This window comes from Peromyscus californicus, unplaced genomic scaffold, assembly GCF_007827085.1.
Source record: "Peromyscus californicus insignis strain IS unplaced genomic scaffold, ASM782708v3 Scaffold_12__1_contigs__length_115047231, whole genome shotgun sequence".
NCBI classification, from domain to species: Eukaryota; Metazoa; Chordata; class Mammalia; order Rodentia; family Cricetidae; genus Peromyscus; species Peromyscus californicus.
Window position 1 is genome coordinate 75,604,382 of NW_026294413.1, and position 60,948 is coordinate 75,665,329.

A 60,948-nucleotide genomic window follows, 5' to 3' on the forward strand; every position below is an offset into this window, starting at 1 on the left:
AATTAAAGACACACACACACACACACACACACACACACACACACACACACACATCTTTATTTATTGAGACTAGGTCTTACTATGTAGCCTGAATGACTAATATGGAATTCACTCTGTAGACCAGGCTGGCCTTGAATTCACAGAGATCAGCCTGCTATTACCTCCCAAGTACTGCAATTAAAGGTGTGTGTCATTTTACCTGGCCCATATTTTCTATTTTTAAAGATTTTATTTTTATTTATGTTTGTGTGTGATGTGTATACAGGTACCCATGGATGCTAGGGGAGGGTGTCAGTTCTCTGGAACATGGAGTTACAGGCAGTTGTAAGTAGCCCAACATGGGTACTGGGATCTGAACTCAGATCCTCTGGAAGAGCAGTAAGCACTCTTTCTGCCATTCCATCTCTCTGTTCCCTAAAAGGAAGCTAGAGAGACAGGTTTTGATGAGGTGGGTGCTGGGAAATGAACTTGTGACCTTTAGAAGATAAGTGTAAGCCTTATCTCTGAACTATCTCTCCAGACCTCACATTTTCCAGAGTTTACTTCTCTTAAAAAAACGTCTATAGCTAGGTGTGGTGGGACCTGCCTGCACCTCCAAGAGCCAGTCCTTGAAGCAGTGGGTCACTAAACAAAAATCCCAGTGCCGTCTGTGGGATAACTAAGTAGCCGTTGGTCATGGAGGCCGCAGAGGTCCTCAGAACGATACAGCCTCTTGCCGTTCCTCTTGCCCACCAGAATCAGTTGGTCAGACTGTTGCTGGGCTGGAGAGATAGCTCAATGGTTAAGAGCATGGACTGCTCTTCCAGAAGGCCCAGGTTCAATTCCCAGTACCCTCATGGTGACCCACAACCATCTGTAACTCCCGTTCCAGGGGATCTAACATTCTGTAGCCTCTATGGGCACCAGACACACACACTGTGCACTTATGTACACGGAGACAAAACAAATGTACATAAAATTTAAAAATTAACTAATTAATTTATCATTTTATTGTTTATTTATATTTTGAGACAGGGTCTCACTGTGTAGCTCTGTCTGTCCTGGAGCTCACTATGGAGACCAGGCTGATCTCGAACTCACAGAGATCCACCTGCCCCTACCCCCAATTGCTGGGATTAAAGGCATGTGCCACCATGCTTGGCTCAAAACATTTTTAAAATACCCTATTGATGAAGATTCCACTCACCTTGAACCCAAGATATGGAGAATCAGACTAGAACTGAGCTGTCAACTTGGTTCAGGCTGACTGGCTCTCACAGTGTTGGAAGGTGTCAATCAGGCTACTGGGAGGGAGGGAAGCAGGGAGAGAGAGAGAGAGAGAGAGAGAGAGAGAGAGAGAGAGAGAGAGGAATTGATGGTCTTATCCAGCTGTGAAACCTGCAAACTATTTATCAACTCGACAGGCAAGATGTGCATTGGTACATTAATGATGTGACCATCATGGGGTACCCAAGCACTCCTTGGTTGGATCTAAAGCCCACTCAACAAGAGGGAACCCAGAACACTGTGAATTCAGCACCCAATCCATGACTGCAGAGGTCTTGGTCCTTAGGGGAAGCCTACAACTTCTGCTTAGCTGAACTGACAGACCATCAAACCACCTTCTAAGTACCTATGACTATATCCACATACTTACGGCCTTAAATAGGGACGTCTCCTGGCAGTAAACACAGAGACCCATGGCTGTACAACATGCTGAAGGTGAAGGACAGTCAAGGGCTCCTCTCTAAAAGAGACATTTATATCACATCCTCATAACTGGAGGGACATTGTGGAAGAGGAGGTAGACAGACTTAAGAGGCAGGGGCTAGGGAGAGGGGTTGAACATGCCATCTTCTAAGCATGACATGGCAGGGAACTCATAGCAGAGGTGCCACTGGGTCCACATAAGTCCCGTCCTCCTAAAAGTCAGCTATGGAGGGAGGAGGGGCTCACTGGGCCCTACCACTTACTGCTGATGTATTAGCAACTAATAGATTCAAGGAGAAGGGGAAGGATAGTATCCACATGTGTACCCACCGGGGAGCCCACTGGGCCCTGATGTTCACTTCCAAACTCAGGGTGACACAGGCCCCCGTTAAACTCTCACAAAACTAGTCCATATGGGAAGGAGAAGGGTGGTGGAGAGGAGAGCTGGCAGGTGTGGGAGGGGGTGAGGGGTGGTAGAAACGGGAGAGGAACCAGGATGCACTGTAGCAGACATGAAATCCTCAAAGAGCAAAGTTTATTAATAAACTAACCAAAAATAAATAAGATAAGAAAGATGTTGAAAAAAAACCAGTGACTTTTAATTCTTGGATAAGGTTTCCCTATTGTTTATTATTTCCCTTATTGTTCATTATTTTTCTGTTTTTTTTTTTTTTTCATCTTCTTCCTGGCAAAGTCAAAATGGAGACCAGGAGAATATTATAAATTCTCAAACAAAAATAAGCCAGATTCAAACCAGATAAAAGGCATAGTACCAGGGATTGGGGATTTAGCTCAGTGGTAGAGTGCTTGCCTGGCAAGCGCAAGGCCCTGGGTTCAGTCCTTAGCTCTGGAAGAAAAAATAATAATATTTTTGCCAGGTGGTGGTGGTGCACGCCTTTAATCCCAGCACTCGGGAGGCAGAGCCAGGTGGATCTTTGTGAGTTCGAGGCCAGCCTGGACTACAGAGTGAGATCCAGGAAAGGCGCAAAGCTACACAGAGAAAACCTGTCTCAAAAAACCAAAAAAAAAAAAAAAAAAAGGCATAGTACCAATCTGAAATGGTGTACATTGAGCATTGATGATGGACCATGTGGAGAGTGTGGAGCTGGTATCTGATGCTTTGAGTAGGAGTTATAGCCTGGGACAGGCTCAGTATACTCAGTTACTGAATGGGGGCATACTCAGTTACTGAATGGGGGGTATACTCAGTTACTGAATGGGGGTATACTCAGTTACTGAGTGGGGAGTATACTCAGTTACTGAATGGGGGTGTGTGTACTCAGTTACTGAATGGGGGACATACTCAGTTACTGAATGGGGGCATACTCAGTTACTTATACTCAGTTACTGAATGGGGGGCATACTCAGTTACTGAATGAGGCGTATACTCAGTTACTGAATGGGGGGCATACTTAGTTACTGAATGGAGGTATACTCAGTTACTGACTGGGGGGTATACTCAGTAGCTGAATGGGAGGTATACTCAGTTACTGGATGGGGGGCATACTCAATTACTGAATGGGAGGTATACTCAGTTACTGAATGGGGGGCATACTCAGTTACTGAATGGGGGGCATACTCAGTTACTGAATGGGAGGGATACTCAGTTACTGAATGGGGGGTATACTCAGTTACTGAATGGGGGGCATACTCAGTTACTGAATGGGAGGGATACTCAGTTACTGAATGGGGGGTATACTCAGTTACTGAATGGGGGGCATACTCAGTTACTGAATGGGGGGTATACTCAGTTACTGAATGAGGGGTACACTCAGTTACTGAGTGGGGGGTGTACTCAGTTACTGAGTGGGGGGTATACTCAGTTACTGAATGGGGGGGGGTGTATACCCAGTTACTGAATGGGGATAACAAGAATGCTTACCAGCTTGGGCTGTAGCTCAGTGACAGAACGCTTGCCTGGCATGCATGAGGCCCTGGATTCCAGCCACTGCACTGCAGAGTTTGGGGAGAGGACTTACTCCCAGCTTTGTTGTGACGCTTTAATGAGCCCAGATATGTGACGCTCTTAGTCTAGTGTATGAGACCTACTAAGGATGCTCGCAACTAGCTCTTATTCCATGGAACTCTTTCATCCCTAGCAACAGACAACTTAAGGTTTTAGATAAACTGTTATTCACCAAAACAACTGAAAGGTACTGGCCCACTCAGCACACACACACACATACACACACACACACACACACACACACACACACACACACACACACACACACACACACATCAACAAAACACCCACAAAGATAGTAGCTAACCTTTTCTTTCTTTATTTTTTAAGATTTATTTATTTTTCTGTGCATTGGTGTTTTGCCTGCACGTGTGTCTATGTGAGGGTGTCGGAACCCTGAACTGCAGTTACAGACAGTTGTGAGCTGCCATGTGGGTGCTGGGAATTGAACCTGGGTCTTCTGGAAGAGCAGCCAGTGCTCTTACCCCTGAGCCAGCTCCCTAACCTTTTCTTTTGAAACTTTTCATTTGAAATGATTTCAAACTTACCAAAAGTTACAAAGATCAAAGTAGAAGGAACATTCACTTACTAAGTGTTTGCCCAAATTTGCTTAACATTAACATTGTATCCCTTTGCTTTGTCCCGGGAGCTGCGGAGCAGTGCGAAGTGGCCTCTGCTTATTACTGATAACGTGTTTTTGCTTGTTTCAGGGTTTTGAGACTGGGTATCATGTAGCCCAGGCTGGTCTTGAATTTGCTAGGTAGCTGAGGCTGTCCTTTAATTGATCCTCTTGCCTCTTGCCAAGTGCTGGGATTGCAGGCTGGGCCACAATGTCTAGATTATTCATAACTCATGATTTACTCATTTTCCATTGCCAAGCAACAAATTACCCTACATTTATTAATCTACAACACTGTCAGCTCTTAAGCTCTCATTTGTATAGAGCCCAGATTTGAGACAATGTAGCTAGGATACTTGCTAAAGGTAAAAATCAAAGACTGGCCTTTCTAATCACAGAAGGAAATGTTCAAGGACCTTAGCATCAGGGAAACACAAAGGTGTGGTGTCACATACCTTTAAAGTCAACAGAGGCAGGTGGATTGCTCTGAGTTCCACGTCAGCCTAGTACTATGGGATGTTCTGTATGTCAGATGTGTTGCTCTGATTGGTTAATAAATAAAACACTGATTGGCCAGTAGCCAGGCAGGAGGAAGTATAGGTGGGACAAGGAGGAGAAGAATTCTGGGAAGTGGAAGGCTGAGTCAGAGAGACACTGCCAGCTGCCACCATGACAAGCAACATGTGAAGATGCCGGTAAGCCACGAGCCACGTGGCAAGGTATAGATGAATAAAAATGGGTTAATTTAAGATATAAGAACAGTTAGCAAGAAGCCTGCCACGGCCATACAGTTTGTAAGCAATGTAAGTCTCTGTGTTTACTTGGTTGGGTCTGAGCGGCTGTGGGACTGGCGGGTGACAGAGATTTGTCCTGACTGTGGGCCAGGCAGGAAAACTCTAGCTACAGCCTAGTCTACATACCAAGTTCCAATTCAGCTAGAGCTACATAGTGGGACCCTGTCTCAAACAAACAGACAAACAAAACCCCAAATAGCTTGAGATTTCACCTCACCTTGTCAGAATGGCTATAATTAGAAAAACAAGCAACAGGAGCTGGAGAGGTGGCTCAGTGGTTAAGCGCATCAGCAGCTCTTCCAGAGGTCCTGAGTTCAATTCCCAGCAACCACATGGTGGCTCATAGCCATCTATAAAAGGATCTGATGCCCTCTTCTGGCATGCAAGTGTATATGCAGAAGATAGAGCACCATACACATAAAATAAATAAATATTTTAAAAAAGAAAAGAAAAGCAAGCAACAAATGCAGCTAAGGATTCTTGGATGTGGGTTATATATCATTGGCGAGAATGTAAATTAATTCAGTCGCTATGCCAATCAATATGGAGTCCTCAGAAAATTAACAATAGACTTCACACATGATCCAGCTATAGCATTCCTGTGCTGGACCCTGAAGAAACAGCAGCACCAGATGACAGAAATACCTGCATATTCATGCAGTATTCACAGCAGCCAGGATATAGCATCAGCCTGTGTGGTGGTTTGAAAGAAAATGGTCCCAATAAGGAGTGGTACTGTTAGGAGGTGTGGCCTGTTGGAGTGGATGTGGTCTTCTTGGAGGAAGTGTGTCACTGTGAGGGTGGGCTTGGAGGTCTCTCTTCAAGCTATGCTCCGTGTAGTACACCGTTGCTTCTGCTGCCTGTGGATCAAGATGTAGAAGACTCAGCTCACTCCTTCTTGAGCACCATGTCTGCCTGCATGCCACCACGCTTCCTGCCATGATGATAACAGACTAAACCTCTGAACTTTAAGGCAGCCCCAGTGAAATGTTTTCCTTTATAAGAGTTGCCATGGTTATGGTGTCTCTTTACAGTGATATAAACACTAACTTAAACAGCCTAGTTGCCTGCCAATGATGAATCAATAGAGAAACACACACACACACACACACACACACACACACACACACACACACACACACACACACAAAATGGGGCAGCATTTGGCTACAAAGAAGGGCAAAATCATTTGTATGTAGAACTGGAGATGATCATGTTAAGTGTAATAATCTAATTGTAAAATCTCTAAACAGGAAATGCACTGGGAGGCCTAAGAGCTGCATGAGACTGGCATAAGATCGGGCTCATTAGAATCTCTGCAAGGGGAAATGTTCAAATTAGTGAACCAATACATTTACTAGGGTTACTTATAGAAATGTGGGTGACTCAAAGGCAGTTACATCTCCAGGAGGTCTCCTGGGCAACTTCCGGGCAGCTACATCCCTGAAGAGTCCAACCTGCAGCATGGAGGACATGTGAAAAGCTGTCAAGTTGGCAATGGTCATACCAAGCCTGGAGAAGACAGCCACACAACAAAAGCAGACACAGAAACACAAGTCTGACCTGTTCCTTGTCATGCGCGGAGCCTTGGAAACATAGAAATGACAGGACCGCGGAAGGAGATGATACCAAGAGAGAGGAAAGCAGGTGGGGAGGGGTATGTGGGGTTACTTTGCAATCTAAGACTATCATATGTGTATATCAAAATGCCTTAATGAAGATGTCTTAGTCAGTGTCCTATTGCTGTGACAAGACACCATGACCACCGCAACTCTTGTAAAGGAAAGCATTTAACTGGGGCTGGCTTACAGGTTCAGTCCTTTATCATCGTGGTGGGGAGCATGGTGGCATGTAGGCAGACCTGGTGGTGCTGGAGAAGTTGCTAAGAGTTCTACATCTAGATCCACAGGCAGCAGGAAGAGAGAGCTACTAGACCTGGCTTGAGCTTCTGAGCCCTGGAAGCCCACTCCCAGTGACAGAATTCCTCCAACAAGGCCACACCTCCTAATCCTTCTGAATAGAGCTACTCCATAAGCATTCAAATCTATGAGCCTATGGGAGCCATTCTTATTCAAACCACTACAGAAACCCAGTATTTTGTTCAGTTAATGTGGGCTAGACAATAACACAGACAGATTAGAGATTGGTCTTTCTAGGAGCTCTAGAAAGAAGCCACTTCAAAGATCATTTCTTATTGATGGACAGATTTAATTCCTTGCAACCATAGAGCAGAGATGCCCCATTTCTTTATCAGCTATCAAATGTGGTCCATTCTCAGGCCCTAGAAGTTACCCAGATTTCCTGTACCAAGGTCCCATCTATCTTCAAAGTCAGCAGTGAAGAATCTTCCCATGTCAAGGTCACCTCACACTCTGAAATCTCTCCCAAAGAGCAACCAGTTCCACTGAAGCAGCTCAGCAGAAAGGCCAGGCTTAGCCAGAATACTCTCTTTCCTAACAATGGACTTGGAATTTTAATTACATCTGCCAAACCCAAGAGCACCTGGATTTGGGTTTTGATAACTGGGAGATGTATAAATGTTTGGTTCACTAGGAGAAGAATTTGGAGAGCCCCCTCAGCTTCCTGCCTCCCATATAAGATGTGACATAAGTATAAATCTATTTTAGAGACTGGAGAGATGGCTCAGCTGTCAAGAGTGCTTGCTGCTCTTTCAGAAGATAGGGTTCTGGTTCCCAGCACCCATATGGAGACTTAACAATCATCTGTAATTTCAGTTCCAAAGGATCTAATGCCCTCTTCTGGACTCCTCAGACACCCACAGGTGCAGGCACACATGCACGTGTACACACACAGACACGCGCGCACACACACACACACACACACACACACACACACACACACACACACACGGCGGGGGGGGGCAGTATATAAATAAAATAAAATAAATACAGTCTGTTTTAGTTAGTTTGGGATGCGGTAATAAAATACCACAAACTGGGCAGTTCGAACCACAGAAATTTCCTGCTTCACAGTTCTGGTTTGGTCTCTCCTGAGGTGGCTCTCTCTCCTATCCTTGTGGCTCCTCTCAGGGCTTTTTCTCTGTCCGTGCACAATTCTGGTGTCTCCATGCGTCCTAGCTTGCTATTCGTATGAAGATACCAGAAATATTGAATTGAAGCTCACAACTGTGACCTTTGGGGGATGAGCAGCCTAAGTGCAATTATGAACACAATGGTTCCTGATCGGCCAGACTGGTACTGAGCCTGCCGCTCAGCAGGCTGTCTCATTTAGCATACACTGTTAAATTAAATCACACACCATTACATAAAATCCCAGCTTTGTCAAAAGGCTCCCTTTATCCTGATTAGAAAATAAGATGCTTAAAGCTGTCTGATTCTAGGACATGTTTCCCAGACTCCATTCTTAGGATAGATTGTTTCATTAACCAAGATCTATTGAGCAAATGAACTTGGCACAAAGACACAAGGATGAATAATTAAAATTTCTTCTCTGAAGCGATAGAATCAAGTAGGAAAGATTTTATTTTAAATCTCCGAGTACATTTTGAAATATCTTACATAAACGTATCTGTATATAGAACCATTCAGCACAGTTAAGTTCTTAGGAAAGCCAAGGCATTGGAATCAATGATTTCAAGAAAGAGAAATCTTCTCTGGATATTTGCTTTTGAATTATCTTCTTGAGTCGTCTGGACCCTAACTGTGGAGCAACACAGTTCTGTATGCGGCTGTAGATAAATTCTCTGTTATTGGTGAAAATCTACCTGGGGTGTGAAGGTGTAAAATAGTGACAGAAATATCACATCTGGGTGGGTGAGATGGTTCAGTGGGTAGAGCTACTTGCCAGCAAGTCTGACATGCTGAGTTTGACCCCTGAGTTATTTCCACATGCTGGAAAGGGAGAAATTGTCCTTTGGCCATCACATGCGCTCTGTAGTGTGCGCACGTCCGTGGACACTCTCATGAACATAGTAAGTATAATAAGAAACACGTCACCTGAGAATCTGGGTATGGCGGTGAACCCTGTAATGCCAGCACCCAGGGGCTGGAGGATGCACAGTTGGAGGCCAGCCTGAGCTACATGAGAAGAGAAAAAAGGAAGGGGGAGGAAGGAAGGGAGAAAAGAAAAGGAAAAAGAGAAATGGAGAGAGAAAAAGCATTCTTTTTCTCACTGCTCATCACTGCCAGTCTCTGTCACCCTGTGCAGCCAGCTGCATCTCTCCTGGCTCATCAGCTCACCAGACTGACCCTGCCTGGCTGTGCTGCCCATACCTGATCACGGCCTTTGCAATCTGTGCAGGGCTGGGTCCATCGAAGCTCCTCCCACTTGCCCTGTGACATCCATAGTGCCGTGACACCAACGAACCCTGTTTCACTATGTTCTGGAATTGTGCCTCAACTACAGTAAGTGGGCTTGTTTTTAAAGTGAGGGATGCTTCTGGGTGAATAGCTTGTGTTTTAAACAGGACGGCTAATTTCAGATAATGGTATAGAGAGGAGGATTTCAAATCGCCTCATTCTTTTGAAGTTCTTAGTGGATTATAACTAATGACAGTCTGCTTACCTATAAAAGGAAGCATCGATTCTTGGTCCCCTTAGAGGAAGCTCAAGATTAACAAACACATCCTTGAAGGCTTGTGTTGTTTATACCAGAGTGCTGAAATTGTTAAAAATGGTACTAGGGCTGGGTAAACACAAAAAGATATAAAATTGAGTTTGATTTGCAAACTCCTTTGGATATTGGCTTCTGTTTCAAGACAGTGTTTTTATGTTTTAAAATTTAACTTTAGTTGTGAAATGTTAAAAAATGTTGTTTTAGCACAGTGAGGTTTATAGTTACTCGGGACCACCTTACTTTACATTTCACACTGAGAATTTTCCCCCTAGCAAGTTGCTAAGGCAAAGCCTATGAAACACATTAAGAAATTGATGTTGAAATTATTTATGGTGTTATAATTTTCTGAGTTGACTTGTTTGCTCAGGTAGTTTCCACTGCAAATCTGGCCTGTAGATTGGACCTGAGGAAAATAGCTCTGAACGCCAATAATGCAGAACATGACCCAAAGGTGAGATTCCTCAGTGTCCTTTCAACCATTACATCATCACATTTATTTCCCATCATATGGTTAGGACATTGGCCCATTTCCTTTTTTTTTTCTTTTTATTTATTCTTCTCTCACACAATACATTTCCTAATTCTCTAAAAAACAAATTTAGTTAAAAGTGTTGTTAACTCAGAAGGTTAACTACCTCACTTTTTATTTTGGAGTTATAAAAATATTCATTCTCTGGTGATGTGAGTAGTAGTCCAGTCATCCTTGTTCCACATCTAGTATCCTGCTATGAGTGAGTACATACCATGTTTGTCTTTCTGAGTCTGGGTTACCTCACTCAGGATGATTTTTTCTAGATCCATCCATTTGTCTGCAAACCTCATGATGTCATTGTTTAGGCCCTGGGTGGATCTCTGGGAGTCCAATTAGCGAGAATGAGGAGGGTTTATATGAGCAAGAATTGTTGAGACCAAGGTTGGATAAAGCACAGGGACAAATAGCCAAAGAATGGAAACACATGAACTATGAACCAATGGCTGAGGGGTCCCCACTGGATCAGGCCCTCCGAATGGGTGAGACAGTTGATTGGCTTGATCTGTTTGGGAGGCATCCAGGCAGTGGGACCGGGTCCTGTGCTCATAGCATGAGTTGGCTGTTTGAAACCTGGGGCCTATGCAGGATTGTTTGGCTCGGCCTGGGAGGAGGTGACTAGACCTACCTGGACTGAGTCTACCAGGTTGACCTCAGTCTGTGGGGAAGGCTTTGCCCTGGAGGAGATGGGAATGGGGGGGGGTTGGAGGGAAGGTGAGGGGGACGGGAGGGGGGAGAACAAGGGAATCCGTGGCTGATATGTAGAACTGAATTGTATTGCAAAATAAATAAAAAAAAAAAGAAAAAAAAAGATAAAGGATAACAATTGCTGGCAAGGGGTGTAGAAAAAATGGAATACTTGCTCACTGTTGGTGCTGTCATAAACTAATAAAGATATTTTGTGATAAAAAAATATTCATTCTCAGAGCTGGAAAAGCAATGATTGAACAATCCTAAAACTAGATTTTTCCTTATCATTCACAAATATTTTTTTCGTGATGCCTATTTCAACCTAGTAGAATATTAGCTTTCTTGAATTGCCATCATAGCTCTAAAAATGTTGTTTTTGTTTTTGTTTTTTTAGACAAGGTCTCACTAGATAGCCCAGGCTAGACTTGAACTTGGAATTCTCCTGCCTCAGCCTCTCAAGTGCTGGGATTACAGGTCTGTGTCACCACGCCTTGTTGGAAATACTTTTTTCCTAAATGCTGATACTTATATGTTTTCCATTTACAGTTTCTTTTTATCCAAAAAACCCAGCTTGCCCAAAGCTTAATAAAATCTGTTCCCTGTGGTGTCTCGCCCAGGGCAAGCACGCCATTTTCATTGGCTTTGTTGGCTTATAGGATTTAGATTGGTTAATCCAATCAGCATTTAATGGTTTGTCAGGGTTTTGTACTTTTAGAGAAGAAAGCAGGGCTTGAAGCTCAGCTCTGTATTAGAAGTACAATGATGAGTCCCACCTGGCTCCTACTGGCAAGCAGTTGCAGGGATTCAGCAGTGGAAGATTGGTGGATTCAGACGAGGAAGATCCTGATATTAGGGGAGACAGTGTGCATCACGTACTTGCTTTTGCTGACATCTGAATTTAGTGTTACTTGTTACGGAATAGCTTCCCCTCTGATGTCGCACAATCCCCGGCTAGAGTGTGGATAGAAATGCAGTGGTGAGGCTGGGCAGCAGCATTCACACCTTCCTTAATCCCAGCACCTGGGAGGCAGGGGCAGGCACACCTGTGTGAGTTTGAGGCCAAACTGGTCTACACAGTGAGTTCTAGGCAAGCCAGCACTACATAGTGAGACCATATTTCAACACCTCCCCCCAAAAGGAAAACTAAAGAAATACGGTGGTGAGCTAGAATTCTTACTGGAAAGAGGATCATTTTATGCAGATTTTATTATCTACCATCTTCAGCTCCCCACTCCTCTTTTTGTGGTAGAGTATGTATAGGATCTGTCTGGATTTGTATTCAACACACAAGTTCTGGCTTGGTGCTTAAGGTACTTCAGTTTTTTTTTTTTTTTTTCGAGACAGGGTTTCTCTGTGTAGTTTTTAGCCTTTTCTGGAACTCACTCTGTAGCCCAGGCTGGCCTGGAACTCACAAAGATCCACCTGGCTCTGCCTCCCAAGTGCTGGGATTAAAGGCGTGCGCCGCCGCCGCCGCCGCCGCCGCCGCCGCCGCCACCACCACCCAAGCCCTTAAAATTTTTTTAAACAAATTCAGGACAAGAATAAAATAACAAAATTGATGGGCATGGTGGTACATGCCTTTAACCCTAAAGCTTGGAAAGCAGAGGCAGGTGGATTTCTGTGAGTTCAAAGCCAAGGCGGGCCTGGTCTACAGAGAGAATTGTAAGCCAGCCAGGGAGACATAGTGGGTGCCAAAACAAAACAAACAAACAAACAAAAAAACCCCAGAGTGTCTCAAAAAAAAAAAACCCAACAACAACAACAACAAAACCAAAACAACCAAAAGAAACAAAATTGATGGTGTAAAAAAAAAAACAACAAAATTGAGTGCCTGTAATCCCAGCATTCAAGAGGCAGGGATAGGATTATGGGACTGTTTGCCTGGATTATGTAGTGAATATATATATGTGTGTGTGTGTGTGTGTGTGTGTGTGTGTGTGTGTGTGTGTGTGTGTGTGTGTGTGTGTGTGTGTGTGTGTGTGTGTGTGTGTGTGTGTGTGTGTGTGTGTGATCTGTACACATACACACACATATAGAGTTGAATGAATACCAGGTGAAGGTGATACATTGTAGTATGTACCTCAAAAGCATTAATGAGAATTTATCAGCCTGTTGCAGTCACTCAGGGTTCTTTCAGTGTTGATAGTTCAAATTGCAATTGCTTGTCGGAGCTTAAATTGACCAGTGACCTTTTGGAGTAGTCCATCCCCACAAGAGACTGTCTTGCATGGGGCCCACTCCAGTTTCTTTACCAGCTTAATGGGGAAAGGAAAGTTGGAGAAGAAGGCGCATAGGTTCAGTAGGAGGAGCCCGTCATTTAATGCCATGTCAATGTGACGGGCTGGCTGGTCTCAAGTGCCTTAGCATCATTTACCAATGAGCTGTCCTGGGACCACACATTGAGAAGGACTGTGAAGGCAGGAACTTGATGAAACAAATTTTCCCTTCATCTTCAGAGCGCCTGTCGTTGTGTATATTGTTTTCTATATTTTAGGTGGCTTGATACATTCCTGAATCTTGACAATAGCCTGCATAATAACATACTGTTCTTCTCTGTGATGGGTTTATGATTTTGTATTGAAATAGGACCTAGCTATGTATCTTAAGGTGTTCTTAAACTTGGACTCCTCCATGCCAGGCGGTGGTGGCGCACACCTTTAATCCCAGCACTGGGGAGGCAGAGCCAGGAGGATCTCTGTGAATTCGAGGCCAGCCTGGTCAACAGAGTGAAATCCAGGACAGGCACCAAAACTACATGGAGAAACCCTGTCTCGAAAAACCAAAAATCCTCCTGCCTCAGTCTTCCAAGTGCTGGGACTGTAGGCATGTGCCATATCAGAGTCCTATTTTTTGCTTTGAGATTGGATCTCACATATTCCAAACTGGCTTCCAACTTTCTATGTAGCCAAGGATGACCTTGTATTTTCTATTTTCCTGTCTCCACCTCCAGAGTTCTGGGATTACAGGTGCGCACCACCAAGCCTGGTCTCTTCCTGAGAATCGAACCCAGGGCTTCATGTGTGCTAGGCAAGCACTCTACCAACAGAGCCACATCCTCAGCTCTTCAACTCTAGTCACTCCTATTTTTCAAAGGATTTTGTAAGAGAAAAATTAAGTATATCAATGTAAATTTAACTAACAGCGGTTTTATATTCTATCTTTACCAAGTTCTGGTAACGTTGGAAGCTAAACACTTAATTTCTTAGGTATTAAATAAAGACAACAATGAACTTGTTAGTCTTATGAATATAAATGAGAGAAAACCTAGAAAGTTCTTAGCATTGGATCTGAAACATAATAGACACTCTAATTTTAGCTGTTACTTTAAAAATAGCTGTAAAATAACATCTCAGAATTATAATCTTTGTTAATGTAGGGAGACTAGACCCAGATGCAGTTTGGTTTTTACCATCCTATTTCAGTTTTTTTTTTCAAAGACTACTTTCTTTCTTTCTTTCAAGATTTATTTAATTTAATATGTATACAGTGTTCTGCCTGCATGTATGCCTGCAGGCCAGGAGAGGGCACCAGATCTCATTATAGTTGGTTGTGAGCCACCATGTGGTTGCTGAGAATTGAACTCAGGACCTCTGGAAGAGCAGCCAGTGTTCTTAACCTCTGAACCATTTCTCCAGCCCCCAAATTATTTTCATACCCAGCACAGCCTTTCAACTAGGCTAGTGTTAAATCCCAGTAAATCCAGTTGGCTTTGATGCGCAGAGGTGTGCTGCAGTTGTAATGATGATCTGAGAGGCCATGACAACAGCCCTCATATTTAGCCAGAAAGGTATGAAGATGAAGTTTCCATGCTACCCCACAGGCAATTCACTATGTAAGAAAAGAACATTTGTGTGAAAGTTCCTAGTAGGAGCAACATCTTGTTCTTTGCCAAAGAGACTAACACACAATCCTGAGGTATATTCCACACTTTATAGTCCCAGTGTTAGGATAAAGTTCAAGGAACTTAACTGGACTATCAGAATTTGTTTTTAAACTTCATTAAAAAGTGACAACAACAACAAAACCAAACAAACCTCTGCAGTCATGACAAGATGTCATAAGCCCAGGGACATTATCGTGAACTTTTCTCTTTGCATATAAGAGGGTAGAACTTTCTAGATGGGACATTTCTGGATTTGCTCAGAAAGTATCTCTGCAAAGATTCCTCTTTCCTGGATCTCCTGCAGAGGAAACCCTGGCCTGATATTGGCTCTTTCACCATAAAGCTGGTAGGAGAGCTGGTGCTCTCTCTTTGTCAGACGGAGAGCAAACCCCCTTATGAAAGGTGATACCAATTTCTCCTCACTCACTGGGCATGATGGCACATCCTCAGAATCCCAGCACTGGGGAAGCAGACACACATGCATCTAGTCTGTGTCCACCCTGGGCTCCTCAGCTAGACCATCTCCAAAAACAAAACAAAACAAAAAAAAAAAAAAAAAAAAAAAAAAAAAAAAAAAACAACAGTAATTGAACATAACACGATCTTTTAGCATTAAGAAAATGTTGGCACTGTTCTTGGAGTCCTGAGATCTAAGAAGCATTTGAAAACCTGTGCACCATTCTCAAAGGTTTTAAGAAAGCTTGAGTATATCACTGGGCTCCTCGAATCATTGTGGTTTGGATATGTGCACAGCACAGAAAGAGTGGGTTTCTTCCGCACATTACAGTAGTAGTCACTCATGTTTTCTATCGGCCACCAGCGTCTGTTATTTTCTGTTATTATGCTAATAGGATTGTGGGTTTTTTTTTTTTTTGTGCCGTGTTTTTGAAACAGGGTCTGCTGTGTAGCCCAAAGCACACTTGTGGCTCTGTGTGAACAACCAAAATGAAGAAATGGAAATTTCTTGCTCAAAATGACTCGTGCTATTTTTTAAAAACAAACAAACAAACTTATTTCAGAATTTGAAATATTTCAGGCCTTGTAAGATTGAGGCATTAAATCAATGCTTTATTTTTAAACATGGAATGCATTAAAAAGTGTTCTCTGAAGACAGCAATACAGAAATTCCTAGTAACTGCATATCTGGATACTATCTGTAATATCACAGCTCTCAGTAGAAATCATGTATAATATTTTTCCTTTTGAAATACAGAAGAGACAGCATGCCAACCATTTGGTGACATATATTGTGAAGGTCGCCTTGGGAGAGCCAATGAAATATCCCAAACCTTGAAATGACCATATAAAAGTGTTTATTTTAAAGTCTTAAACTTTCAGGAACCATTCAAGTTTAGGGAAGGCTATTTGGAAAATGATATAGGGGATTTGATTTTTTTTTTTTACTACTTCCTAATCCTACCTAGTTGTATTTAAACAGACCGTGGAGAAGGCCCAAAGAGTTCAGACCAAAGATCTAGCTAGGTTGTTGTCACCAACATTTGATGACCAGCATGGGAATGACAGGTAAGGGACTCATGTGATTCAGGCTCTAGGCAGACTTCAGTTCCAAAGTGGAGTGTGAGGAAAACATTACCTGGTGCTTAGGAGGCAGCTCTGAGTGCTGGGATGTGTGATCTGCTGGAGAAAGCCCAGCTGGAGAGAATTCAGATCTTTCCTCAGTGGACAGCCTACTGAAGCCATCCTTGAAGTCATTGGTCCAGCTGGACCTACAGCCTCACTACTCTGCTCCCCTCTGGTTCAGAGGCACACCCAACACTCTGATAGAAACCTCCCCTCTCTGAAGAAACTCGGAGTAAATCCTAACTAATGAGCTCAAATTCTGTGAGAGCATGGCCCAGGGGGTAGGGAATGACAAGACCCATTAGAATACAGTTTCCGGGCTGCGCTGTTACATGTCTGTAATCCCTTCTCTCAGGCGACTGCCACAGCACGATTGGGACTCCAGGGAAGTGGGGGCTACATAGACGACATTATCTACTAAAACCAGTTTTTAAAAACATACAGCTTTGATTTGCATCTTCAGTTTGGTTTTCACTGATATGTAAGGGGTTCGGCTGCTATGAGAAACTTTTGATTAACCCTCCGGGGTTGTGGAGGTACAGCAATTATATCCACGAGCCTGGACAAAGTCAGGCAGAGGTGTTAAGGGATTTTCTTCAAATCCCACAGCTATTAAGGAGGAAGGTGAGTCAAACTTCAGCTAGTTCCAAGATCCAACTCTCAACTTTGCTCCTTGTAGTTTTAGCCAAAAACCTAAAGTAATCATAGAGAATGAAACGAATTCCCTTCTTGTGTTCCCGCGCCTTTTACAGAGCATGCTTGGGACATCCATTACTATTCTTTGCTTAACGTACTGGCGTTGCACAGCTCCACTCAGCGGGCCGAACTGCGCAGCCGCCTCGGAGGGCACGGAGGAAGACCCGGGGATCGCGCGTCCCCGACGGTCGGCCTCCCGGTCCGGCCCCTGGGCCCCTGGGCCCCGCCCCTGCCCTCCAGACCCCCGCCCCAGCCTCTAGACTCCGCCCCGGCCCCTAGGCCCCGCCCCCGCGCCCAGGATGCACCTGGATGAAAACAAAATCCCACGTGACTGGCCCTGCGCTCAGACCATCATGGCGTCTCCCAGTGGGAAGGGATCCTGGACGCCCGAGGCTCCTGGCTTCGGGCCGCGGGCGCTAGCTCGGGACCTGGTGGACTCGGTGGACGACGCCGAGGGGTTGTACGTGGCGGTCGAGCGGTGTCCGCTGTGCAACACCACTCGCCGGCGGTTGACTTGCGCCAAGTGCGTCCAGAGCGGTGATTTCGTCTATTTCGACGGCCGCGACAGGGAGAGGTACGGCGGCCGCCACAGCCCTATTGTTTCTGCCTCTCTGTTTCCTTTGCTTCAGCGACCAGAGGCTGGAGCCTGGACACCCCAGTCCCGGCCCTGGAGTCCGGCGACTGTGGAAGGAGAGAGTGTGGCTGTTCTGCGCCGGCGCTTTGTTGCCACTGGGTAGGGTGGGGGTGGGAGCCAGGTGAGCGAAGCTCGCTGTTCTGCATCACCCACCTGAGAGTTTCTCCACGGCCCTCTTGGGTACTAGGGAAAAGGAAATAGTGTCTTTCTGGAGAAGTCTTTGCTGCTATGTAGAGGAATCCTAGTTCTTTGCTGTACTGCCATTCAGAAGCTTGGTTTAACCTTTTCCCGTCTTCAGATGTCTATACTTTTCTATGGAAGGGACCGGTAGAGAACTTAATTGGTTAGGAGGGAGTGGGGTCCTGGTTGTCTGGGTCACAGATGGACCTTGTCAGCTAGCTCTGATGTGTGAACGAGGACTAGGAGGTTGCCTCATCTTCTGTAACCTTAAAGATGATTTTATGTCACTGGGGATTTGGGAATGTGTTTTGAGTTGCAGGCCTTTAGTTAAGAGTCTAGTAAAATATTTTGTCTTTCTTCTGAATTAAGAAAATTGAAAAATGAATACTTAGAGTCTTTATCTCCTAACTTTTGTTTCAACAATGAGTTTCGATAATAGTAAAACAGAATTTTTGTTTGGTTTGTTTGTTTTGGAGAGTGTCTCACTATGTAGCTTTGGCTGTTCTGGAACTTACTAATATAGACCAGCCTTGCTCGCAGCGATCTGCCTGACTCTGCCTCCCAAGTGCTGAGATTAAAGACATGTGCCCCTATGTCTGAATAAGACAGGTATTTTTTTTTAACATTAAAGTTGAAGAATTTATTCCTTTACAGCAACCACACAAGTTATCCCCAACTGACTACTGAGGAAACTTGTACACGTAGTAAGAGCCTTGCCCTGGGGTCACACAGAACCAAAACCCAAACATCCTGGATCCATATACCTATGCATTTAGCTGCTAAACTATATACCATGTAGATTGGGGGATGTTTTGAGTTCCCAGTATTCCTGTGATCATGGCTGGGACTCCTTTCTTTTTCTTCTGAAGATAATTGGTGTAACAAAATCTTTTTAGTTCACTGCTGTTTTATGGATGAGCTTGATGATTTTAGACTGTGGACTGCTGTCCTAAGTGATAGCTCTAAAAATTAAACCAGTTATGTTACAAGGAAACATGGGAATGTCTAGTTGTTGAACCTTATCAAGTATTTAGCATCTACACTTTCCTAGATTTATTCTTGTAATTTTAATACCATCTAGATGCTGGATGGCCAGTCTTAGATCTCCAACCCAGATCTCTAAATTCCAGAACAGAGCGTGCTGCTCAACATCTGTATTTGATTTTTTACCCCTTCCTCACCTGTATTTAAGTTTGTAATAATTACTTCTATTTTTTTTTTTTCTCGAGACAGGGTTTCTCTGTGTAGCTTTGGTGCCTGTCCTGGATCTTGCTCTGTAGACCGGGCTGGCCTTGAACTCACAGAGATCCTCCTGCCTCTGCCTCCCGAATGCTGGGATTAAAGGCATGCGCCACGACCGCTCAGCTTAGTTATGTTTATTTTAACATGACAATCTGAATTCCTAATTTTACATAAATTTTGTTCACATCTCAGTACAGTAAATTGCAATACCATCCTTCCTTTATTCAGGTCAAAAAAGAAAAAAAAATCCTTCCAATTCTCAGTAAGGCACCATATCTAATCCATCAACAAATTTCTAGTGTTCAAAGTCTGTCCTCAGTCTGAGCCTTTCATCATTATACAGTCTAATCCACTGGAGGATTGTTTCTTCCTGAACCCTTCTTGGTAGTGTGACTTACATGTAACAGGAGTAATGCCACTCCATTCTTCTGTTCAGATTTTCTGTTGGTTTTGTTTTACTCAAAGTGAAAGCTGCAATCTTGAGCCAAAGTCCTGCATATAATTGCCTTAAACTAATCTCTCATTATTTTCTCCCTTACCTGTTAAGCTATACCTTCTTGGCTTCTTTGACAGTCCAAGCACACTTCCACCTCAGAGCCTTTGCAGTTACACACAGACTGCCAAGAACTTTTGTAGTAATCTTCGTGGCTGCCTCCTGTTTCCTTCAGACCTCTGCTTATACATTGAAGATTCTTTTGGACCCTTCAACTAATGACCTCATTCCTACTTAATGTGCTTTATTGTTGTATCACCAGTTAATAACTTACAGATTGTCTGATCCCCTCAGGTGTAGACTCTGAGGGAGTATTGTTTATTTTTTGTCCACAATTGTATCCTCACATAGCAGATTTAAGAATTCAGTGAATCTAGCCCTCTTTCACAGTCTATTCCTACAGAACACTTCTGTATCATCTCGCATGACCCACTGGTTACTGAAGTCAAAAATCAGGGAGTTAGTTGTCTTGGACTTCGCTTTTTTCTTTCACGCCTTAGCATCTAAGTCACCAGCAGCAGCCAGTCTAATTCAGTCTAACACGAAAGCCTGTCTTGAATCTGTCTGCTTACAGGTCGCCACCAGGTCTGTGTAGTCATGTATAATCCTTCCTTTTATGCAGACATGACCACCCCTGCTTTTCACCTCTAAAAAAGTAAGCAAGCTCCATGTCAGTCTGTTGCTTTCCACTGCATTTAAAATAAAATCTAATCTGTTGCCTTGGCATGTGAATCTCCACGTGATCTGGATACTGTGGATCTCTAACTTTGGCTTTAAGGTTGAGTTAAAAAGATGAGCTTAGGATTCATGCTGTCTTGAATCAAATTCAAGTTCCACAACTTGCTATATGATTTTGAGCACATTTCTTTGAAGCTTCTTTCATTTTGAAAATGGTTGAGTATCATACTTCATAGGTTTCTGGGAGTGATTTTTAGAACATGCTTTTAAAGTACTTAGTGTGATGTCTAGCATGTAATAGGCACTAAAAAATAGACTCAGGCCATGGTTGCTCCATAGTCATGAGCCTCCTCAAATTTCACAACCAGACATATCCCTTTATTGTTCTCCATTTGAACATTTTTTTCCTGTTAATAGGCACCTTGTCTTTTGCCTCTGAATTTTTAAATTAGCACACAAAGTAATAGGTTTCCTTAGCATTTTCTTTTCTTTTTCAGACAGGCTCTCACTACATAGATAGCCCTTGGCTGGTCAGGAATTCACTATTAGACCAGGCTGGTGGTAAACATAGAGATCTGCCTGCTTCTGTCTCCCAAATTTTAGGACTAAAGGTGTGCACCACTATGCCCAACCCTCTTACAGCATTTTCATACATACTTATTTTTTCTTTCTCTTCCCTTTCCCATGTTCCTGTTCCCTCCCACTTGAACCTTTCTTCTATCAATATTCTTTCCACATTTATCATGTTTGGTCACCTGCCACTCCTTTTCCTAAAGCCTCTTTTTGCCCTACCTTATGAGCTCCTTTCTAGTTTTCTGGTCTCAGCCCCCCCACACACACACACACCACACCACACACACCCCAGAAGCTAGGATATGCATATGAGTGAGATTATTGCAGTATTTGTCTTTCTGTGACAATGTTACCTTGTTTAATACTATATTCCATCCATTTTCCTGATAAATTTTATTTATGACCAAATAAAATCTCACTATTTTATTTGTACTGTGTTTTCATTATGTCTTGGTGGACATCTAGAGCAATCACCTCTGTAGTTAAATGTCACATCCTGATTCTCCTCTGCAAGGCTCTCACTTCCACCATCCCATTTGCTAGCCCATCCCTTGGTGCATGCTGTGGTGATGTAATGCCTCCTCCATGTGTAATGTTATTTGAGTAAAATGCCAGCACCCAAAATGCTTTCCATGAAGGCACAGCTTCTTCTGTTTGTTTTTTTTTTTTTTTGGGGGGGGAGTTGTTTGCTTTTTCAAGACAGGGTTTCTTTGTGTAGCTTTGGCTGTCTTGGAACTCACTGTGTACACCAGGCTGGCCTCGAACACACAGAGGTCCACCTGCCTCTCTGCCTCCTGAGTGCTGGGACTAAAGGTGTGCACCACCACTGCCCAGCTAGGTGCAACTTCTTGTTCTGTCACATCATCAGCTCAGTGGCAGGGTGTAGCACATAGGCATGGCCGAGGTGATACCGCTTTTAAAACAGTCCTGGAAATGTGGCTGTGTGGTAGAATGTTTGCCTGGTACGTGCAAAGCCTTCCTTTGATTCCTAGCATTTCAAACTAGCGAGCACAGTCTTACATAGGAATTCTTGGCTAACTCTGAGTATTAAGTTTTCTGAAGAGGGGTGTGTTTATAGTGGATTTCTTTTCCTGACTAAGCAGAAAAATGAAGAGCAAGTGCCTCAGTCCCTTATCCTTTACAGGACTGCCACAGTGGTCTATTGGCCAGCTTCCCTTCACTCTCACCCTTCCCTTTCTTGAACTCTGTGCTTTCAGAAGCAGTTTGTCAGTCTTCCTGTTTCCAGATCATTACCCAATGTCTAACAGGATAAAAGACTCTCTTGAGAGCCAGGACCAACTGTCCTGGTAGCCAGGTGCCTTTTAGGTATTCTTGTTGGATTCCAGTACATGTATCAGCTACCCTGGCAAGTTGTTGAGGAGAAAGGCTGGCCTGTTCTCCAGGATTTGACTGATTGTAGCAGGCCTCAAACCTAGAGTAAAGGTTACTTGTGTTACTGTCTTCATTATCTGTAAATAATTCTGTATTCTGTGCCTGCCTTTAGTCTCCTTTTCTTTTGAACTTCATGAAAAGCCTCTCACTGACTGTGGATCCACTTGGAAATAAAATCTGGTACAGTTAAGCCCTCATGATACAGTTAAGCCCTTGTTTAACCTAGACCAGCTGAATATGTGGGGGGTTAGCAGTTTGGCAATTAGGGAAAATTAGATAATAAAGTTGTAAATCTCACAATAATTAGGTCATTTGAAAGAAATATGTGGAGTTGGGGATTTAGCTCAGTGGTAGAGCGCTTGCCTAGCAAGCACAAGCCCTGGGTTCGGTCCTCAGCTCTGAAAAAAAGAAATATGTGTCATTTTGTTTTGGTCTCAGGGAGATGACCTGGAACTATGTAGCCACACTACTCCCCGTCTTAGCCTGCCAAGTGCTGAGATTCTGAGGTTATATGCACTAACCATCAAACCCAGCTGACATGTCTTTAGATACTGTTGGAGATGGTGTGACTTTGACAGACATGGAAACATTCCTTTTTGGTTGTCCAGGATGCTGTTGGTCTCACCTCTGCCTTGTCTGTCTAAAGCAACACCTGTTTCAGTCTCCGCCTTTTCACCCACCCTATAGCTTGCACATTCCCATAGGGAATGAAGAGGACCGTGTATCTTCTTTACCACTCCTGTGATAGGAAGCGCTTCCCCCAGCAAAGTCTTCTCTGCATTTTGTGCTGCTGGGTGTTTATACTTTTTTAACAGGAGCCTAATTTTTCTGGATTATGCGCTTATCTAACTCCCAAAATAGCACTGTTATGCAATAGAAAACTGACAGGTTGAGTAATGTTTTTCCTCAAATCTGGGAAGCACTTGTTGATCATTTCTCAGTAGATTGACTGGGGGTAGGAATGTGATCTGGGCAGTTGGGGTCTGCCCGCTAGGTTAGGAGGCAGTGGTCTCCTAGTGGGGAGTAGAGAAAGACCTGTTTTCTGGCCATATGGTGGGACTTTAGAAGTACATTTTTAGGAATGATGCTGTGTTACCTTCACTGATGACTTAGAAATACATGATTGCATTTTTTGTCCAGAAGCAGAAATACAGGGACTACCCAAATTGAGCTGGATTAAAGGGTGAGGAAAAGTTAAGATGTTACCATAGATTTCAAGGGAAAGTCATGCCCAAAATGCATTTAGGATACCTCTGTTCTTTCACCAGTATCTTCTTGGTTGTCCATCTATCTCTGTCCCGTGGAAATAGTTTCTGGGGTGTCAGATGACTGGCCGGCAGTGTTTGCTAAGACTTTTCTTTAAATATTATAATTTTTTGCATGTATTCTGCACCATGTGCATGCCTGCTGACCTCAAGTCAGAGAAAGGTGTCAGATCCCCCGGAGCTGCAGTAATGAAGATTGTGAGCAATTGTAGGGGTGCAGGTCATCGGAAGAGCAGCTCTGAAACAGCTCTTATGGCCTGCTAACGTGTTGTTGTTGTTGTTGTTGGATGTGGATAACTGCAGTCAGTATTGTAGAGATTCAGTTACAAGAAAACTTAACAAGTCACTTGTTTATAATGGGAAAACATCTCTTTTGTCTTGAGAGGGCAGTACTGCAGGCAGCTGAAGCAAGTTTATCAATCTTTCTATTGCATGTATGTCCTTCCAGAATCCCTCAGTTCCTAGCCCACACAGCTTTTTAATGTATTCCATCAACAGATACAGATTGACTAAGAGAACACATCTTTTGTTTTCAGTAAGTATCATGACACCTTTTAGAACGTATAAAAGGCTTTTTCATTTATTATCACAGTTTTTCCCCAACTACACCCTCTCAAATTATGAACTTGTTTGAAAGATGAAGAGGAAATGGAGGCTCAGAGTTGGTGACTGACTTGATCCTGGGCTGTACTGTTTCTCCAGTTCACTTCCACATCTGAACTATGTTTCCTGTGTGTACATGAACGTGTAAAACAGGAAAGAAAAACCTTTGATTTTATTAGATAGATTTCATATGTATCTAAAAGGACCATATACATTTTAATGAGTTATGCAAAGGTTGGCGTCAAGCCTGAAGAGCCAGCACCTCTGGCTTGTCTGCCAGCCACTGTGTGAAGATTCCTGGTGAGCAGGGCTCCTCTCACCTCCAGCTGCTCCTCTCACCTCCAGCTGCTCCTCTCACCTCCAGCTGCTCCTTTGCCATAGTCCAGTACTCCCCAGGCCCAACATTCTCTCTAACTGCCAAGATTTCTGCACTGTTTTCAAAGCCTGTCATAATCAAGTCTCATTAAAGCACCAGTGGCATTTAACAGTTCATGGAAAATAAACTGATTTTTAAGCTAGTCCTGGGGCTTGCTGTTTGCTGTTGATACGGAAGGTTCTGAGTTGATATGGTAATGCCATTAGGATGTTTAGTGCTTTCTTGAGGATGGCAGAGCAGTGCTGGCATAGCTCTGAGGGTGGGGTTTTCCTTTAGAAATTGCCAGAGAGGAGACAATGCTTTAGGGGTCAAGACTACAGGACTGTCAGAGACTTTAGTGGGTGTTTTAGACAGTGTTGGTCTCCTCCTGCTTGGAGCCAGGTGAGAGCACCCAGCTCCAGTGTAGTCCGAAATCTCACAGCTGAACATCTCAGTGCTGCTGCTAGTAATCGAAGTCTTCTTGCACTGTGCTTGGGAGTGCTGTGAGGCTGAGCTGCCTGCAGTGAGCACTGTGACCTGGGTCTAGGAAGATCACTTCAGTGGGTCCTCCACCCGGAGATAACTCCATGACAGCCTGCTCTCACACACAAGAGGAAGCAGCATTCAAGTCTTTTGAATCATTGTACATGAATGGGCACCTTTTAAAAAAGAAAATTAACTATAAATACAGCATTTGAACATAGAAGCTCTTGAGCTGAAACATTGACATATAACTCTCACAGCCCCACAACAGGGCTACTTTTGTGAGGTATAGTCTTTAATATTTTACTTTTTTTTTTTTTTTTTTTTGGTTTTTCGAGACAGGGTTTCTCTGTGTAGCTTTGCGCCTCTCCTGGAACTCACTTGGTAGCCCAGGCTGGCCTCGAACTCACAGAAATCCGCCTGGCTCTGCCTCCCGAGTGCTGGGATTAAAGGCGTGCGCCACCACCGCCCGGCTTAATATTTTACTTTTCATGCCAAAATGAGACCACACAACACATGCTGTTTTGCAGATCTTAATTTTTTTGTACTTAATAACAACCATCATGTTAATGCATGGACTGTTAATTACTCCTTTATAACTATAAACATTTTAAAAATCCAATGTTAAGATCTCTCCCTATTTTTATTTACTCTCTGCACAACAAAAAGGAATTTTCCTATCTTACTTACCAATGGATGTCTTCATTCAGAGTAAGCTAAGGGAAGTGACTTACTGCTTCTGTGTTTGCAGAAGCAGCAAGTGTGAGGAGTGCCTCATCCTAGCTCTGTGATCCCTGAGTCTCCACATGATTCTGTACTTCGGTCTAATTCAGAAGGAGATGTGGAATCACCCAGTCCGACGACGTTGTGTGCAGAGTGTCTGGGCATGATGCTTTGGGTTTCTCTTTTGTACTCTGGGCAGGTGCTACAGAAGTGTCCCCCTCATCTGTGAGTGATGGCACCGAGCACTGCTCTGCTCTGTTGTGCTGACTACTCTGTTTCCTCTACAATGTTCTGTTGTAGAGGGACAGAACTTTCCCAATAAGACCATGCCTTTTGTACATTCTGTCCCCTCTTGTCTTGACTTCAAGTGAGAAGGGCTAGGGCTTAACTCACTATATAGTGTGTGCTAGGTATTTATGAGGCTCTGTGTTCCATTTCCAACATGAAAGAAGAAACAAAAAATTAAAAGAAACTTTGATGACTAGTAATTGTTTAACTGTTACCATGTTAGATCACAGTTTAAGAAATATTTATCGCTCATTGCTTATGAGCATTGGTTGCTCTTCTAGAAGATCCAGGATTGATTTCCAGCACCACACGGTAGCTCACAACCTAGCTCCAGTTCCAGAGGCCCTCTGCTGGATTTCCCTGGGGACTGCATGCACAGGGTATACAGATATGCATTAAAAAAAAAAAAAAAAGAGCCGGGCGGTGGTGGCGCACGCCTTTAGTCCCAGCACTTGGGAGGCAGAGCCAGGCGGATCTCTGTGAGTTCGAGGCCAGCCTGGGCTACCAAGTGAGTTCCAGAAAAGGCGCAAAGCTACACAGGGAAACCCTGTCTCGAAAAACCAAAAAAAAAAAAAAAAAAGAAAGAAAGAAGAAAAAATTAAGAGAATTTTTAAAAGAAACATTTAGTTCTTTAGCTGTCTCTAAGTCTGTAATTAGCCCTATTGTGCCCCTCCTTTCTCAGCAAAGCTTTGGTAATACACCGAGAGGTTGCTCTTCTCTCTGACTTGCCTTAGATGTCTCACTGCCTTATTTCTGAAGCCAAAAGTTGTCATGAAGGCCTCTACCACGTGTGTTGAAATTAGGGATGAGGAAAGTTCCTTCCCGTTGACCAGAAAGCGTTAACTCTCACTCCTCTTCCCCCAGTTTAAGGAACCTAGAGAGTGTAATTGCTCAAAGAAGCTAAGGAATTTGGAGGAATTATGTGGGTGTGTGTATAGTGTGCGTCAACCTCAAAAGGGAAGCATGAGTAATTTTAATTATTGAATAGTATATGCCCCCCCCCCCCCCCCCCCGGTGTTAAAGGGAAATGATTAGGATTAAGAGCACTGCTTCTCTTGCTTAGGACCCCTGTTCTGTTCCAGCGCTACATGGTGAGTCACAAACTGCCTGTAATTCCAGTTCTGGGGATCCAGTGTGCTCTTCTAGAAGAGTGTGTGTGTGTGTGTGTGTGTGTGTGTGTGTGTGTGTGTGTGCGCGCGCGCGCATATGCAAGTATCATTTGTGGTCATATGTGCAAGATATTTCTGACTGTAAAATATTTTAATGTTAGCCCGATGGTGGTGGTGGTGGTGGTGGTGGTGGTGGTGGCGGCGGCGGCGGCAGCGGCGGCGGCAGCAGCAGTGGTGGCGGCACACGCCTTTAATCCAAGCACTCGTGAGGCAGAGCCAGGCAGATCTCTGTGATTTCGAGGCCAGCCTAGGCTACAGAGTGAGATCCAGGACAGGCACCAAAACTACACAGAGAAATCCTGTCTCGAAAAAACAAAAAACAAAAAACACAAAAAGACAACAAAAAATTAGTATTTATGGCAGCATGGTATCAATTAAACTTCCCATTGGACATTAAAATTGTTCCTAACATTTTGCTACTATAACTGACTATAGTTGAATCTTCAGATGTAAATCTTTACTCATTTCTAGTTTGGTTCCTTAGTTGTTTGCACTAAATTAACTGATTGAGAGATTTAAATATTTTTCAGGCTGTCAGTTGCTTGTTCAAAAGGTTACAGTCTTTTGCCCCTTTGAGGAAAATAAATAAATAAAAAGTTAGTTGCATATCTGAGACTTCTGTGTTGCAGTAATCCTAGAGTCTAAGTTTAGCCCCAGGATGAGGACAAGGACTCGGAGCAGATTGAAGGACTTGTCATTTTCCTAAAGGTACTTGGCCTAGAACACAGTAAGTGCTCAGTGTTGCTTACTGCAAATTGTCCCTAGTACTGAATTAACAATACAGGTAGATCATGGAGTCTGTGGTTTCTCTGGAAACATGGGACAGATTTATGTGACTGGTCTGCCATGAGGGTAGATGTACTCACTTGCCCACGATTGTGACTGGTGATCAGTGGAATTAGGAGCTTCTCCTAATCAGTGCCCCTTACAGCAGTTATAGTCCTGTCTTAGCTGGCTGCCTTGTCGGTTAAAAGTCATTGGCATTGGACAAAGTAATTTTTCACATAGTGGAATTTCCTTTGCCTGTAATGTCTGCCCTCCCCTAACAGCTATTTTTCAGTCATCCTCATACCTCATTGTAAAAGGGTATCGCACTCAGGAAGTTGCTGGAGTTCAGAGCTGGTGACCACATGCCACACTGAGTTCCATGTAAACACCCTCTCCTACTTGACAGTTGATTTGAAAGATTGTTGTGGTGGTTTGAATGAGATTGGCCCCCATACGCTCCTGTATTTGCATGCCTAGTTCCCAGGTGAAGAGCTGTCAGGGTAGGATTAGGAGGTGTGGCCTTGTTGGAGGATGTGTGTCACTAGAGGTGGACTTTAGGGTTTTAAAAGCCCATGCCAGTGTCTTTCTCTGCCTGCTACCTGAGAATCAGGATGTAGCTCTCAGCTACTTCTCCAGTATCATGCCTGCCTGTGTGTCATGGTGTTCTTGGACTAAGTAAGCCTCTGTCTGAAACTGGAAGCAAGTCCCCAGTTAAATGCTTTTTCTTATGAGTTGCCTTGGTCATGGTGTCTCTTCACAGCAGTAAGACACACATTTTAGTGGGAAAAAGTCACAAAATTGTGGAAGAATTTAAGAAACAACAGTCAGCCGGGCGGTGGTGGTGCACGCCTTTAATCCCAGCACTCGGGAGGCAGAGCCAGGTGGATCTCTGTGAGTTCGAGGCCAGCCTGGGCTACCAAGTGAGTCCCAGAAAAGGAGCAAAGCTACACAGAGAAACCCTGTCTTGAAAAACCAAAAAAAAAAAAAAAAAAAAAAAAAAAAGAAACAACAGTCAATTGAAAGGAATAATTTCTTTTAAAGGAATATACTCTAAAGTGTAAGTAAGGAGGAATGTAGTAAATATCTGAGTCTGAGAATATAGGCCTGTGCTACCACACTTGGCTTTAGAAGTCATTTTTACACCAAGTGTGGCAGTCCACACCTTTAACCCAGCACTCAGGAGACAGAAACAGATGGATTTCTTTGAGTTCAGAGCTTGGACCACATAGTGAGTTCAAGTCAAGTCAGGGCTATTCAGTGAGACTTTGTCTCAAAAAATAGGCATTTTTAACTTGGGAGGGAAAACAAAGTTCACTGGCAGATTCATTTTAGAAAACAACAGAGCTTGAGTCATTAAACAACAAACAACAAAGAGTATGACAGAGTTTTCACAAGCAGTAAGAAAACAGAGTAAGAAAAGCATGATTTCACCATGAGTGAAAGAACAATACCTAATTCTGTGGTAATAATCTTTAAAGGAAAAAGATGATAGAAAATGGATGAAGGGTGTTGACAGAGAATAGCAGAAGAACAAGACACTGGCTGGCTCTGAAGATGCCCAGCCTTTGACAGTGAAGTATAGGCAGGTAAACCAGCCAAGACACATGTTCAGAAACTGGGGGAGTCAGAATGGCCCCATCATCCGCTCTTAGGGAGGTGATACATTTGTGAAATGTTCTAGAGGAAATTTTGCATATGAATATTCTTTGACCAGCATCTTGTCTCATTTGTAAGAATTTCTCAGAAAATAAAAAGTATGTAAAGACTGCACTGTGGTGTGCATCTGTCCTGTTACTGGTAGTGGTGAGCCTTTGGGAGCAGCAGTGTTTCTGTCAATAAGGGCTGTGTGAGCAGCTTTATGCTAGCCAGCAATGAAGAATGAGATAGATCTTGGTATGTTTGCAATGGGGAGAGATAACAAGATAATCTGTGACACTAACCAACTTGCAAAACAATGCATAGAATATGAATCCACCCTCCCACACCCTACTTTGAGATAAAAGAGAAACCATTCCGATTTCATTGAGTGTGGTGATTGTTTTTCCTTTCACTTCTTTCTTGGAAACCGTATTGAGAAAGCCCAGGATGGTAGCATACATCCATATCTTTGAGCAATGGAGAGGATGTGGAGAATGAATGAGTGTACGGATGAGCAAGTCCTTCCTATCTACCCCAATGCGTTCTTTTAGCACCACCTATTTTGAATTTCTTTCATGAAAGATAACATAATTCATAAAGTATCAGATTGGCTTCTTATTATCTTTACTGTCATCTGTACGCTAAGGTTTTGTTGTTGGCGTGGTTGTTTTTTCCCATTACGTTTTCCAAGAAGGCCATGAGACTCAACCAGCATAATATAGACTTTCTGGTTAGATCTGTCTGCTATCTCACTTTTATAGCTCATGAAAGCAAGATTTTATCCTCCATGCCATCTTTCTGGCTCGTTTGAGGGCTTTGGGATATAAGTTACTGTTGCCTCTTGTTGAGGTCAAAGTAAATTCCACTCTAGTCTCAGTCTCCCCTCCCCAAATCTTATCTTCTAGTCCAAGCTGGATTGGAGCTTATGATCCTCCTGCCTCGGTCTCCTGAGTACAGGATTACAGGCATGCACTACCATGTGTATCTTACTGTCCCCTGCAAGGCAGGGGAAGCATGAGGACACACGTGCTGTAGAATAGCATACAGCAGTTCTCAGAACTCGAGAGGATGCTTGTTCTGTGTTGCAGGCTTGTGGTAAATGTCTGGTTAATTGCTGAGTCTCATGGGTTTGGTTTCTGAACTGCTCCATGCAGTTGCCACCATTATTACTGGACACTGTAGTACGGTCCAGTGAGGATTTCTATAGTGATGGGGCTATTCTGAGGAGTTATTTAACTTGTCATGTATAAAGTTACTGCCTTTGCTTATTTGTTTAGTATATGTTGTACATTTTCAGTCCTACATAAGGTCATGATTGGATCATGTTGTCCTGTCCATTTAGAGGTAAATACCTAGTATGTGTTAAACATGAGCATTATAGAAATAGTATTTTAGAGAGAGTTATTTATCTGGGTTGATTTTTTTTTCCCCATGATGGTGGTTCTGTTCCATGTTTTTGTTTATGTTGGGATTTCAGGAGATACCCAAAACCTGTTCTTGGATGCCACACCATGTTAGCTGCTATTTGCTCATTTCCTAATTGTTTGCATGATGTTAGCTATATTTTCATCCTCAAATCCTAATTGCATAACAAGCCACAGGTATCCAGCAGCTACGTGTGTCAGGTGGCCACCATACTGAACAATACAGATCAAGAAGATCTGAGGGAGATTATCAGCCACTGTCAACTCGCTGACAGTTATATACATTGTACCCAATGACTGTAGAAACATTCTTTCAAATGTACATGGACCTTTCACAGACAGAACAAATATAGATCTTGAAATCTCATGGAGTATAGTCTGTGACTATAACAATATTAAATTAGAAAATAGTAATAAGACTTAATCCCAGTACTTGGGAGACAGAGGCAGATGGAGCTCTGTTGTGAGTTCTAGGCCAATCAGGGCTATGTGTGACACACTGTCTCAAAAACTGACCAAACAAAGAACACAGTAGTAAGAAGCTACCTAAAAATGGCTACAAATATGGAAACCATGATGACATTTCTAAATAATGATGGGGCAAAGAAGTTTTAAACTAAACGATAATAAAAATACACCTTATCAGAAATTGTGGGCTGCAACTGAAGTGATGCTGAGAGGGGACATTTATAATTTCATGTTCTATTAAAAAAGGAAGGGAACACCGGGCGGTGGTGGCACACACCTTTAATCCCAGCACTCGGGAGGCAGAGGCAGGTGCATCTGAGTTTGAGGACAGCCCGGACTGTTACGAGAAACTGTATCTCAAACAAACAAACAAACCCAGCTGTGTGCACACTAATGTGAAAGTGTTTATTTTCAGAATATGGGTATCCTGAAATTTTCCACGGGAGTTTGCAGAAGTGATCAGCTCAGGAATCAGTAGGCGTCTCATTAAACTTGCCAGCGGGAGGGGAACATGTAAATAAACCAGGATTTTTTTCTTACAGGTTTATTGACAAGAAGGAAAGGCTAAGCCAGCTTAAGAGCAAGCAAGAAGAATTTCAGAAAGAGTGAGTTTTTATACTTTAATTTGTAGAGGCTGTCTCTAGCCACTTAGTGTAATCTGTTGCCGTGGTGTGCAGATGTGTGAATTGCTAGCTCATTTAGCAGACTATCTTTTGAAGTGTTGGGAAACACCCTGATAACTCAGTGGGTGGAGCATCAGACTTTGAAAGTGTGGGGAAAGGAGGGAAGTGTCTGAGAGAAGCGAAACAGGGGAGAATATCAAGTTTCTAGAAAATCTTGGCCCAAGAGCTGGAGTCTTTCCCACAGTAATGACTCAGTATTTGGATTGAGGAGTTGCTCCCTTGGTCCTGCTCAGCTTTGTGAGACCCAAGTTAGCTTTCACAGAGGTGGTTCCCATAGGACCTCACCGCCAATATTGAAAACAAAAGAAAAAAATAAGGGCTGGAGAGATGGCTCAGCCTTTAAGGGCATCTCTTCTCCCTACATGTCTTGCCCATCACTTGAGGCCCTCTGCCAATCCTTCCCAAACCAGACCAATATGGAAATACCTTTACTGGTGAAGACAACTGATACCTATGCTAGTGATTTCCACAGTGAGCTCCTCCTAAGAAAAAACGTGCTTCTTAAAAGCCTGCCTGAGTATATCTGACCCAACAGTTTCTCTAGCTTAGTCTAGCATTGTAGACAGAAGATTTCCTGTGTTCTGCCCAGTCCCACAGCCGCTTGGTCCCAAGTAAGCACACAGAGGCTTATATTAATTACAAGCTGTATGGCCTGTGGTTCAGGCTTCTTGCTAGCTCTTTCATCTTAAATTAACCCATTTCTGTTCATCTATATGTTGCCATGTAGCTGTGGTGTTACCAGTCTGCTGGCATCTTGTTGCTCCTTGGGTGGCAGCTGGCGTCCCCTCTGACTCCACCTTTCTTCTCTTATCTCTCTTGGATTTCTGCCTGGCTGTAAGCATTCTTGCCATAGGCCAAAACAGCTTTATTTATTAGGCAATGGGAGCAACACATATTCTAAGCATGCAGAAAGACATCCCATAGCATATCACAGAATCTTTTTTTCCCAGAGTACTTCATTCCTGGGACAAATTATGCAGAGGCATTGTCTTTGCCCTTTCTCTCAGAACAAATCATTGTGTTTTAAGATTATGAATTATTTTGTGGCTGTCATTATTATTGGTTATGACTCATAGAAATTACTGATTATGTCTGAGGACCAAAGCTCTTGGTAATGTTACAGGTAAGAAAAAAAAAAAAAAAAAAAAGAAATGAGCAATTGTAAGGAATAAAGAATTTGTAAAATAATTTGTTAAGACCCACTTTGGTATTTCCAGGTTTTTCCAAGCACCCACCTTAAAAAGTTGATCCATTAGCCAGGCAGTGTGCACCCGTAATCAGAAGGCTGCATTCCAGGCTAGCCTGGGCACATAGCAACAGCCAGTATTGAAAACAGAAGGGAGAGGAAGAGGTGAGAGATGGCTCAGTTTTTATGAGCCCTGGCTGCTCTTCTAGAGGCCTCTGGTTTCTAGCACCCACATGACAGCTCCCAAGCGTCTTTAACTCCAGTTTTAGGAGATTGATCTGATGTCCTTTTTGGGCTTTCTCAGGCACCAGGCATACACATGGAGGCAAAACACCATGAACATAATAACTTTTTAAAGCTTGATTTGTATCTTTTGAGCTTTGTAAAATTTTTATTCAAAGTTTCACCCTATCTCTTTCCCTACAGAGTACTAAAAGCGATGGAAGGAAAACGGCTAACAGATCAGTTGGTAAGTTCCAAGAAGTGTTTAAGCTAATAGTCTTCATACATGAGGCTACATGTTTCTTTTCTTTCTTTCTTTTTTTTTTTTTTTTTGGTTTTTTTGAGACAGGGTTTCTCTGTAGTTTTGCGCCTTTCCTGGAACTCACTTGGTAGTCCAGGCTGGCCTCGAACTCACAGAGATCCACCTGGCTCTGCCTCCCAAGTGCTGGGATTAAAGGCGTGCGCCACCACCGCCCGGCCCTTTTTTTTTCTTTTCTTTCTTTTTTTTTTTGGTACATGTTTCTAAGTTAAGGTAGAACTTAATGATTATTTGACTTAGTTTTTCATCACATTTGATAGTCGGGTGTTTAAGTATATTTGTAGTGTGGCCTTCTAAACTATTACATGGAGATATACCAAATACGATAGGTGATTAAATTATACAACTATCATAAAGGATAATTATACAAATTTGCTCTTGGCATAGTAATACAGAACCAAATAGATCATCCGTTTTGCAGAAACTACTCACAATAAACACCTGTGCAGATAAGTTAATGATTACATGTAAAATACTAAAGAATCGGGAAGAGCTGGGCGTGGTGATGTGTGCCTGGAATCCCATACTTGAGCTGAAGATAGGATTGGGACATGAAGCCAGCTGGGGCTTCTTGCAGCTTAAAACACACAAAAAAGAATATAGTAGTGGACTTACATAATTCAGTGTTGGTAGGACCTTTAGAAGCCACAGAAGAACGTATTTAGCATAGTAAACTAATTTAAAATCTTGTACATTAAACAAAATTAACTCCTGAACTGAGAAGAGGAACACAAACGTGTAAATTAGGGACTTTGACAGGACTCTGACAGCTTCATTCCCTGTTGGCAGCAATACACTTGACTTGGGGGTAGTCTGTGGTACTTCCAGAGGACTTGTGTGCTCAGCAAGTTTCTGCTGAGAAATATATATAGACAGAGAGAGGTATGGGTAGCAAACTGTAGCACCACTTCAGAGTTAATAAATGAATGCTCTAGGTTCAGGAACTGAGAAGAAACCATGACCTGTGAAGATGCTTTGGTATTCATGTATTGAGGTATCATAGCAAATCCTATAATTGTGTCCAATTAGTGTGGCAGTTTGATTTTTAATGATATAAAAATGTGGTTAGTATATATGTGTCCAAAAGAAACTATGTCTGAGATGAAATTTTTAATGAAAAAAAGGTAAGGGAATATCATTCCTTTGTGTGCATATTTTAAATATACTCTACAAAGGATACATGGTGGTCTGGCATTAGCACTGTGGGTATTCTGGTGGAGGACTGCAGGCTGAGCATTCACGAAGTTCTGGGCTGACTCAGCCTTATAAAAGAAGAGCTTGTCCCAGACGAGGAGGACAGACTGCATACAACAGTTACATTTCCTTTTATCTGCTCTGTCCTAAGTTTTTTAAAGGATAAGGTATCATGTATAATTTTTATGACACTTAAAGAATATTTATGATGGAAGTGACTCATGCTGTGAATATTATAATTAAGATGTTCGATGAAGAATCTTTAAAAATCCTTATAACATACACACTTTTCTATAGAATCCTCAGCCTAACTTAGAGATGTACATCGGAAAGGCTAAGGCAGGAGGATCATGAGTTCAAGGCCAGGCTGGATTATAGGATAGTTCTTTCAAGATAAAAATAGGGGCAGGTGTATTGAGGTTCTCTAAAGGAACAGAAATGATAGAACAAATATACATATACATATGTATGTATGTAGAAGGGGAACTTATTAGTGGCTTACAGGCTGTGGTACAACTAGTCCAGCAATGGCCATCTTCCCACAAAAAGTCCAAGAATCTAGTAGTTGCTCAGTCCAGGAGGCTGGATGTGTCAGCTGGTCTTCAGTATATGTTGGAATCCCAAAGAAGTAGGCACTAAAGTCAATGAAAGAATGTCTCAGCAGCAGGGTAGATGAACTTGCCAGTGAGAATGAGGGCAAGCAGGCAAAAAGCAAAAGCATTTTTCCATATTCTTCATATAGGCTGCCATGAGGTCAGGTCCAGATTTAGGATGGGTCTTCTAACCTCAAATAATCTAGTTAACTAAATATCTCTCACATATATGCCCAGCTGCTTGGGTTTTGAGTTCATTCCAGATGGAGTCAAGTTGATAGCCAAGAATAGCCATCATAAGTCCACCACCCCTTGTCATCTTGACACACAATTGCATTTGCTTTTGTCCTACTTAATTTCTGATTGAAAACAATAACCAGGTCATAATTATCCTAACATGATATAAATAGCCCCCACACAACTGCAAACATGTTATATATTTTAGAATAGATAGCAGTGTCACTTGAGGGACATTCTTTTAGTATCTCATAACTTAAATATGATAAGCACTGATATATCTCAATTGATGTTATATTACATGATACAGAAACCAAGGAAAGAAAATATCTGTATAAGCATGTTCTTAACAAAATACAACAGAAACACACATTTCAGTTATAACCCACATTATTGCAACTAGTCAAGTGGCCTTAACAGTTATTTATGACTACCTTCCTCTACTACCCATTCTGTGTTTCCTCCACCCTCAGCAAGCACCTCAGCAGGTCTTGGCTCTTTTCCTGGAGAGTTACCCACACCTTCATTCCTTAGGGTCTGTGACTTACTTGGATTGAATTGTTGTAGTTTCCCATTGACTTCAATCACAGGACATGGTAGCACCAAGATACAACCTAAAGGATCTCCTGCATTCCATCCTGAAGGATCTCTTGCACCTCCACTGTGGAGAAGCAATCCAATTTCCCCTTTGGAATCTGGATCAGTCACCCCTCCTAACACTGTTATTCCTTTCTCTTAGCCTGTTGGATTAAGGGCATCAGAAGCCCAAGGTGGCCAGGAAGAAGTCCGAGCTTCCAGTTCAGTGGGATGTTTGTTGTGTCTCCTGGCAGGGGCACTCCCCATTCTGGAACCAGAATTTCTAGGCCAGCAGAACTTAAGTTCATGGGAACAGGAAGCAAAACTTTGGTCACTAGGAGTGAGAGAGAAACCATTCCCTTTCCACCACTTGATTCCTGGACCCTGGATCCTGGCTGTAGGAAAAAACTGTGCTGTATATTGGAAGCTGATTCAAAGCACATAGCACCTTCTGGAGAGCCCTGCCCCAGCCCTCCCTGCTGCTGCCACATCATTGGCCCTGTAACCATGTCTTGAAAAGGCCATTCCAGCTTTCCATCAGACCAGCTGCTTTAGGATTGGGGGTAGGGGCATGTTAAGACCAGTGGAGTGGGCAAGATAGCCCAGCAGGTAAAGGACTTGCTGCACAAGTCATGACCCTCATGAGTTCCACATCAGAATCCACATAAAAGTGAGGAGAGGATATGTGCCATAAGAGTTGTCCTCTGATTTCTGTGGTCCATTGCTTCCCCCCAGCCCCACACGCCACCAATATTTAAAAATAAATGAAAATTAAACCAAAACAAAACCCTGCCACTGTTCTGTATCTTGTGTCATTGGACTACTTATATAAATGTTAACACTGTAAATACTTTATTTTAGACTTTTAATTACTCACACATAGGAAGACAATAGAAAATAATTGCGATTGCTGTGACAAAACACTATGACCAAGGCAACTTATGAAAGAAAGCACTTAATTTGGTTTAATGTTTCAGAGCATAAAGAGTCCATTATGGGGATCGAAAGAACAGCTGAGAGTTCACATCTTGATCCACAACCATGAGGCAGAGGGCGGGTGGTGGGGAATGATGGGGAAGAGTTGGGGGGTGGGGGAGTGTTGGTTCTGGGAGGCATTTGAAACCTCTGCTCCTGCCTTCAATGACACACCTCCCCCAACAAGGCCACATCTAATCTTTCCAAATAGTTCCACCAACTGGGGACCAGATGTTCAAACAATATGAACCTATGGGGGCCATTTCTTGTAGCTGGAGTTATCTCCAGTCCCGCCTGGGCCTGCAGAGCCACTCAGACCCAAATAAACACACAGACGCTTATATTATTTAAACTGTTTGGCCTAATGGCTCAGGCTTCTTGCTATCTAGTTCTTATATCTTTTTTTTTTTTTTTTGGTTTTTCGAGACAGGGTTTCTCTGTGTAGTTTTGCGCCTTTCCTGGAACTCACTTGGTAGTCCAGGCTGGCCTCGAACTCACAGAGATCCGCCTGGCTCTGCCTCCCGAGTGCTGGGATTAAAGGCTTGCGCCACCACCGCCCGGCTAGTTCTTATATCTTAAATTAACACATTTCTATTAATCTATACCTTGTCACGAGCTTGTGGCTTACCGGTATCTTTACATGTTGCTTCTCATGGCGGTAGCTGGCAGCGTCTCCTGACTCAGCCTTCCTGTTCTCAGAATTCTCCTCTCTCTTTGTCCCTCCTATACTTCCTGCTTGGCTACTGGCCATTCAGCACTTTATTAACCAATCAGAGCAACACATTCACAGCATACAGCTATCCACAGCAATTTCTCATTCAAACCAGGCAGAGATCCTATAAGCTTTGATGCTTTATTCACTAGGGAAAAGCTGCACCTGACTGTACTGTTCCTGCTAATGTAAAGAGACAGCTTCACGGTTCGTGGAATTTTCCTAGTCATCTCAGGAAATTTGATTTGCAATATACCTCAGGAGCCAGCACAGAGAGTGGAACTCAGTTGGTCTTTTTGTGATGACACAGACACTCTGTCTGAATCTACTGTCTGTGCAGTCACCACTAGCCATGACATGTGGATAGTATGGGGAAGTGAATCTATATGACATGTATTGTAATTGTATTTTCATGGGTTTGAAACAGGGCCTTACGTAGGGCAAGGTGGCCTTGAAATCCTGAACCTTGTATCTCTACCTCTCGAGTGCTAAGATTCTACTTGTATACCATCACACCAGCTTAGCCAGGCTGGTGGGTAACTATGTACTTGGTAGGGTAAGTTTAGAAGCATTTTCCTCTGTGCTCTAACACATGGGAAAGAACTGAATCAATTTCTTTCTTGTTAATTTCCCAGCAGCTACTGTGTTGAACCAGAAAAACACTTCCCTTTGTAATCCACATAGGTACAAACAGTTACAACAAATGTAGTTGGGGTCGCGTTTTCTTCACTGTCTCCTAAGACAGACTGAAACTAAGCAGGAATTCCCGGTAGATAATCCCATGAGACTAACGTTTGTGACATTTGTTGCATACTTTTTAAGAGATGGAAAATCATGTCGTGCAAGATGAGGATTGAACAGCTGAGACAAACAATCTGTAAAGGAAATGAAGAAATGAAGAAAAGTAAGTACTTCCCCTCCCTCAGCCCCAGGGAAAGGTCTGAGTGAGTTCATAAAGTCAATGAACTGGAGGGATAATGGAAGAGGCAGGGATGGGGCAGGAGTTGATTAATTTTCTCATTGCTCTGACTGAACACCTAACAGAAGCACCTTCTTTAAAGAAGGAAGGATTTATGTGGCTCATGGTCAGAGGCTACAGTCCGTCCAGGCAGGGAAGTCATGGCCACAGGAGCCTGAGGCTTAGGGCACATGGCATCTAGTCAAGGAGAAAAGACACGAGTGCCGATCCTTAGCATGCTCTCTCTCTGTTCAGTCTGGGAACCAACCCAAGAAATTGTGCTGCCCACACTCAAGGTGGTCCCCACTTCAGTTAACTTAGTCTGGAAACTCTCTGACAAACATAACCAGAGGTTTGTCTCCTGTGATACTTGATCCTGTCAAATTGGCTGTATTGACCATCACAGGCTATCAGTGACTTGGAAGAGTTTACAGTGGGTTGAAAATATCAATCCCTAATTTGAAATGCCTTTTTGGATTTCAGATTTCTTTCAATTTTGGAAGTGTGTGTGTGTGTGTGTGTGTGTGTGTGTGTGTGTGTGTGTGTGTGTAAAATGAGATATTGTAATGTTGAGACCCTCTAAACATGAAATTCATTTGTGTTTCATATGTACCTTATACATGTATCCTGGAGGTAATTTCATACAGTATTTTTAGTGTGCCTGCATTTTGACTTTAATAACAAGTCAAGTGTAGAATTAAAATTGTAGTATCATGTCAGCACTCAAAATGTTCCGGATTTTAAGGCTGGGTGTGGTGACATACACCTTTAATCCCAGCACTCTGGCAGAGGCAGATCTCTTGAGTCCAGCCTGGTTTACACATCAAGTTATAGGACAGCCAGGGCTACAAAGTGAGACCCTGTCTGAAAAACAAAAACAAAATAATTGTGGTTTTAGAGCATTTCATTCTTCAGATTTATTTTTTTATTGAGAAAAGGTGTTGCTCTGTAGCCCAGGTTGGCCTGAAGTTCACTAGCCTCCTCTCTCCTCATCCGAGCCGTGCACAGCCCAATCTCAGGTTGTCCTTACAGGGAAGCAAAGCCTCTGCTTGCTTGCTTGCTTTTCTCAGTATGATGTATCATAAGGGATTTTTGCAGAAGTCTTCAGGAACTTACTGTCTCGGTCTAAAAGGAAGGGCTGGGAATATAGTTCACCCTAGTGCTTTGCAGTCTTCATCCCTTGACTTGATCCCCAACACCATGAAAACTAAACACTGGGGCACATTTGCTGTTTGGTGGGAGCGGACAGGAAGGGCAGAGTCTGACTTGGGACTTCCTTGTAATATTCAGTAACTCATGCAGAAACATGAAATCATAGCTTTTGCCCTGTAGTGAATTAATGTATATAAAATCTGTACTGGTTTCACATTATGAAAAAATGCTGTACATGTTATCATAGATGGCTGTTAAATTTTTTGCCCTCTAAGAAATTATATCCTTAGAAACATTATTTCTCAAGATTAGTGTCGTAGTTACTTTTTTGTTGCTGTGATAAACACAATACCAAGACAGCTTATAAAAGAACACGTTTAATTAGGCTTACGGTTCCAGAGGGTTAACGTCCATGATGGCGGAACAAAGGCATGCAAGCAGGAAGCAGAGAGTTTGGTGGGAATGGCAGGAAGCTTTTTAAGCCTCAAAGCCAACCCCTGAGCCACACCTCCTAATCCTCCCTAAACATTTCTACCAACTGGAAACCAAATATTCAAACATAATGAGCCTATGGGGCCATTCTCATTCAAAACACCATAACTAGTCTATACAGTTTAGAGTCCCCATCATGTCTATGAATCCCTTCTCATTTAGACTGGTTACTTTATAGTGGTGTGTGATGGTATCAGAGCTTCCTTGGAAGGTCCTTACTCTAATGAAGTGCTTGTGTGGTATTGGATGGGCTGGACAGCTAGAGCAGCAAGGTAGCATGATATATAGGTATGGATCTTCAGGGAGAAGAAAGCCGTGACTTTTGCTTGCATTCTCCAGGTCTTGGGTTCAGCAGCAGCACTAGAAGTAGTTACTTAACATTGACTCAACATTTCCCCAGCAGCCTCCCGTGATGCTCAGGCAGGTGTCCCAACCTTCTGATGCTGCACAGTATGTTGAACATGTACATGCATAAAATTTTAATCAGCTCATTCTAACAAGTTTCTAAACTTTAAAACAAAAACATGTCATAAAGCAGTGGACTGTAACACATTATGAAAATGACCTCATGACCATTTGGAAATTCGGGGCCAAAGAAGTCTAGGATCCACCCTAGGCTTACAGCTACATCACATTGCTCTGTTGAGAAAAGTTTGTCTACACTTACTGTAGATTTCCATACTACTGTCAGCTCCAACCCATGGACCCCACTTTGGGCTGCTCTGGGTGGCTGTGATGCCCGCCAGAGTTGCAAACTGCTGCTTGATGGAAGGCGGCCGCAGTCTTGGTGCCCGCCCTCTAAAGCCTGTGCACTGTCTTGCAAGCTGTTTTAAAGGAGTTCACAAACTCTAGAAGTGATTTGTGAACCCAAGCTCACAGACAAAGAGGTTGCTGCCCAATAACCTTTTTCTTTATGCTGTGTTGTTGAAATATACCCTGTGTGTCCAGGAAAGGGCACAGACTAGAAGCTGTAGCGCCTGGTGCTTACTTCTCCAAAGCCTTGGAGTTAAGGGTTCACCATGCAGAATGTGCAGATACATTGAACCGTATGGCCAGGAGAGCTGGTTATGTGCACTTGAAGGTGGGCTTGATCTGGCTGCAGAGTGGATTAGAAGTAGCATCGAGTGCTTTGATGTTTTAGGGAAGACACCACGGGGAGATGAGGGAGCCCTGCGTTCCTGCAGCACTGGCTGCTGATGGGATGCCTGAACATTCTGTCCCCTGTACTGGGGGAAGGTAATGAGTTTAAACTGTCCAAAAAAAAGTCTGACTCAGGACCATAGCTAGACAGGTTCTTGTGAGTACTTCAAGGGTCAATAGAAATCATGGACATGAAGGAGTGAAAGTAAGTAAATTAAGCCCCAGAATGTTTTACCAAGACTTCTAGGTGGAGCTGGCTTGGGAAAGAGGCATTTTTGAGAGGAGATGGAAAACTATGGAAGCTCCTGCCTGTGCTAAGCCCATGCTTAGGTCCTGAGAGAGGAGCAGCTCGTGTTCACAGGTGCTCATCGGGTGACTGTTACAGCCTGGTTAGGAGGCAGCACAGCTTCACTGGGCCCTGGTGTGAAGAACTAAGAGCTGTATGCTTTAGAAGTCAAACACAGAGTCCAGGTTGCGAGAAACCAGTCTGGGGAGCATTTATGGGCAGAGCCTTGCCAATGAGAACAATAATGAAAACCATAAAAACAATAATAAGAAAATAATGGAAAATGGGAAAAGTAGGAGCAAATAAGGCACAGTCCCAGATAGATAGTATTTTGAACGACAGTGGGGGGGGGGGGGATGAGTGTTTGCAGGATTCATTCAGTATTCATTTCTCTAGTCACTAACGTTAAGTGGGTCCATCTAAGAGGATCTGAAGGATGGAGGCACTGAACATAGGTAAAAGGGAACTGGGTCGATGCCAGTTTGGAGGTTAAAAAGTTTGGTTTGTGTTTGAGAACTGTCACGCACTGGCTGTAGTTTATAAAGATTGTGCAAGGGCCATGCATGGTGACACATATCTGTAATCTCAGCATTCAGCAGGCTGAGACAAGAGGAACACACGCATGCGCGCGCGCGTGCGCGCGCGCGCGCACACACACACACACACACACACACACACACACACACACACACACACACACACACACACACCAGGGAGGGTGAGAGAAGGAGAGAGGGGGCAGATAGGTTGAAGGTAGTTGTGCCACTCTGGAGATGGGCCCAAGTGAGAGGTAATTAGAAACGAGTGAGAGTGGAGAAAGAAAGGCATAAGGACATCATAGACCAGCTAATGGGGTCACGGTAGGGAGATTGCTGAGACATCACACAGGTGATAGGTAATAGTGAAGTAGAGAACTTGGCTTTACGTCTTTCCAGAGATGTGTTCCTAGAAGGTCCTGATCTTGGTTTTGAACTTGAAAATATGGTTCCTAGATGTCTATCTTAGAGTGCAGTTTGGTTTTGTGACTCAAATGAAGTTTGACTTCAGTACGATGAGCCTGGCAAGGCTCAGACTCCATAGCCCCCAGGCTCTCTCCGGGATGGCCCTTAGTGCAGTTTTTCCTGAGGCTTTACCCTGAGTATACAGTGGGAAGGGAAGCAGTGCTGTGCCGCAGCCTGCCGGGCTCATGGAGGCATGTGACTCATTGCTAGATTCTGAAGGCCTTCTCAAAAACAAGGAAAAGAACCAGAAGCTTTACAGCCGAGCACAGCGGCACCAAGAGAAGAAGGAGAAGATTCAGCGGCACAACCGCAAGCTGGGGGACCTGGTGGAGAAGAAAACCATTGACTTGAAGGGTCATTACGACGGACTGGCGCGTCTGCGAAGGTCCCACATCCTAGAGCTCACCTCCATCATCTTCCCAATGGACGAAGTGAAGACTTCTGTGAGGTACAGTGAGGCTTTGGCATGGGGACCAGGTTCTGAGGACTGTTTTTTCCAGTATGTCAGCACTTAATTTACTGGGCCCCGTTCTAGGGTCCTTGTTTTCCTGGTATTGACATTTGATTCTTATCTTCCTCAGCAAACAGTAAAGCCAGGGAGGCAGCCAGAACAAGGGGTAGGGCAGCCTGTGTTCTGTCACAGAGCTTCCAGGTTATATGCTGACTCACACTCATGCTGAAAGACCATCTGTTTGGTCATGTCATCACAGTGCCAGCCAGGCCATTTACTAGTTGTGTGTGTATGAGACACACTCTTGAGCCCACAAACCTGATTTCCTTGTCTGTTAACTGAAGGTTGAAAATTGTCTCTTTAGAGTGTGAACTTGGATATAAGAACACTTAGACTTACATGCTGACTTAGCCTATCTTGGCAATGGGCATTTTGCTGCTCTGCTGAGACAGCACTGTGATTTTAGTACATAGGGACTCTCAGGGAATGGGTAGAGGGAATGGTGGATCATCACCTCACCATTTATCATAGCCATCTGGGGTGCTTTTGAAAAAGTTCACCAGGGCCCAGTGGCTGAAACTGTAATCCTAATCACTTGGATGTAGCCAGGAGGATTGCAAGTTGAAGGGCAGCCTGGGTAACTTAACTGAGATCCTGTTTCAATTTAAAAAGAGGGCTGGGCTGTAGCTCAGCTCTTGCCCAGCATGAGCCCCTAGTAGATTCAGTCTCTAGCACTACCAAAAAGGGAAGGTGGGGGAGTTAGAGACCAGAGTGCACACTCTAGCCTCCTCCTCCATCTCTCAGTATTCTGTAGATGAGAGTGCACACTCTAGCCTCCTCCTCCATCTCTCAGTATTCTGTAGATGAGAGTGTACACTCTAACCTCCTCCTCCATCTCTCAGTATTCTGTAGATGAGAGTGCACACTCTAGCCTCCTCCTCCATCTCTCAGTATTGTGTAAATAGAGTGCACACTCTAGCCTCCTCCTCCATCTCTCAGTATTCTGTAAATAGAGTGTACACTCTAGCCTCCTCCTCCATCTCTCAGTATTGTGTAAATAGAGTGCACACTCTAGCCTCCTCCTCCATCTCTCAGTATTCTGTAAATAGAGTGCACACTCTAGCCTCCTCCTCCATCTCTCAGTATTCTGTAGATGAGAGTGTACACTCTAGCCTCCTCCTCCATCTCTCAGTATTCTGTTGATGAGAGTATACACTCTAGCCGCCTCCTCCTCCATCTCTCAGTATTCTGTAGATGAGAGTGTACACTCTAGCCTCCTCCTCCATCTCTCAGTATTCTGTTGATGAGAGTATACACTCTAGCCACCTCCTCCATCTCTCAGTATTCTGTTGATGAGAGTGTACACTCTAGCCTCCTCCTCCATCTCTCAGTATTCTGTAAATAGAGTGTACACTCTAGCCTCCTCCTCCATCTCTCAGTATTCTGTAGATGAGAGTATACACTCTAGCCTCCTTCTCCATCTCTCAGTATTCTGTATATGAGAGTGTATACTCTAGCCTCCTCCTCCATCTCTCAGTATTCTGTAGATGAGAGTGTACACTCTAGCCTCCTCCTCCATCTCTCAGTATTTTGTAAATAGAGTGTACACTCTAGCCTCCTCCTCCATCTCTCAGTATTCTGTAGATGAGAGTATACACTCTAGCCGCCTCCTCCATCTCTCAGTATTCTGTTGATGAGAGTGCACACTCTAGCCGCCTCCTCCATCTCTCAGTATTCTGTTGATGAGAGTGCACACTCTAGCCTCCTCCATCTCTCAGTATTCTGTAAATAGAGTGTACACTCTAGCCTCCTCCTCCATCTCTCAGTATTCTGTTGATGAGAGTGCACACTCTAGCCGCCTCCTCCATCTCTCAGTATTCTATTGATGAGAGTGTACACTCTAGCCTCCTCCTCCATCTCTCAGTATTCTGTAAATAGAGTGTACACTCTAGCCTCCTCCTCCATCTCTCAGTATTCTGTAGATGAGAGTATACACTCTAGCCGCCTCCTCCATCTCTCAGTATTCTGTTGATGAGAGTGTACACTCTAGCCTCCTCCTCCATCTCTCAGTATTCTGTAAATAGAGTGTACACTCTAGCCTCCTCCTCCATCTGTCAGTATTCTGTAGATGAGAGTATACACTCTAGCCTCCTTCTCCATCTCTCAGTATTCTGTATATGAGAGTGTATACTCTAGCCTCCTCCTCCATCTCTCAGTATTCTGTAGATGAGAGTGTACACTCTAGCCTCCTCCTCCATCTCTCAGTATTCTGTAAATAGAGTGTACACTCTAGCCTCCTCCTCCATCTCTCAGTATTCTGTAGATGAGAGTATACACTCTAGCCGCCTCCTCCATCTCTCAGTATTCTGTTGATGAGAGTGCACACTCTAGCCTCCTCCTCCATCTCTCAGTATTCTGTTGATGAGAGTGTACACTCTAGCCTCCTCCTCCATCTCTCAGTATTGTGTAAATAGAGTGCACACTCTAGCCGCCTCCTCCATCTCTCAGTATTCTGTTGATGAGAGTGCACACTCTAGCCTCCTCCTCCATCTCTCAGTATTCTGTAGATGAGAGTGTACACTCTAGCCTCCTCCTCCATCTCTCAGTATTGTGTAAATAGAGTGTACACTCTAGCCGCCTCCTCCATCTCTCAGTATTCTGTTGATGAGAGTGCACACTCTAGCCGCCTCCTCCATCTCTCAGTATTCTGTTGATGAGAGTGTACACTCTAGCCTCCTCCATCTCTCAGTATTCTGTAAATAGAGTGTACACTCTAGCCTCCTCCTCCATCTCTCAGTATTCTGTAGATGAGAGTATACACTCTAGCCTCCTCCTCCATCTCTCAGTATTCTGTTGATGAGAGTGCACACTCTAGCCTCCTCCTCCATCTCTCAGTATTCTGTAAATAGAGTGTACACTCTAGCCTCCTCCTCCATCTCTCAGTATTCTGTAGATGAGAGTATACACTCTAGCCTCCTCCTCCATCTCTCAGTATTCTGTTGATGAGAGTGCACACTCTAGCCTCCTCCTCCATCTCTCAGTATTCTGTTGATGAGAGTGTACACTCTAGCCTCCTCCTCCATCTCTCAGTATTCTGTAAATAGAGTGTACACTCTAGCCTCCTCCTCCATCTCTCAGTATTCTGTAGATGAGAGTATACACTCTAGCCGCCTCCTCCATCTCTCAGTATTCTGTTGATGAGAGTGTACACTCTAGCCTCCTCCTCCATCTCTCAGTATTCTGTTGATGAGAGTGTACACTCTAGCCTCCTCCTCCATCTCTCAGTATTCTGTAAATAGAGTGCACACTCTAGCCCCTCCTCCATCTCTCAGTATTCTATAGATACAGATACTGATTGATGGGTGTAGAAACCACCACAAGAAGCCCCTGTGCTGTTGTAACCTCCAGGCCACTCGACCTGAGTGAGGGCCCCTGTATCTCCTGGCTCTCTGGCTCTGCCTGGACTGATAGTTGGTGACTAGTAACCATTCTTTCTTGCTTCTCTCTCAGTCTAGACTTTGGTGTGTTGCCAGATTTGGCTTCCTAAAAACTTAAAGGTCTGAGTTTTGCTTCAAGGTTGAAAGGCCATTTCCTCCCTGATCTTGCCAAGTAATTTGTGTCTAGTAGGAGGTGGTAAAGCTATGCCTGGTGGCATAGACCTGTGTGATCCCAGATACTTGAGAGGTTTACATAGGTAGACTGCACATTAAGGCTACCTTGTTAACTTAAGGAGACCCTATTTCAAGGATGCAGCACAGTGGTAGAGCCCTTAGGCAGCAAGTAAGAGGCCCTCGGTTCAATCCCTCAGCGCTGATAGAAAGTCCAGATACAAAATGCAGATACAAGGTTGGTAAGTATTTTGGATCAGTGAAGAAAAATTCAGTTACTAAAACTTTGCGTAAAGACAACTGGTCAGGCCTTAGAGGGAAGCTGGTGGAACAGAAGCCTTGTGCCAGCATTACATCCTGATCGATCAGCAGTTACCTGAGCACAATACATTATTCTGGATTTGCATCCTGGACTACAACTACAGAATTGAATCGGCTCTGGAGATGAGTTAGGAGTACTGTAAATGACCTGATCTGTACCACAGTAGTTGGGTGTGTGTGACAGCATACGCCTATAACTTTAGGAGTTCAAGACCAGCCTCTGTAGCACAGCAAATTCAAGGCCAGCCTGAGAGACTGAGACCCTGACTCAAAAACCAAACAAAAAAGATAACAGACTAATTCCTTCCTTGTTGTGTTTTGTTTGTTTTTCAGTATGAGGATTGAATTTAGGCTTCCTAATTTTGATCATTACATTTTCCAGAATTGGTAATTTGGGTAAAACTTTAAAACTCTTGTAACTTTTCCATAAGGTTGAAATTTTTTAAAAAGGAAACATGTACACATGTCGTCATGTGGCACATAATGACTTTGGGTCAGCAAGACCACGTAGTCCCACGATACTGGGCCATGTCGCGGTGTGGTCTTCATTTGTATGAGTGCACTCTGCTGCTCACACAGTTCCACACCTGTGACCGTGTGTTTCTTGTGACAGTGTACACGTGGATGGCTGGACAAGACAGGAGGGAACCCTGCCTTCTGTGCTTGTGCCTGCTGGTGACCTTTTCTTAACACGTGTTAGATGTACACTGTTGCTTCTTTAAAACGCAGGTGGCTTCGGCGTTTCCTCTCTAATCTTTCTTGTTGGTCTGCAGAGATCCTGCAGACGTGTCTTCGGAGAGTGACAGTGCCATGACCTCCAGCATGGTGAGCAAGCTTGCTGAGGCCCGGAGGACAACTTACCTCTCCGGAAGATGGGTCTGTGATGACCACAATGGTGACACCAGTATTAGCATTACAGGCCCTTGGATTAGCCTCCCGAACAACGGGGACTACTCTGCCTACTACAATTGGGTAGAAGAGAAGAAGACAACCCAAGGGCCTGGTGAGGAGCAAAATAGTCTTTGAAAATGGATGACATGACAGAGTGGACAGTGCTGCGGCACAGTGCACAGTTGGGGGTAGTGCATGCACAGCTGTCTGCAGCAGTGTTCTCATCCCCATGAAAGCCGCATGCTCTGCAGGTGTCTACGTTCGTTTCCTTTCCCTCTTCCCCAGCTCTAGGCAGCGCAGCCAGTGTGCTTTCTACCAGTAGATGGTCTAGCCTAGACAACTTAGAAGTGAAATCATGCAGAGTATATGTGTGTGTGTCTGTGTGTCTGCTTTCTTTCATTTAGCCTTCTTTTACAAGTTCATGTCATAGCATATATTAGTACTCCATTGCTTTTTATGACTGAATAGTTTTCCATTGTTTGGCTATCTACATTTTATATATTCATCACTTCATAGATTGATGACATTTCACCTTTGGGGTTAATATTACTTAATTCATATAAAAAGACATAATTAGACCAACTCTGGTATTTCATGCCTGTTATCCTAGCATTTGGAGGGCCGAGTCATGAGGATTGTCAAGGCCAGCTTGGGCCGTATAGCAAGACCCTATCTATCTCTCTAGGTAGGAAGGGAGGGAGGGAGGGAAGAAGAAGGGAAACTCCTATTTATACAGGAGCATCTTGCTGCCTTTTGCATTTGGGCTTTAGTGTCTAGCTTTGAACTATTGGAGTACTAAATGGAAGTGGAAATGCCCCTACAGTTTGTCTTGGGTGGAGAAGAATGGTCCATTAGTCATTCAGCACATATTTTGAGTTGGACATTACTGGAGACTCTAGGTGTGTTAAGTTGCTTATTAAAACTAACCATCCCAGGCTATAAGGAAGTGGTGAGGGGGCCATACCCTGAGTGGGTGCTAAGAGAACAGCCAGGAGTTTTGGGGTAGGGCAGAGGTGCAAAGGAAGGGACAACCTTTGACTACCTTTAGTCAAGAAAGGCCTTTCTACGTTGTACTTTAGCACGCCTTTAATGCCAGCACACGGGAGGCAAAGGCAGATGGATCTCTGGGTTTGAGGCTAGCCTGGTCTACAGAGCGAGCTCCAGGACAGCCAGAGCTACACAGAGAAACCCTGTCTTGAAATACAAAACAACAACAACAAAAGGAAAGGCTTTTCTGAGGAGGTGACGTTTGAGTTGGACATTACTGGAGATCAAGCCCAGGGCATTTGCATGTTAGGCTATAGCCTCGCCCTTGTGTGTTTTAAAGATTTACTTTAGTTTTTAACTTTGTGTACCTATGTGTCTGTGTGAATGTATGTACACGAGTGTGGGGGCCAGAAGAGGGTTTCTGATCACCCTGGAGCTGGAATTACGCACAGTTGTGCAGAGCCACTCAACACGGGTGCTGGGAGCTGAACTCAGGGCCTCTGGAAGAGCAGCAAGTGCTCTTAGCCTCTGAGCCATCTCGCCAGCCTCCTGATCTTGGTTTTTGGGGAAGGATCTCATATAGCTCAGGCTGGCCTCAGACTTCTGATTCTCCTGCCTCAGCCTCCCAGTGTTGGCATTAACAGATAGGAGTCACCACAGTGAGCTAATTTGGTCATTCATTAACTGTTAGGTGATGCATTGCCAGGCCCAGTCAGTCTAGACTCTAATCCATTTATGCTTGGCTTCTTTAGAACTGTTTGTATTTGACCAGGCCGTGAGAGTGAAACTTGGTATCAGTAATGTAACTATAAAACCCTAAGTGAAAAGTCTCAAACTTGGTATCAGTAATGTAACTATAAAACCCTAAGTGAAAAGTCTCAGTTCTCGCTGTTTTTACTGATGTGGAGGTGCTCTGTGTGTGACTTCTGTGTCCATCCCCAGACATGGAGCATAACAACCCTGCCTACACCATCAGTGCTGCGCTGGGCTATGCTACTCAGCTGGTCAACATCGTCTCTCACATACTGGATGTCAATCTGCCCAAAAAACTGTGCAACAGGCAAGTGATCAAGGTGGCAATACTTCGTCAGCCATTTCTTGAGTTCCTGGTGTGCCCTTACACTAGCTAAGAGAAGGCTTGGCAGAAATATTAACATTGTTTTCAGAAGATGTTTCCGGGTTCATTGTTCATTACAGTCATGCATGAATCTGAGGAGACGACAGAGACTCCATCTGGTTCTTGGGGAAATAACCAAAGGACCAGGGGATGCAGGGAGGATGCTGCAGATCCTGTGCACGGGAGCTGAGTGAAGTGTGATGGGGTGGGGTTGGGAAGGTTGTTTCATTCTTATGAAAACCTCATGCTTACATTATTACTATTATTGTATTTGTTTTTTTTAATTTTTTTAAAAAATTTTTTCCAGACAGGGTTTCTCTGTGACTTAGTCCTTGCCATCCTGGAACTCTTTCCAGGTTGTCCTCAAACATACAGAGATCCACCTGCCTCTGCCTCCCAAGTGCTGAGGTCCAAGGGGTGTACCACCCACTGCCTGGCCTCATGTTTAAATTTTTTTTTCTTTTTTGTTTTTTGAGACTGTATTTCTCTGTGTAACAGCTCTGGGTGTCTTAGAACTCAATTTGTAGACCAGGCTGGCCTTGAAATCATAGAGATCCACCTGCCTCTGTCTGGGATTAAAGGCATGTACCACCATTGCCCAGCTTCATGTTTAAATTTGTAAAGACACAGTCTATCCAGTTCCCATTTAGAGCTCCCCACCCTCCAGTTACCATGCATTTACCACTGGACAGAAGCAGGCTATACTTAAAGGATTTGTTTGTTTGTTTGTTTGTTTGTTTTTAAGCAAGGTCTCATGTAGCCCAGGCTGGTATGGCCTGAGGCTCCTCTTGCCTCAATATCTGGTTGCTGGGCTTTTGGACATGTGCTCAAATAATTAACAGTTGGATTTACCATGGTGATTAGTGCTGATGGAGATCAGTGAAGGCAGGAGGGGCGTGGGTTATCTTTCCCCTCAGTTTTTGTTTTTGTCTGTCATGGGGAATTGGACCCAGATGGTCCAGTGCTCTTCCTCTGAGCTATATCCCTAACTCAGGGCATAGTAGGAAAGGAACAAGCCGTGGATGGGATGCTAAGGAAGAAAGCTACAGGCAGAAAAGGAAGAAGTCCCAGGAGGCGGAAGGCAGTGGGGATTAAGAGGAGCGCACATGGGGCCCTAGGAAGTCTCCAGTGTCACCGTGCACCAAGTGGGTGGTGGTTGTTTTTCCTTCCCCACAGTCCCCTATTGGTGCTTCATGTGCCCCCACGTGTGTCCCTTCCATAGCATTCCTGCTTGTGTGGTATGAGCTCCTGAGGCACAGTTGCTCAGTCGCCCAGGAACATGCAGCTGCAGGTTCTAGAGATGACGAGAGCTGCTCCCCGTAAGGGCCGTAGCTCAGTACTTAGGGAGTGTTCGTTCCAGGCGGTTTACTAAGGAGGAATGTGCTGTGCTGGTGCTGAACTGCACTTGAGACATACCCTTCAGAAGGAACGTTTTAAAATAGACTGTCTTGGAGACCAATCTTAGAAGTGGTATCCTTGTCTTACAGTGAGTTCTGTGGGGAAAACCTCAGCAAACAGAAACTGACTCGTGCGGTGAAGAGACTGAACGCAAACATCCTCTACCTTTGTTCCTCTCAGGTACAAGCCCTGGGCTTTGAACTCATTTTGAAGTCGCTGTGTGTTGAAAGTACTAATCAAGCCTTTGCTTTTCCTAGCATGTGAATTTGGATCAGTTACAACCACTGCATACCCTCAGGAACTTAATGCATCTGGTCAGCCCCCACTCAGAGCACCTAGGCAGGTAAGTTGTATGTGCGGCTTTTCTCTGAGCATTGTTTCTCAGTGGCTGCTTTTAAGTAGAACCAGGATGCGCACTGGCCTAGTATCTGGTGTTCCCCAAGTCCTGAATTCTCTGGCAAGGACAGAAGTTGTCCAGTATTGTGCAGAAGAAACAGCTGATCACGAGTGGCCTTCTGCTCTCCTTTTGCAGTCATCTCTTAGAGAAAGTTGCGGTAGAGTACATTTAGCATGTGACATGTAGTAGAGGGCTCAGATGCCCTGGCCACCACCTTGTGCTTCTCTTGAAGCTCGTGTACTTCTTTTCTAACTCGCCTCTGGCAGCTGTGCTGTCTCTTGTGTGTTTTCCTTTGTGCTTACGGATGCTCTGTCCTCACCCGGTCAGTGTGATCACTATTTGTTACAAGTATTGGAAGTCGATAGAGTGAGCTGCCTTGAAGTTCATCTGCTTAAAGACAGAAGTCAGGAACAATGAACACCCCCCTCCCCCTTGGTCTACTCTAGATAACTTTCAGCACCCAGCCCAAAAGAGCATGAACTTCTCGAGGCTCATCTTCTGTAACCTGCTCTAGGCTCTTACCCATTGTCCTTACTCTCATCAGAATATGCACATGTTTTTGTAGAGGTGGGATATAGCTGATGTGTCTACACTTTGGAAAATGGGCTTTTACTCGGTGATTTTGCTCAAACTGTAGGCTAATGTAAGCACTCTGAGTGTGTTAAAGTTAGACCACACTAAATGTTGATGTTTGTTACTGTGGTATATTAGAGTTTTTGAGCTGACTGAGGTGGCAAATGCCTGGATACAGCTACTCAGGAGCTGAGGCAAGAGGACCACAAATTGAGGCAAGCCTGAGCAGCTCAAAAGGGGCAAGTGTGTGCATGAGCCTAGCATGTGCATAGTTAAATGTTATTTGCATTTTTGACTTATTAAATATTTCCAGCTCTCAAGTTGGGGAGCATCTGTGGAAAGGAAACAGTCAGGTTTTATTTGACACACATTTCTTGAGTGGCCTCTTGGATAAGGAGTAGTCTGTATGCAGCAGGTCTGAGGCAGTGAACTCCTTCATCACTTTCTCAGCTAAAGATGTGCCATTTCGTCCCAAAAGGAGGACTGGTGGAGAATTCCAGCAGGCATTTCAGAGTTTTGACAAACTGACTCCAAAGATCACCCTGGAGCATTGGCAGCAGGGGCAGAGTAGGAATAACAAGGGCTGGCCCTTTCCAAACAGGGCACATGAAGTTAATTTTTAAAAACATGGCTTTTTTGGGAGGGGCGGGGGCAGGCAGGGAGATGGCTCAGTAGGTAAAGGGGTAAAGGGACTTTACCTGATTTGGGTTTCCCCGCCCACATGGTGGGAGGAAAGAAATGACTCCCACAGATTGTGCTGTGACTTCCACATGCTTGCTATGGCATGCCCACCTCCAGTAATATACACAAAAAATAAAAACGTTTATTTAGCCGGGCGGTGGAGGTGCACATCTTTAATCCCAGCACTCAAGAGGCAGATGTAGGCGGATCTCTATGAGTTTGAGGCCAGCCTGGGCTACAGAGCGAGATCCAGGAAAGACGCAAAGCTACACAGAGAAACCCTGTCTCAAAAAAAAAAGTTAGTTTAATTTCAGTATTTGGGAAATTGAGGCAGAAGGCCTGTGACTTTGGGCCAGCCTGGGGCTACATAGTAAGATCTTGTCTCAGATACTCCCCCCCATTAAGAAAGCTGCTGTTGGCATAGAAATAGTATGCATGGTATTAGAAAAGAGGAGGAGTCCTGAGGCAGATCGTAGACCTGCAGGACTGTGTTTCAGCAGCCTGCTGAGTTAGATGATCATAGTCAGTAGTGTTGGACTGGTTGGCATTAAATGAGGAAAAAGTTGGTTTTCTATCATATTCTATATACAAAAACAAGTTCCAGAAATAAAAGATCCTGTTTTTAAATGATGTATAAGAGACCTAAGAGAAAAGACTAGTCTATACTCATAGGGTAGTGAGTGAAATTTTAACCAAACCATACTTCAAAAATGGATAAGTGAAGGGAGCCCCACACATTACTGTGTGGGGACTAACTGACTCTAGTAAGTAAGGCCTTATATCTTAAACAAAGAGACAGACAATAAACATTTGCAACATCTGTAATAGAGAGCAAATCCAAATCTAGAGTAGGCCGGGCGGTGGTGGTGCACGCCTTTAATCCCAGCACTCGGGAGGCAGAGGCAGGTGGATCTCTGTGAGTTCGAGGCCAGCCTGGTCTACAGAGCGAGATCCAGGAAAAGGCGCAAAGCTACACAGAGAAACCCTGTCTAAAAAAAAAAAAAAAAAAAAAAAAAAAACCAAATCTAGAGTAGTCTGTCTTTCAGTCAGTAAGGGAAAAGCAACCTAGTAGAAAGATAAAGATTCAAATTGCTTGCCTGGAAGAAATGTGTTATGTTAAAAAAAAAAATCATTTTCCATCAAGAGTAAAGACATGGGGCAGGTGGGGGTGGGGGGAGGTGGGGGGTGGCTCACTCCAGTGGGTTCAAGTGCTTGCTGTACAAGCAATGAGACCCAAGTGCAGTCCCTGAAATCCATGGAGAAAGCCAGCTGGGTGAGGAAGCACACATCTGTAGTCTGAGGTGGGAGGCCCAGACAGAAGAATCGCCTAGAAGCTGTGGTACCAGCTGCCTAGTATACACAAGTTGTAAAAGAAAACTGGAAGGAGAGAATCACTCCTGAAAGTTGTATTGCGGCTTCCACATGAATGCCTGCTTCCTTGTGCTCGCTTCTGTCTCTCACACACACAGAATAAAGAAATGCAGCAGGGCAAGTCGCTTTCCTCTCCCATGCCCCGTAACGCCAACTCAGATGATCTTGGGATGGGAGATTGTGCTTATACAGCCCGTCTATGTACACACAGGTCAGGACCCTTTGAAGTGCGAGCAGACCTTGAGGAGTCCATGGAATTTGTGGACCCTGGAGCTGCTGGAGAATCAGATGTGAGTGGAGACGAGCGTGTAAGCGATGAGGAGACTGACCTGGGCACAGACTGGGAGAACCTGCCTAGCCCCCGATTCTGTGACATCCCTTCCCAGCCCGTGGAAGTTTCCCAGAGCCAGAGCACCCAGGCATCTCCACCCATAGCCAGCAGCAGTGCTGGTGGGATGATCTCGTCGGCCGCAGCCTCGGTGACCTCCTGGTTCAAAGCATATACTGGACACCGCTAATGAGAGTGGACCAGGACATGTGAAATCTTTCCCACTGCACTCTAATAACCTTGTCTCTGTAGTTATCAGAGGGGCTAACCTAGCGCTAGGACAAGCACATGTGCCTGTCAGGTGGCCTGTGATGGTGATTGACGTGCTCAGGACCTCTGCCAGCCCTGAGCTTGTGGCCTCCTGGCCCCTGGTCTTAGCTCCTTCGACCCCACAGTGTGCTGGTTCCTGGGATGCTGAGTCTTCCCGACACTAAGTTCTAGACTTTGTCAGATCACAAGGAAGTGTTTCTTGGTCGTGAGAAATGGAAGACAAAAGCTGAGTTTGTTTTTTTCTGTCATCTTTTTGAGAGACTTGCCAGCCACAGCTTTGGTCTTACGGGGGAGGCCGTCGTCTGGGGAGGGGAGGTGGTGGTGAAAGCTTTTTGCTATCGTTGTCGTCATGCATCACATTCCTGATTTTCTACCACACACCAAAGACACCGCCGTCTCTAGTCTACAGACCCACATCACGGATGGGGGAGTCCTAGCTGGGATGTTTGGAGATGTCCAGACAGTTTCCTTGTATTCTGAGGGGAAATGGGTTCATTCTTGTGTAAGTCATTGGAGTTCTCTGTACTATACTCATTTTAAAGTAGTACTTTTTCCCTTTATCATTCCCTATATGAGCTAAATGCTGCCTGGGCACAGATTGAACACTTGATTAAGTGGTCATTCTCTTGCTGTCCAGTTTCTTGGTGGGGAGGTGTTCCGGGGAAACCCCTCCTGCTTGTTCCGGGTGTCTCCTTGGCTCTGGAGGCAGCACCTTGTGCAGAGTGTGGAGCACCGTGCAGCAGTTCCAGGAAGTGCTCGAGGAATTTCCTCCAAGAGACCATTTTAATGACAATCTTACAGAAAACTATAACGAGAGGCATTATGTTCAAATTTGTAAGTAGTTCTTTCTTATTTCTAATAACTTCAAAAAAGAAAGAAGGCCTATGTAACAGACCACAGAAGTCCTGTGAAAAGCGCCCTTCAAGGCGGTGGCCGTACCTTCCTAGTGTGCCTGGTGCCATGGTATGTACCTCAGGCAAGTCCTTCAGGGGTTCGCTGCCCCCTAGCTTCTGTTTACCGTTATGGTTGATACTTTGCAGACTTAGGTGCTATAGAGTTCTTGCTGTTGGTAGACTTGTAGAAAGGATTGTATTCCTACCAGGAGCCCCATGGTCTCCTGCTCTAAATCTCCACCTGAGGAGGAGACAGCTTCCCTCTTGCAGGCATTCATTTGACTGAAGTCTGTCCTGCTCAGCTTCATAATTGTTGCTTGCATTTTCCCTCTACTTCTAGAATTTGTAGACTGAGTCTGGTAGAATGAACAGATACCAGCTGAAAAAGAAACCATGAGCTTGAGAGGAAGCTTCAGAAAGTGTAGACGTCACGCACTCCTGTCTACAGCGGTCAACAAAGCAGAAGCAGGAAGTGTAGGGTTGATGGTATTTTGTTTTTAGTATCAAATGGAGGCACTTTGGTCACTTTACGTCACAGGAAATGACTGCCCTAGGCTGCTGAAATCCTTTGAGTTTCATTATTTTGCACTGGACCCACCTGTTGTAAATATTCTTAAGTACACATTTCAACCACTGTTTCCCCCGTACTCTTTGCTGCTTATAAAACCTCCCATGTAGGTGCAAGAACCATATGTAAACAGCTTTCTGAAGAAATGGAGCTGGTATTTTTTTAAACCAAAAGCCATAGAAGTTGGTCATGTTTCCCATTTTAAAATGATTTATTGAAACAAGGTAATACTAATTGAAACTCCGAGTACCGCGCGTAGGCTGCTTAAATGGTCTTAAAAAAGACATTTTTATGTAATTGAATAGAACCAAGGAAAGTTTGCCACCTGTGTGACTTACTGGAGAGACAGTAAGTCACCGTAGTATGGACAGTACTGGGCGAGGAGTCGGGGTGCTCTGGAAGGAATTGAGCATCAGAACCCCTCGCTGCATCTGAGACTTCCACATCAGGGTGGGTCACACAGATGTCCTCTCAACTTTTACTGTATTACTGCAATAAATCCTTTAACAGCACTCGGCTCTGTGTGCCTTTTCCCGGTTACCATTTGTTTCTGCTACATTGAAGTTAACAAGAGTGCAAGCCAACCCTGGAGTGCTTCATGTAAATTAAAGAGGAACGCTTAAAGAATGTTTTGCGTGGTAAGAAATTTGTTTTTAAAATTACTGATTACGGTGCCTTTAGTCATGATGGCCCATCTTTGGCAAACAAGAAAGTAGTTGTTTGTCACATATTTCATTCTCTAAAGACCTGTTTTTCCTTGATTGCCATAACCTTGAGTGGGCCTCTGAGATGCCCACATGGAACCTGCTCACTCACATGTTAGAGGGACTTCTCAAGCCAAGATGAGTCTGCTAGCTTTGGAAATCTGTTTTGTATTTAATCTCTCAGATGGCACCAGTAGCTTCCGGGGGAGTGTGGAAGAGCCACCTAGAAGTGGAGGGGTAAGTGACTGAGGTGGGACAGGTTGGGCCCTCAGGAAGGATGCTGAATGGTCAGTCATGCCCGTTCATTGCTTTCTCTGGGATGGAAGGAAGGCTCTTCAAAGAGGGGTTGAGCTTCTGAGTTGCTGCCTTTCCGTCTTCCTAGGTAGAAGCCAGAAGCAGGTGTCCGTGTAAATGAAGGAAGGTGTTTCATCCACGGTCACATTTGTCTGGGGCAGGAAGTGAGGCAGATGGGAAGAAAAGGAGACTTCCCAGTCGGTAGGAACGCTTCAGTAAAGTGTGACAGGAAGGCCTGGGCGTGACCTCTGAGCGCCTCAGTTGTGCTGCCCCCCCCCCCCCCCAAGCATCTGGTGAGAAAAGAGCCTGGAAAGGGGTTTTCACCCATAGAGTTAAACCGATGAAGCAAATTTTTCTCTAAACACCAAAAGCCACCAGGGTGGCACACTTCATTATGAAAATCACTTTGTGTGCACACATGTGTGATGTCAAACAACTCTTGTGAGTCTTTTCTCATTCTGCTGTGTCCCAGAGATGGAACTCAGGTCTGCAGATGTGGTAGCCAGTGCTTTTACCCACTGGGCCACCTCGGCAACCTGGGACAGACTTCTTGAAGAATTCAAATGGTGACTCAGCAAGAACCACAATAACATGTTGTCATTGTGTGTTTGTAGAAAGGAGTACAAGGGGCTGGGATGTGAGAGAGGGTCTGATGGAAACTTTAATGGACTTAAAATGCAAGAAATTAATCTGAAAAGATGGCTTAGAGGTTAAGAGTACTGGCTGCTTTTGCAGAGGACCTTAATTCAATTCCCAGCACCCTCGTGGTGGCTCACAACCATCCTAACTCTAGTTCCAGGGGATCCAGTGCCGCCTTCTGGCTTCTGTGGGCATCAGAGATTCGTGTGCTGCAAATACATATATGCAGGCAAAGCATTAATACACATACAAATAAGTCTTATACATCATTGTTTTGTTTTTGAAGCAGTCTCTCAATGCGAAGCTCTGGCTGACCTGAAACTTGCTATGTAGACCAGGCTAACTTCAAATTTACAGAGATCCACCTGCCCCTGGCTCCTGAGTGCTGGGATTAAAGGCATCAGCTACCATGTCCAAGCTATAAATCTTTTTTTCAAAGCCAAGAAATTGACTAGAGGTTCAAGGTCAGTGATGACAGTGGGCTGGGGCAGGTTGAGAGAAAACTCTTTAGTGAAGACTCTCGTTCCGAAGTGTTGATGCTCCCAGAACCAGCATCATCATCATTCCACACCCACCTCACTTTGGAGTATGGTGGTGTAGCATTTATTATGACTTCCGAGGACAGCCAGATGTTGAGGAAAGTACTTCCCTATACTTGTTTAGTGGTGCATTTCCTAAATTCGGAAGACATTTCTGCAGGTATAAACAAGTATGTGCATAGCTAGCTCTTTGGATAATTGCTCATTGGTTTAGCAGCAGTAGTCAGGAGGTGTCAACAGTGACAGGCATGGCATCTGATCCTCAGTTGAGGAGGAGGTGGTCTAGTGGTGACAGGGAAATAACACTTTCTGGTGGGTGCTGCTGCTGATGGCATAAGAGAATTCTGACTCCTTGATGACCTTAGAGAAAGACTGTCAAAGCAGAGATCATCCGCTGCACTGGGCATGCCCAAGATGCTTACTCTAACATTTCTCCCATTCTACTGGGTGTGAGACTGTAACTGCAAAATTAGTATCACCTGGGAACTTGCTAGAAATTCTGCATCTGGGGCACTCCCTCGGGCCCACTAAATCACAACCTTCCTTTCTACACATCTGTGTACTGTTTAAGATCATTGAAGTAGAGCTGCATGGTCAAGAGGAAATAGAACTTAATGCAGTGATTTGCTCATGGTCTCACTAAAAGTTATTCTGTTCTGAAATTGGAATATCTAAGCACTAAGGGCCTCTGGAAGAGCCTCAAGATTTAGGCAATAGGTTCCTTCTTCCCAGGCACAGAGGAGGAGATTCTGAAGTAGCCTTTAAGGGGCTTTACATTGGGGAAAGTCTGTCTGATGCAGTGACTGCACCTGCTTCTTATATCCTGCCTAGGGCTTTCTTGGGTTATCTCCCCTTTGCCCTTCCAGGCTCACTCCTTCTTGCTCAGTGGCCAGAGGCTGATTGGCGGCATCACCTTTTGATGCCTTCCTGCTTCATCCCATCTGTTTCTTCCAGGCCTGGGAGCCCTCAGACCCATCACTACACACAGTCCTTGGTTTTGTCATGTATACCTTGTGAAGCAGCGCTGCCACCTTGGACTCCTGGGGACTCCCACTTCCGGAAGTTGATTCTATAGTTTAAGGATGAGCCTTGAGCTTTGTCCTCCACAGATAAGGGCCCTTAAGTCTTTGGCTAGGTGTGATGACCTGTGCCTTTATTCCTAACACTGGGAAGCAAAGGCAGAGGCAGGTGTATCTGAGTTGAGGTTAGCCTGGTGTGATGGTTTGAAAAAAAAGTGGCCCACAAAGGGAGTGGCATGGTTAGGAGGTGTGGCCTTGTTGGAGGGAGTGTGTTACTGTGGAGGTGAGCTTTGAGATCGCATATGTTCAAGCTACTCCCAATGAGATAGACCACCTCCTGTTGCCTGCAAGCCAAGATGTAGGACACTTGGCTACTTCTCCAGCACCATATCTGCCTGCATGTCACCATGTCACTCCATGAAGATAATGGACTAAACCTCTGAAAATGTAAGCCACCTTAATTAAATGTTTTTCCTTTTGTAAGAGTTCCTGTGTTCATGGTGTCTCTTCACCAAAATAGAAACCCTAACTAAGATACCTGGTAGACAGTCTACATAGTAAGTTCCAAGACAGCCAGAGCTACTAGTGAGTCTCAACAAAACAAACCCTAAAGTGTGAAGGTGTACCTCTGTGCAGAGGACAGAAAGGGGGGGCAGAGGTGGTGGTAGATGACTGAAGGTAAGTTTTCTGTCTTTGCCCTGGGTTTGGCAAATACTGGAGACGGTACACCCCTATATCCACACCTTATAAATTA

General features: G+C 44.1%; 1 protein-coding gene across 1 annotated transcript; it reads left to right on the top strand.

Annotated features, from left to right (window-relative positions):
• Positions 1-17,344: 17,344 nt before the first annotated feature.
• Positions 17,345-60,679, top strand: Atg14 (autophagy related 14). Its single transcript, XM_052733414.1, has 10 exons — positions 17,345-17,617; positions 31,962-32,024; positions 33,715-33,757; positions 38,939-39,020; positions 43,356-43,593; positions 48,299-48,528; positions 50,346-50,463; positions 52,008-52,098; positions 52,176-52,261; positions 55,152-60,679. Exons 1-10 carry the CDS (start codon positions 17,397-17,399, stop codon positions 55,456-55,458), a joined length of 1,479 nt encoding a protein of 492 aa, XP_052589374.1. The 5' UTR covers positions 17,345-17,396; the 3' UTR covers positions 55,459-60,679.
• Positions 60,680-60,948: the final 269 nt, after the last annotated feature.

What these genes read in the sequence shown, in the direction of transcription:
- Atg14 (XM_052733414.1), top strand. Translation starts at nt 17,397, where the DNA reads ATGGCGTCTCCCAGTGGGAAGGGATCCTGGACGCCCGAGGCTCCTGGC. An exon ending in AACGGCTAACAGATCAGTTG is followed by an intron (nt 33,758 to 38,938) that starts GTAAGTTCCAAG and finishes ATACTTTTTAAG; the next exon opens with AGATGGAAAATCATGTCGTG. An exon ending in CCCAAAAAACTGTGCAACAG is followed by an intron (nt 50,464 to 52,007) that starts GCAAGTGATCAA and finishes CTTGTCTTACAG; the next exon opens with TGAGTTCTGTGGGGAAAACC.